At 40.7% G+C, this 70,486-nt stretch overlaps 5 protein-coding genes across 7 annotated transcripts; 1 reads left to right on the top strand and 4 right to left on the bottom strand.

Moving 5' to 3' along the window:
- Positions 1-13,941: 13,941 nt before the first annotated feature.
- LOC126406159 (uncharacterized) lies at positions 13,942-47,537 on the bottom strand. Its single transcript, XM_050070337.1, has 40 exons — positions 47,507-47,537; positions 45,819-45,923; positions 45,532-45,663; positions 44,151-44,297; positions 43,953-44,078; positions 43,049-43,192; positions 42,792-42,938; positions 42,672-42,707; positions 42,425-42,462; positions 40,402-40,431; positions 40,137-40,299; positions 39,940-40,053; positions 38,443-38,618; positions 37,930-38,142; positions 37,630-37,833; positions 36,926-37,167; positions 34,282-34,441; positions 32,567-32,579; positions 30,344-30,364; positions 26,616-26,744; positions 23,882-24,013; positions 23,518-23,664; positions 23,298-23,423; positions 21,108-21,251; positions 20,144-20,290; positions 19,882-20,028; positions 19,754-19,791; positions 17,987-18,067; positions 17,805-17,834; positions 17,560-17,722; positions 17,355-17,468; positions 17,093-17,268; positions 16,794-17,003; positions 16,346-16,549; positions 15,340-15,581; positions 15,185-15,251; positions 14,858-14,949; positions 14,610-14,769; positions 14,351-14,407; positions 13,942-14,022 (listed from the first exon to the last, which is right to left on the bottom strand). The coding sequence occupies exons 1-40, from the start codon at positions 47,535-47,537 to the stop codon at positions 13,942-13,944; spliced, it is 4,929 nt and encodes a 1,642-aa protein (XP_049926294.1).
- Positions 32,549-40,237, bottom strand: LOC126405632 (adhesion G protein-coupled receptor E3-like). Its single transcript, XM_050069437.1, has 10 exons — positions 39,940-40,237; positions 38,443-38,618; positions 37,930-38,142; positions 37,630-37,833; positions 36,926-37,167; positions 36,771-36,837; positions 35,812-35,903; positions 34,282-34,441; positions 34,085-34,150; positions 32,549-33,782 (listed from the first exon to the last, which is right to left on the bottom strand). The coding sequence occupies exons 1-10, from the start codon at positions 40,070-40,072 to the stop codon at positions 33,738-33,740; spliced, it is 1,398 nt and encodes a 465-aa protein (XP_049925394.1). The 5' UTR covers positions 40,073-40,237; the 3' UTR covers positions 32,549-33,737.
- Positions 47,538-49,513: 1,976 nt separating the features above from the next.
- Positions 49,514-53,850, top strand: gtf2f1 (general transcription factor IIF, polypeptide 1). 2 transcript variants are annotated; one of them, XM_050069946.1, is made up of 14 exons: positions 49,514-49,576; positions 50,064-50,136; positions 50,300-50,346; positions 50,498-50,570; positions 50,696-50,889; positions 51,065-51,235; positions 51,341-51,546; positions 51,695-51,845; positions 51,943-51,998; positions 52,240-52,371; positions 52,520-52,590; positions 52,749-52,887; positions 53,035-53,173; positions 53,294-53,850. In XM_050069946.1, exons 2-14 carry the CDS (start codon positions 50,125-50,127, stop codon positions 53,496-53,498), a joined length of 1,596 nt encoding a protein of 531 aa, XP_049925903.1. In that variant the 5' UTR covers positions 49,514-49,576; positions 50,064-50,124; the 3' UTR covers positions 53,499-53,850. The 2 variants fall into 2 exon arrangements, with proteins under 2 accessions (XP_049925903.1, XP_049925904.1); XM_050069947.1 differs by having other exon boundaries at positions 49,543-49,680.
- Positions 53,851-54,067: 217 nt separating this feature from the next.
- LOC126405428 (GDP-L-fucose synthase-like) lies at positions 54,068-58,572 on the bottom strand. 2 transcript variants are annotated; one of them, XM_050069159.1, is made up of 11 exons: positions 58,444-58,488; positions 58,076-58,250; positions 57,880-57,994; positions 57,655-57,783; positions 57,304-57,377; positions 56,817-56,950; positions 56,653-56,717; positions 56,456-56,522; positions 56,196-56,275; positions 55,311-55,410; positions 54,068-54,988 (listed from the first exon to the last, which is right to left on the bottom strand). In XM_050069159.1, the coding sequence occupies exons 2-11, from the start codon at positions 58,228-58,230 to the stop codon at positions 54,933-54,935; spliced, it is 975 nt and encodes a 324-aa protein (XP_049925116.1). In that variant the 5' UTR covers positions 58,231-58,250; positions 58,444-58,488; the 3' UTR covers positions 54,068-54,932. The 2 variants fall into 2 exon arrangements, with proteins under 2 accessions (XP_049925116.1, XP_049925115.1); XM_050069158.1 differs by having other exon boundaries at positions 54,069-54,988; positions 58,076-58,253; positions 58,444-58,572.
- A 297-nt stretch (positions 58,573-58,869) lies between these two features.
- On the bottom strand, positions 58,870-62,608 carry alkbh7 (alkB homolog 7). The gene is made up of 4 exons (XM_050068734.1): positions 62,220-62,608; positions 60,775-60,948; positions 60,480-60,604; positions 58,870-60,388 (listed from the first exon to the last, which is right to left on the bottom strand). Exons 1-4 carry the CDS (start codon positions 62,490-62,492, stop codon positions 60,268-60,270), a joined length of 693 nt encoding a protein of 230 aa, XP_049924691.1. The 5' UTR covers positions 62,493-62,608; the 3' UTR covers positions 58,870-60,267.
- Between the last annotated feature and the right edge of the window lie 7,878 nt (positions 62,609-70,486).

Here is a 70,486-nt window from a genome sequence, read left to right as displayed (position 1 = left end):
CTCATAAAGCCACTACAGTGCACTTTCGCTGTGCTCAAAAAACCTTAAGTGGGGCCCCAAGACTGTAGCCATTTTTAAAAAATTCTATTTAATCTTTATTTAACCAGAAAAACCTCTTGAGATTAATCATCCCTTTTTCCAAGAGTGTCCCGGCCAAGACAGGCAGCAACATAGAACAAAATACAGAATAAAAATGTAAAGCTCTAAAAGAAGCAATATGAAACACAAAATAAGATTAACACAGAGAAAAGCCAAAAAGTATGTATTATATATTAGAAAAGAACCGTAAAAACGCAAAAAACAGCAACTACACGTGAATAAAAAGACCAGCTATGACACACTGTGACACTGGCATATAGATGATTCTGTGCAGAAATCCTGCAACGGTGCTTTGACACAGCCGAGAGGAACCAATGAGTGTAACTTTAAGTACTTCTGCAGAAGACTCTACACATAAGGATCTGCATACATAAATGCCATCCCCCCTAATGTTATAATTACTGCCTTGACGGGGCCCGCTTTAACTGACTGTTCTGAGAGTCATCTAACTACCTGTTACTGCCATACATACAACATCATGTTTAGCCATCAGCACAACTGTCAAGGCCTCTATGGACTTCTGTGCCTGGGGCTCCCTAGAGTCTAGAAACACCACCGGAGGGAGCCGAGGAAGTGAGGAAGGAAGCAAGATTTAGCTCCATGATATGAACAGTTTTAACACGACAGATTCAGTCACATCAACACACAGGTGTCACATGTTGAAGGCACGTTGCAAAGATTTAGGGGCATGACGGAGCTCCTCCTTCTCCCTTTTTTACGTGTAATCTTTGTTGTTTGTTTTGTCCACATACACGTTGAGGCTTGAAGAATGAAAGATGGAGCGAGAGGTGGGGGAGGTGGGATGTGAATAAGTCTCCAGCAGTTTGTGAATCAAGCTGTTGCACATCCAGAGCGAGGGACGAGAAGACCCTGACGATGTTGTGCATGCGTGTGTGGGCGGGCAGGAAGGTTGATTCTGCCTCTTTCACATGGAGGAATATGTTGAAGGTGTGATCATACTCAATTAGCACCCACCCCCCCCACACCCCCCCACCCCCCACCCCCCTCCTCATTTCTCACTTTCGCTTTTTTTTTTGTCTCCTCGTCTTTCTCGCTCACAAAAGCAGGCGCGCGCAGACACATGCAAACACACGTGTATACTTCAGCTCATTAACTCGCTCTCTCCCCTATCTGTGCCTCTTTTCTCTGTCAGTGGAGGACTATTAGCTCCAGAGACTGATGCGGCACTGAGACTCTCATTAATATTTTCTCATTATCAGTGTCTGTAGTGTTAAGCAAGAGCACAATGGCTTGTCTTGGCATGATGCTTAAAAAATCTGTTATCTATTGCTGCTGGGAAGATGTGTAGTCATGTGTTTTAAGCTCGTCTATGCTTTCACATAACGTAGGCCACATTGTGCATGTCATAAGCAAAAATAAAGCTGTGCCAGGGTTAGACAACAACCAATAATAGATCAAGATTGTTTGCACCAAAAATATTTTCTTACTGCACAACCATGTTATTATACATGTCACTCAGAGGGTACCAATGCAGCCACAACATTTTTTCTTTCAGCATCCACACAGCTGAGTGGAAGACGTGCCTTGAAAAGAACTAACTGGGAAAATCCTGCTCTAGTAATCCCGTCTAGACTGTGTTTGGTCAGTCCTGATCCGTAGACTGCACTTATTGGCTGAATGCAATCGAGGGAAATTAGCAGGCCTAGATTAGAAGAGGAAAAACAAGAGCAGAAGGCAAAAATGAGAGCAAGGGAGAGAGACACGAGCAGGAGAGTGTGTTCACTGACTCACCCTCCATTAGCCCTGGGTGAGAAGTTTTTGTTCCATCTTTACCTTTGCACATCTGATAATGGCCTCGAGCTAACTGGTTGAACTGTGTGCAAGAGTTGAGCTGGAGGAAAACAGAGACTAAAGCACTATATTCAGAAACTTTTCCATCTTTTGTCTTTTGACACATGCCATGGCAATGCTGTGATAGATGGGAGAAGGGCACAGACTGTCTATGTATGTCTATAAATGGATGTAGCCACCATGACGTCACACATTTGTTTGTAGACTCATGTTTTGTGGACCAATTTGGATGAGAGGGTGGAGCGGTGGAGGAGGGAGGGTGGAATCTGACTCATAGGCTGTGGTGATGCCTCGCAGACAGCATGCCACTCAATTATTGCCAGGCTGTAAACATGTAAAGTTGGGCATTTAAACATGGGTGTCTATGGCGACCAGTTTCAAGTAGCCATTAGAGCAGTGGTTGTCAGCTGGTGGGTCTGGACCCAAAAGTGAGTTGAGGGTCATTTTGACTGGGTCGCGGATTCACAAATCGTTTTTCCACAAAATTTTACGACCTTTTTCTCAAAATCTTACAACTTTTTTTCTAAAAATTGTATGATCTTTTCTTAAAGTTTTACGACTTTTGTCTCAAAATTTAATGATTTTTCTCAATATTTTGACTTTTTTCTCAAAATTTTATGATTTCTTTCAAAATTTTACGACTTTTCTAAAAATTCTTGACTTATTTTCTACAAAAAATTTACAATTTTTTTGCAAAATATTCCAACTTTGTTCATGTAATTTTACAACTTTTTTTCTATAAATATTTTTTAGAAATTCTCTAGCCAAAATTTTACGACCTTTTTCTCAAAATCTTACAACTTTTTTTCTAAAAATTGTATGATCTTTTGTTGAAGTTTTATGACTTTTGTCTCAAAATTTTATGATTTTTCTCAATATTTTGACTTTTTTCTCAAAATTTTATGATTTCTTTCAAAATTTTACGACTTTTTCTAAAAATTCTTGACTTATTTTCTACAAAAAATTTACAACTTTTTTGCAAAATATTCCAACTTTGTTCATGTAATTTTACAACTTTTTTTCTAGAAATATTTTTTAGAAGTTCTCTAGCCAAAAGACTATTGTATTTCATGTGTCTGTGTAATAGATTTGAGTGGAGAGTCAAAAATTTGAGTCATGACTTAATGACTGAGGAAAAATGTGGGTCCTGACGATAGACCAGTTGAGAACCACTGCATTAGAGGAACTATAGATTTTGGCACTTCCACGTAGGCTGTATTTTTCACCCCTGGAGATGGTCGCTTTGGTAAGAGACAATCCAGCAGACTTACACTTATGGATGCCAACTGCCATAAAACTTAACAGAAGAAGATAATGACAGGGCAAGGCCAGATGTATGTGTATGCAGCGGAAGATATCTTATTATTTTAAGCAACATGGTGAGCATGGAGCTGTCTTTGTATGATGCCAATGTTCTTTCAGTGGATTTTATATCCATTGCAAAAGCATCAGTGTGTTCGAGACCAACATACAACTAAACCAGCTGTGATTTAGCAAGCCATTGCTGTGTTTCCAGCACATTTTTAGGCACCGAACATGGATGGTTTGTAGCAACCTGTTGCTGTTTTTCCAGCAGGGATAGTGCTAGGTTGTTGTTTACTGTGATATTGCTGCATTTCCAATGGGGATCATGCCCCGAAAACTGGGTATTTTAAGCCAAAACATGATCTTTTTCTCGATATAAGCAAGTTTTTTTGTGCCTGAACATACCTGTGTTATGTGTAGCATTGATGAAATGGAAAGTTTCAATGTACCCTCTATACAACAGTAGCAAATGTAACATATCCTGGTTTATTTGGCATTATTTGGCGATTGGGTTGAAAATTGTCGGTACAGATTTTCCCTGAGTATCAAATCAGGCTTCCATTCACACATGACCCCATGCAGGAAATGTTCTTGAACGTTTCAGGGACAAACTACATGTGTGAAAGGGGCTTTGGAGGACTGAACTGGAGAGGATAGACACCAAGAGAAACAGATCATGAATGTGGACCATGAGCATATCTCAACATAAATCAACATATCAACAAATTTCATGTATGTTTCATCTGTTCTTGAGCTTTTTTATCATGGATTCGTATCACGTTTTTCTTGACCAGATGTGGTTCTAGATGGAAGAACAATTGGGTCAAAAAGATCAATAGGAATCTATCTGTAGCAAACAACATAGCTCTCTATGATGAGATTTGATGATTTGTTGAGATACTCTGTCTTGTGTTGGACACACAGAAAGGCAGACTGATTGGCCATTGTCAGGCCCTGTCATTAGTGGACCAATATGAAGGTAAAGAGATGGCTCATATTTCAAAAGCATCATTTTGTCCGACCACAGAAAGTCACATTTCAGGCTGATTGTCTTCAGGGACCCAAAAGATGCTGGCCTGTCTGCTTGCATTTCTTAATAGCCTCATCCAGCTGTCTAGTCATAAATAATTCTCTCCTGACTTCACTCTCACATACAAAGCCACTTTGATGCAGCGAACTCTTTTCTTGACAGCCAAACAATTAATAGCTGCTCTTGTATTCTCAACTTACTGCCAGGGACTTTCATTTGGGATACTTCTTGTGAGGCTAACTATTAGTGTGAAGACAAGTAGTTGTCATCATGCCACTACTTAAGGTTCTGGGGGCTATGACATTGGCTGCCCCATTAATGAATCTCATTTAAGATGCCTTCCCATTCCAAAAAATCCTTCCAGCCGGCTGCATTCCCCTCTACACTTTTCTACTTGATTTATTTTTCATACTTTTCCAGGGAAACTTCGGTGCTCTCTGTCAGCTCCATCTGCTCCTGTGTTTCTTCCATTTAAATTTCAACTTAAATCACAGTCATCCCTTATTCTAGTCAATATGTCAACATGTTTTTTTAAACTTATTGTGACTCGCTGTTGAAGGAAAAAAAGGGAAACAAAGGTTTGTAAGTTATACTTTCAGAGGAAAGCTAATGTGGGTTGTTGTTCAAAGTCTGCGGCTCTTGTGTTGTGTAGGCTGCTGTCTGGTTCAGTGTCTGCTCTGCCTATGACGTTACTGCTTTATGTAATGTATTACATCGCATTAATGCAAAATTAAGGGGTGCCATCATGACACCAAAACACAGAGATATCTCCCTTTTGGTATCTGATTTTTTTCCTCAAAGAAGAACAAATGAACCAATTATTTACTACAGAGCAGATACTGTTTGTATTAACAATGCCTTGATCCATACAAGGTTTGCTTCTATCTGGGCCAAGGTTTTCATGACTTTGTGCCACTTACCAAACAATTATCCCCATGTTTAAGTGCTAAAATTGCTGGATTGCTTTTTTGTAGAGGCCAGTTACAGGTCTAACACTCTGCTTTTAAAGTGTTAGCATTAGCCCTAGTATCACTTTTCAGCATCTTTACTGTTTGGCCAGCCCGCTCTCATTCCTAGGGCATCGAATCCTGAGACCTTGTCAAGCCCCTCTGCGTGTATATCAACACTGAAGGCACCCTTTAGCATCTTCATGAGGCACACCAGGCTTTCAGCTAACTCCAGTGTAAACCTATCCATGAAAATACTTGATGCTGAGATGTAGTATGAGGAGGGGGAAAGTCTGCATATGTGCAGGACGGGGGATGGATGGGTCAAACGAAACAAGACTTTCACCCAGGAGACGCTGCTGTTTGTGTTGCATATGAATCCAAAAGTCAGTGCTGTTTTAACGTAATATTATTCAATTGACGTACAGTCATCACGCACCACTTATGTGATGTATTTTATTTACGTAATGTTACATTTTCTAAATCTAACCAAGTACTTTTATTGCCTAAAACGAACCATTTCACAACACTAACCATGTGTAATGTGTTTTAGCTGTGCATCACATAAGCCCCTTTTACACTGTCAGATTTTTGGCGAATGTTTGGCCATTTTGCCAGCAAGCTGCGAGCATTTAGACACACAGAGCCGGATTGGTGAGTTGATCTGAGGTGCCCAATTTTCCGCCGCGTAGGGGTAAACATATTGGCGGAACCCTTTTGGTTTAAAAAGAATGAGGCACCCTTTCACCTCGGGAGGGGCTGTTGATGACGGTGCACGTGCGACCCACTGGCGGTGGACTAACAGGAAACAGCTGATAGCAGGAATGAGTAGCTAGTAGCAAGAGGGAAAAGCAAACCTGGAAGACACTGTAAAGATGAGCAACTGGGGAGACAAGGAATTGCGCGCCCTCCATGCCCTTGCAAATGAAGAGGCCATTAACCGTCAAATGACGGGGACGGTGAAGGACGGGCCAACTTACGAGAGAATCGCCGAAGGACTGACCAGCCGTGGCTTCCCTCCCATGTCACTGTTTAGTCACACACTGAGCTACACGTTTTGTTACTTGCTCACGCCCCCCATTGCCCCGAAAAAGGTGCATTCTGTATAAACAAATGTAGGCAGGCGGCAATTTGCCGCACTCCCCGATTTTGGTTTTATACTGCAAATGCTGAACAATTCCTATTTAAAAAGAGCTACTGAAACGCTAAAAGGTACCCTGTGCGTCAATAAGAGACACCGAGGGGCGTGACAAAGTTATTTTGACAACCTGGAATGAGAACAGGTTGGTTTGTCTAAAAATGAAGACTTTGCTAAACAGATGAACTACCCCTCTCCTACAGCGCATCAAAACATTGTGAGTCACTTTTCTCCCTTCAATATTATAATCCCAAGCACCCCAATGTGTGTGTGTGTGTGTGTGTGTGTGTGTGTGTGTGTGTGTGTGTGTGTGTGTGTGTTGCCTGTAATTACTGAAAAACAAATGGCTCATGCGCTCACCTACTCTTGTTTTTAAGAAGACGTCATTGGCATTAAGGACTGTTCTGGTCTGCATCTAATAGTAAACCAGTGGTTTTTGTACTAATGTATCTCATTGTACATACATGGCAGTGTTTCACATGTTACAATGGGTTGTCTTCACAGACAGTAAATATTATTATAGTCTGAATTAGGTTCCTGTGGTTATAATGATAATTAAAGGCATGAAATGACTGCTCTAAAAATATGAGTATGTAGACAAGACTATGAAGGTAAGATGAAGGAGGCACGGTGTTCAATAAGATTCTGCAGACTTCATTAAGAAATAATGAAAATATTGTTTAATATTTCCTACTGATTCAAATTATTTTTATTTCCTGTATGACTGTATTGTGACTGAAGAAAAAAAAATCATAAGATCACAGCAGCTACTTACCTTTGACATAAAACATCAAAATTCGCACTGTGAAAAGTTTGAAGTTGTCACAGCTGCTGTCTCAGCTCCGCCCCTGGTCCTGCCACAGGTCTGGCACCCGTTACGTTTGGCTGACACCCGTTCCATCATTTGACAAACTCAGACGCACACCCAACACACTCAGTTCAGATTGCAGGATTGTTTACTAGACTCAGCTGACTGGCCTCACGACTCAAGCGCTGCAAGTGTGTTTCCATGGTAACCAAGTATAGTATTGAGGAGAGGAGCAAAGAGTGAGAGACACTGGAGCTAACCCTGAGCACTGTATCCTCTCGTTTTTAACTCCTCTCTCTCCCTATCCGTTATTTCTTTCGGAGGCTGCTGTGGCTCCAATATCACGTCACAGCCGTGGTATCGCATGATTCCATGTTACATTTATTACAGACTTTAAAAATGTGTCTGGATAATATTTGTGCTTATGGAATTTTGTTTTTAATCCATTAACATTATTACCTATTACAGCTCCAGCTCAGCAAAGATGCACACATTATTGATTTATACGTCAAATTTTCTGGTCTGCAGGTTGTAAGAAATGCCTTGACACCATTTGGCACCCAGTGAAGGAACATAGACATTGCTTATGCAAAGAGCGCAAGTCAGATCCAGTAGGACGCTGCAGTAATAGGAACCCACTACACAAGGTTTTAGATTAAGAGCCTGAACCATGGGAACCATGACATCGGCTCCTGAGTAGGGATGTGAATTTCAATTAACTTAGCCTTTGATAAGTCGACATCCATTAACCAGTGATCAACTTGTCAATTTTTGAGAAAAAAAAAGATGTGAAACACAATTGTTCCTCTAAGTCTGGTGCTCCATTGACTCACTGAGCTTCAGAGCAATATCCGTTTAGAGGTGGTGAAATTTGAGTTATTTTGATGATGCCAATGTCTGACTTTGTATTTGATTTAGTTTCTTGGCTTTGCTGACAGACAGCCAGTTAGCTGTGTTAACATACATAGTGCACGCCCAACCTGCACTGATTAGCTAGCCTTGGCCAGTCTGCACTATGCACCACAGGAGAACTGGATACAGCGATGAATGTGGGACCCAGTTCATTCCGATGAGATCTGCTGTGTGACACATGAAGCCAAACTGGTTCAACTGCCACGTATAAAATTACCCGGATGGTCTGGGGATGACCGACACTACTTACGCACTGTATGGCCCATAGAGCAGAGACTTACAGCAGCCGAGCACGACCGAGTGCAGCCGAGCGTCTTACTCCTGCTAACCGAATGGCCAACTTCTGCTAACTTCAATGGAGATAATATGATTTAATCTTGTGACTCTTCTACACTTTCCAAATGTTATCGGGACGAATGGATAAAACCCTGCTAGTGAAACAAGTCATTTTGCGGGGCTTGTGACACTCAAAAAAATGTATCCACTGATGTACGGATGTCTCTTTGGCCATGTAAGTCAATGGGAAAAAGTATTTTTGGGCCACAGGGCATCACGTGACGGACCCTGGAAACTGCAGTACTACCGTTCGGCCTCTACAAAAACTGGCTTTAAAGGTAGTGCACTTCCTGGGGGCTTGGCACAATTGGGGCACCGTTCATTCAGCTATTACCAATGGATAACCACATGGTCGAAGAATGAGCGGCACTGCTAACTAACTAGCTCCCACAAGACCAGAGTAGTCCACATAGCAGCAAACTAAAAAGTAGTATAATTAACCAGTAGACTGATGGGTAACCAGTCAAAAATATTTTCAGCAGTTAATGGTTAATGTCAAGCGAGTTCATTTTCGTATGCTGCAGCCTGGTGTCCCCTCCGGCCAATTAACAGTTAACCTTTGACATCCAAAACTGCAGACCCCTCTCATGTCTTGCTTAGTGAATGCATTCATCTGAAGGAGTAAAGTTAATTTGCAAAAAGCAGAACTTAATGACTTGATATTTGTGTTGTCATACAACCTCCGAAGCGATATATTAGGTTGCTCGCCAGCTGAATCAGATCTGTGAAGTTGTTTTCCAAAGGACGGCATTTCTAGTCACATATGATGAAGCTGATTTGTGCATTTCTCAGTTTGCGCTAAATGCTTGTGGAAAAACTGTCAGAATGTATGTTAAATAGATTCAGTGTTTCAGACACTCTGAATAAATGGTGAGTGTGTGTTGAGAGTGTGAATGTGTCATCAGTGGCCTCATGCCTGGACAGAGTTGAGGGCATCATCACTTAACTCAACTGGGAAGCAATCAGCACTCGAGCAGACAGAACGCAGAGTTCCAGCTGATCCTTACAGACGCTACGCGTAATTGAACAGGAATCTGAATGCACAAATTTATCTTACAAATTCACATACACGTATGCAAACATACATTTATGCATACATTCACAAATTATTGAGGAACAACAGACAGAATTATACTGTTTAAATACAGCTCAGGATCTCCTACACATTGATGTGCACACCCAGTCCCATATACAAAAGTTACGTATTGTTTTTTCTACACACTAAATATTATAAGCTTTTATTGCATCAGAAATGTGTGTGTATAAAGCAGATAAATAACCTTGTTTGTGTACTGCTTAGCTCCTGAAAAGGGTGCTGCTGTGTAATTAGCATAGGGCATGGCATATACTAATGTTTTTGCTCTGCTTTATTGTTTAACCTGTCAATAAAACTGTGCAAAGTAAGCGTATTATGCTTAAACCTTCTGTTATGGCAACAGAGACAATATCTTTTGTTCAGAGGTGCAGCTGTATGTGGGTGTTGCTTACATTAATGCCAATGCAAGTTAATGCAAAAAAACAGCAGGAGATAATTACAAGTATGTGAGGTACACAATCACTCCAGGATCAGTTTGAAGAACATTAGAACACAAAGCTGCCAGAAAATGTTATAAAAAAAAAAAAAAATCCACTCAGTCGAAGGTACAATCAGTTATATGGCCTTTTGGCAACATCTAGTGGCACTTATAGGGAACTACACCAACATCAGCAAGTATGTCTCATGCTCTATCCTACAGTATGTTGGATTTGACTCACAAATTTCAAGCTTGGGCCTGTTAGATAACTGATGCAGAGACAAGACCAGAGGCCGGTGAAACACGGTTACTAATAATGTTGATATGCAACCTTAAAGAAGCTATATGTAAGAAATCTAGAGCAAATAGTCATAAAATCCTCCTAATATGTCACAGAGACTAAGGAATAATGTTCATATAACATACTGATCTCACCGACAACAATAGTACGGCCAGAATATTTGCATCTAAACATTTTTTTTGCAGTCCGCAAATCATGTTTATGTTTTGAATTTGTGTTTTGGCCTGTTGCGCCACCCACCGACGTCTACCAGTCACGCAATCAGTAGAGTCTCAGCATCAGTTACAGTTACAACTGAGCTACAGCAGCACGGCAAGCAGCATTAGCAGTGTCCCAGCATGAGCAGCCGGCTCCTCCTCAGCTGTATCCCGGCAGCAGCGTTAGCAGCAGAGAAGCCAGACTTGCTCGAACGGTCCGCTGGAAAACCGAAGATCAAGGACACGGCGACGTAGCCCTGCCACGGCAGCCGCCCGTGGGCAAACAAATCAGTCTCCAGCGTGCCGCTGTCCAGCAACCTCGAATCTGTAGGGGAGGGGGTCGGACACGACTTGCAGCAGTATTTTGAATTTGAGTGCAGTAACCATTTTGGCCACATTCTTACATACAGCGCCTTTAATGTTCCATATAACTACCCAACATTACAGACTTTTACACTGGGTAACATCATTGCCTCTACCAGGGGCAGAGTGGGGTGGGGTTGCATCCCTGCTGAATCTATGCAATTGCCTAAAGCAGTGGTTCCCAACTGGTCCAGCCGCGGGGTCCAGATTTCTCTGTAGTCATCGGTTAAAGGTCCACACAGTTCACATGTTCAGCATCATACTTGCATTTGGCCATGTCATCGTGTTAGTTTGCTGTCTGTTATTTACCTTATCCACTGTGAGGGTCAGAGGACAGAGGGATGTCATATGCTGTAAAGCCCTGTGAGGCAAATTGTGATTTGTGATATTGGGCTTTATAAATAAATTGAATAGCTGTCCATTAGTCACTCGCTCTACAGCAGAATGCTACTTTTGGACCGCGAGCCACCATTTGGGAACCACTGGCCTAAAGAAATCCAATATAATTGAGTAAATCTTCCTCTCTTATCATGGCATGGATTTACATGTGGCAGATTTATCAGCTAAACATTCATGTTGTGAACTCTACTCCATCATAGTACGAACAAAAAGGTTTCAAGCTTAGTAATGCGGTTCACACCAAATCCCTACCCTACCTATGTTACGTAACTTAAAAAATAGTAACATCAGACAAATTTAGCCTTTTAAGATGGCAGGAGTGAAAATTAGTCATCTTCAACATTTGTTGTGTTATGGTTTCAGAATGAAGAAGACAGCTGGAGAACAAGTAGATACAAAACAGGACACGGGATGATTTTTTCTGTCCTTGGCAATTTTCATGTTTTTCACAAAATGATATATAGATTGTCTGGTATTCCATTTTCTCAAATGGGTTGCATATAACTGCCATAAATGAGAAAAAATATCCCCAGGGGAGCATGATCCTGGAGCCCTGAGGTTTGGGCTAAGCTCCGAATGTTTACAATCTCTTTCTCTGCCTCTGGTCTCTACCGACTGTGATGAAGGTGGAAGTAGCTCAGTCCATAGGGACTTGGCTTGGAAACTGCAGTTTAAATCCAAGCCGGTTAAAGTCCAGCAGTGCAGACTGGTAGCTGGAGTTTACCTCCTTGGTACTGACAAGGTGCCCTTGATCAAAGCATCTCTCTAACTATTGCATGCGTCTGTATAATGAACAAGGTGACAAACTGCAGTTTAGTTGGAGCAGTTGCCTTCAGTGATATCATCAAATACCAACTGCCAGATTTTACCTACAACTGATTTCTTACTTGTGTAACAGAGAATGCTAGATCTGCATCAATATTGTTCGTTTCCATGTAGTTTTTTGTGGAGGATTCCTGGTTTTTACACTAAGCTGAGTGTGTGACAAAAGAGTGAGTGACACTGTTCAAAGAACTCCCACTGATAAATTATGGTTATTTTTGGCAAAGGGGATTTCAGCAGCCTCCATAATCTGCAGTCCCCAGTCACTCCACTGTGGTTCTGTCAGGCACTTGGTCAGTCCTCATTATCCGCTAAAATGGATAAGGTGGAGAAGTGTCATACAGGCTGTGTTGCCACTTGCTTTCTCCCATGATCACTATGATTTGCTCTGACAGCAGTCTGCCCTGGGATCGATGACAGAAACAATCATTACAGATAAAAAGGATGCATTCTTTTAAGACATAAAGGTATGGATCAAAAGGAAATACCGGGATTGCCACCTCACCATGACGTGATCTGTTTCAAAAAGTACATCAGCTGTCATTATATGCGATTAAATGCTGCACCCTTGAGGCAGACATATGCACTATACTATAGCAGATAATGCAAGCTAAAGCAAGAGCTGTTGTGTACAGTATTTCTCACACATAGACAAAGAAAACGTGTGCCTCAGCATGTAACCTTACAAGTCTCAGATTAAATGATGATACAAATTGATTCTCACTTGTTTGCCACCCTGTATCACCCACTGACAGATAAAAATTCCACCACTGTCATTCCATTAAGGGTTTTAAATTTGCTGGTATGAAACCTGTGGTGTAAACAGTGTCATGAGCAGTAATAGCTGTCATTGATTTATTTTCATAATTTATGAGAGCAGGCTAAGAGCAACACATACAGAAATTCAGATGTCAATGAGAGAAGCTCCGCAGGAGAAATTGCCAAAGGGCCAATCCTGCCACAGTGCAATTAAATAATGTGCATTATTTATGAAAAACAAAATGTTTGAAAGTTTATTTTGTAAGACATATTACATGCATGCCAGAGAGAGACTTGATGTACATTAAACCAAGTTAAACTAGACTGATGCTTGCACTCCTGTTTTCCTATGCTTCCTTTCTATTACATGTCAAAGTTTATTATGTGTCTCTGACCATTGTATGTGCATCAGTGTGCAAGATAAACAATTTAAATGCATACAATGTAAATGAGAGAGAGAATATCCCTGGCTTTGCCTGTCCCTTGAATTTGTCTTGTAAAGTTTGGCACACCTTGAAGTGTCCCAGCTCTCATTCAAATACAATACAAATAGAAAGAGAAAGAAACAACTGAGACATGAATGTTTTCACTTTGGATAAAGTTTGTTTTTTCAGACAGTGCCTGACTGAGGGTGTGGGCATTAGTGTGTTTGTGGAAGCTCCCACACCCAAGCAAATGTATTAGGTGGAAAGATGGTGATTATTTGAACAAGTCTTCCCAGTGTTTTATAACACCGTGAGGACTTACAATATTATGGGCCTTTCATAAAATATTCAGGAGGAAAGTAATTACTTTCACACTGTTTGTCTGTAGTGTATGAGTTAATGTGTACTATATTCATCTGTTACGGTAATTTACTGTAAAATACAACAACATAGTGTGGAAATCACATAAGCATATTTAGCTACATGAGCCATATCACAAATGTATTCAGCAAAATAATATTAACTGACAGAGTTAATACAAGAGTTATTTTATTGTACAGCTATTCAAATCAGAATGAGCCTGACTATAATAATAAACTCACTTTACATTAAGTCCTTGGATGCTGAAAACGGCCAGCTAAAACCATGAGAGACAATGATGCAGAAAAACACTGAACACAACACACATTGAAATATGTCACACTTTGGCATTCATGAAATTAAAATTTATAAAAACATAAATCATCTGTTCTGTTTGTTTTTTCCCTTTTTACTTCATCTGGATTTAGCCTTGTTTTCCTCATCTGTCTGTCCCTCGGGTTTGTCCAAATCCTCAGAGATTGAAGGTGCATCTTTCTGTTGAAATAAATTATAATAATCAGTATTAGTGTTGTTGAAATTGATATATAGTCAGTACAAAGAAAATGCTTAATATCTGCACTGTTTGCACCTGCTGCCTTGGAGATAGCTCATTATTTTTGCATAAAAAACACTGAATATGGTGGAATCAGTTGGGGCTATTCCTCATTTAAATAGATGTATTAAAGATGTATAGTATGGGAGGTAAAGTGGCACATGTGAGTTTGTTTGAAATTTTTCAGAAATCCATATTTTTATTAAATCTACATTTTGAAATAATAAAGTGGACTGCTTGAGATAATGTGTTGTAATTCCTGGGACTTACCACAGATCTGTCCTTTCCACAAGAGCACGTCAGCCATCTTATGTACTCCTCTCGCACCTGGAGCATACAAAACAACAACTATTACACAAAAACAATGCTACATCATCTACATAGCATTAAATATTCAAACGTTACAGGTTAGTTTATCTGTTTAACAAAAGCAATTTAAAATTCTATCCATATTCTCTCAATCGTATTAGCCTTGAATCAATAGTTAACTGATGTGAGAAGGCAGGAGAAAGACTCAGTTGAAGACTACCTCCTTGTTGAGCAGACAGTGGACGATGAAGAGGAAGGTGCCCTGTTGGGAGTTGAGGAGAATGAAGAGGACCTGAAAGAAAAGGTTTGTCTGGTACAGGCCCAGAATCCAGGTACAGCCCAGTATGACAAACTGGGCCACAATCTTGAACAAGATCAACCTGTAAACAATGAGAATTCAACTTTTAGGGTTTTCAGAAAATTGCATATTTTGGATTTTAATGCAAAGACAGTGTTGATCACTCATACCTGGTGTCTTTGGATTGAGAAACATCACTTTTCATGTTGGCCAGGGTGGGTCTCAGACTCCATAGAGTAGCACAGAACAATATCCAATTCAGCTAAAAGAGAAAAAGACACAAAGGCTGAGCTGTGGGAAAAAAAATCTCCGCACAAACCTCTAATTGTACCAGTAAAGAAATATACCTTTGTGAAAAATGAATAAATGCTACAAATGCTCTGTTTGCTAAAAAAAAAATATTCCAGACACGATACAGTTAAGACAACAAACTGGGCTGAGGTGAGTGAATTTGTTAAAATAAAAGGGATGCAAATGTTAACATGCAATATACTCACAGCAAGGATAGCAATCACAGGGCCTGTTAAAGCCCAGTTGAAATGGCTCTGTCTTGAGAGCCAGCACCTGTAGCAGAATCAAACACTTTCAACCTGGATGCACATCAGACATACAGGAGAATATGAATGAGTGTATTACTGTTTATCTTACTCACACCTCTGCCTCAGTAGCACCATATCCATCAGAATATACCAGTGCAGAAACACCCACAATCACAAATGGAACGCCGTAGCCAATCAGGTAGAGAACTAGCCTGGGGAGGCCATCTCTCTGGATGACCTGCACCTTAGTGAGCCTCCGGACCAACAGGTGGAGCTGTAGTGCCTCCAGCAGCATCCACACAAAACCTGCTATAACTAAGAAGTGAAGAAGCCCCGCCATGACGGTGCAGGCTAGCTGTGGAGACAGATGAGAAGTATCTTCAATACAATAAAATGCCTAAAATGCCTCCTCCTTTCATTCACGCCCCAAGCTTTAGATACAACCACAGCAGAGAATTTATCACTTAATTGAAGTCACAGAATTACCTGTGTGAGGGCCCTGTAAGTACTTTTGTAAGCAAACAAAACATCGTAGTATTAGCAGCCCAGTCCCTATAAGATAATCTTGGCATTGTATGTTTCTGCAAACCACAGATACATCATCTTTTTACATTTCATACGCATCTTATCAACATTTCTAGAGTGATGTAGTGCTAGGCACACGTTATCTGGAGGGGATGTTGAATGATGTGACTCCTAGGTGAGACTGCTGCCAAGCTGTAGATGGCTGCAGAGCACTGTTCGAGACCCAACATAAAACACGGGATGTTTTCTAGCAACCCGTCCCTGCGTTTCAAGTGGTATTTTTGCCACCAAATGTGCATTTTGTGGGTGGCTAAATGGCGGGTGTCTCTTAGCAACCAGTCACTGCATTTCCATGGGCAGTTGTGCTACCAAACATGGGTGTTTAAAGCCAAACATGATAATTTTTTTTACCACCAAAACCAAGTGTTTTTGTGCCTAAATATAACCACGTGATAACCACAGCATTGTTGAGATGTAAGAAATGGAAAGTTTCAACATATCCACAACAGAATATACAAATGTAACATATCTGTGGTTAAGAAACATGCAATGCCAACATTGCTTCTGGCAATTGGGCTATTAGACTTGCTGTACCTCTTGTTCAACATATTTGTCGTTCCACAGCAGCAGCAGATGGGAGAAGAAGAGGTTGAGGCAAAGGTGAAGACGGGCTGTGTTGTTGATCTTGGGGTTCCAGCTACACAGGAGGAAGGTGAAGATGGCCAAACCAAAGAAGAATAGTCCAACAATCACACACATTCGGTTTAGCCACTCCAGGAAGGGATCCTCTGGTGGAGGCTGAGAAGGCAGAAGACACAGAGACCAAGAGAATTACGTACATCCATTTGGAACAACCTGATGTTGGATCTGCAACTTTGTCTTCACCTGGATACAAACTACAAGATTTTAAGGCTGACATATTGTCGGCCCCTCCATACCATAGCTCCATTTGTCAAATCATGTGGTGTGAGTTTTCAAGTCCTCTATAGTGTCCCTGCCCTCAGCAACACAGTCTTATCATGTATATAGACATCTCATATACCTCCCCAATCTGCATGATGAGGGCAAAGGTAGAAAGGTGGGAGCAGCTGCACACTGTGTAGTTTTCATCAGAGTATGCAACCCAGCAGCCCTCCACTGACCAACCCATCGTCTCTTCCTCTTTTTCGCCATCGTCCTCTTGTCCCTCTTCTTCGTTCTTGCTTTTGTCCTCCCAGAACACACAAGTCACAATTCCAGATTCAGGTACTTTCTGAGAAACCAAAAGAAACCGAGGTTACATTCAAAGTTAGTTTCTTTTTGTCTCGATGGATAGGAGTTGAATTTTGATTGCTGCTGCACCTTCTTATGTTGGATGGTAAAGTTGACGGGCTCAGTGAGGTTGGTGGTGTTTATGGACGGTAAGATTGCGGTAAAAACATCCGAGTACATCTCTGTCTTGTTCTCCGTTTTAAAGTATTGATGACTAAGAAGAGTCTCCATCCCACTCAGTGTCATGAAGGCAGCTGCAGCAGAACCTAGGAGTGTCCATGTGAAATAAGAATTAAACAGATATTAATAGATGCTACAGTCATCATGGATTTTTTCGTCTACTTTGTCTCACCATTGTTGGCGCTGGCAAGAGCCTGCAAGTTGATCTCCATGGTCTGTCCTTTGGCAGAAAGAGGGGCATTGTTGTCATCATGACTCCCTGGGCCAATGACTTCGAGGCTCAAATCTGACACATGGATAAAAATTACAGCAGGTATATTTTACATGTGCTGAGAAATCAAATGTAGCTTATCTAAACAAAGAGGAACTCCTCTTACCCACTGTTGGAGTTTGCATCGCTTTGCTGGTTTTGTTCTGAGTTCGTGGCACTATTGTAGAAACTAGAAGGTCTGTGATTCCCAGGATCACACTGCCGGTCTCCCCGTCTCCTTCACTACTCACCCTGCTCAACCTGACACGTGGTCCAACGCCTGACACTTCCTGTGAGAAATAAGTCGTTGTAATGAGGCAAACAAAAACACAAACATAATATAAAGCTCTGATTTTGTTGGATATGAAGTACCATGGATGCAGAAAGGCTGTTTGCCACTGTCTGCAAAGACACCAAGAAAGACAGAGGGGAAAGGCATTAGAACGTAACCGCAGTGTCCCCAGCACTTTACATTACATCACCTCTTTAGACTCACGGTGAGGATCTGTGTGATCGGTCTCCACAAGTAAAACACTAGAATCTTTTCTACCTACCGCATCTGGTAAGGTGACACCTGTGTTGTTCTTGAGCTGTTGATCCATATTGCCAAGGAAAGCTCTTTCTTTTGTCTGACCCTGCAACACAACGTGTGTGTTGAGTATTTATTTACTTTGCCTGAGTACTATACTTAAGTGAAATTCTGACACTTGTATTTTACTAGACTATTTCCATCATATGCTACTTCATACTTCTACTCCACTACATTTCAAAAGGAAGTGTTGTACTTTTACTCCAATACCTTTGTTTAACACTTATAGTTACTTGCTATTTTTAAATACAAACATATGTAAAACATATGTTCATATGCCAGTAGTAAAGCATCGAAAATTGGCTCCAAATTGCTGAACTACATAACTGAAATACTATTAAATGTATTTGTTAGTGATCAAAAAACAAATAGAAATATTTTATAACTTAAGGAGCTCATGTTATGGCATGATACTTTTACCTTTGATCATTTAAAAAAAGGTCCAGTGTGTAGGATTTAGGGGCATCTATAAGCAGAACCACTGTATAATTTTTAATGCCGTGAGGTAGTTTCAATGGGTCCCCGTGCATGCTTTTATGATTGGCCCTTGTGCAGACTAGTTGCTATTTATGCGCCTAAACTAGTTTCTGTATAATCTTACTGGCTATTTTACCAAAGAAGAAAAAAGAAAACCATGATGAAGGTGTTTTTACGTTTTCAGAGACATGTATAGCCTCACAAACCGCACTATTTTCATTTAATGAGAGTTTATCTTTAAACACAAACGTATATCTAAGGTGGCAATTTGAATTATTCACAAGGCCCCGTTTTCTGCCCTACATATTGTGCCCACACTCTCTATGGGCCCCCTCACTTTATGGAGCCCCAGTGCAACCGCCCCTCCTGCCCTGTCTATATTTACACCCCTGATAATATTTGTAACTAGTTTTAATTCGTTTTTGATCAACTGAAACTAAGAATCTCTTTTTTCTTTACCTCAGAGTGAGCGGAATATCTTTACATACAGAGCAGATCCTCTCCCACTGAGTCTGCCATGTTGTTTCTACAGTAGCCCTGAATGGACAAACCCAACACTGGCTCTAGACGAGCCCAATTGCATTTTTGCGTCGCTCACCGTAGTTCTCTTACACGCTTGGCACACAGGAGTAGTTTCAGTTCTGCGACCTCAATGCTAGATGCCATTAAATCCTTCACTCCAGACCTTTCATATTGATACCTTAAATTATAGTACTTCATTTTGAATCCATGACTTAGTGGAGTATTTTTAGACTAAAGTATTTCTACTTTTTTAAGTAACAAATTGAGTACTTATTGATTTTACCACATTGTAAACTGGTGATTTGACATCTATATACTAAGAGAAAGGTATGAACTTTGTATAACCTCAAAATTAAAATGCTTTCATTTCTCAATAGGGAGACATTAGTTTGTGTCTTTAATCATGGAACAGGTTTGGTAACTGCTAAATTCAACATAATAACAAGTCGGGGTCAGCACTGGTATCTAGATTTCCTCCTATCAAGACATGTTTGTTTGAACATTGAGTGCATTTACAAACCATTTATGAGGCCTCTAGAAATCTCCCTATTATCTTTTAAGAGGTATGTTTCCCATTAGCCCTAGCTGGATCATGTGATGCTAATTGAAGCACTTATCCCAACTATGATCATATTTAGGATATGGTGTTTACATACTTACAGTCATTATGCATAACATAAATTCTTCATTCGTCAGTTCAACTGAGAAATGGAAAAATGCAATCAGGGCTTACCTTTGGAGGCTCAATTGCATCTAGGATATCTGAAAGACCTGACAGTGATTTAGAAAATATTGTAAATAAAAATTTTAACTTAGTTTTAATTATAAATCTCAATTATCCTGAAAGTTGGCTTTACTCACTTTGACAAAATGAAACCCCCATCTCCCACAGGATTCCAGTTGAAGGGTAGAATCCATCAGGACAAGAACAATAGAAGGTCCCCGGTACATTAGTACACACTGTTAGTTCACCACATATATCAGGTGTCTCGCTGCACTCATCTATATCTGTAGAGAGAGAGCATGCACAACACTATCTGTTCTTGAGGATCATTTAATCCATATAAATCCAAACAGTAGAAGCACAGTGTATCCTCCATAGATACCAAACAAGAGCACACACCTGTGCATGGGTTAGAAATGCTGGCTATTACATCTGGGTTGTCCAGCCGAAAGCCGGGGAAGCAGGTGCAGATGTAAGATCCAATTGAATTTGTGCAATTGGAATTTGGTCCACAGACAGTAGCATCTTCGACACACTCATCAACATCTGTAAAAACACTGAGATTAAAATAAATACAACACACAAAAGAAGCCATATACACTTTTCAGAGACGTCACAAAAGTGTATTTGATGCCACTTGGTGCCTGTACTTCCTCTCACAGTGCACCTTATATCGCCCACTGAGACTGCTGAACTCATACCTAGCTGTGCCTGTTAGGTGCAACACCTTGAAGGATGGGGACCTTTTTAAATTAATACAAGTTGCAGATGCAGTATTACACTAAATCTCTGGTAATGTAAGCTGTAGTGGCAGTACTTTAAGAATGTGTTGTAGTAAGGTCAACTAGTGAAAGTTAAATATAGCAAATGTGAAATTAGTGTCTATTAGTCTGTATGTAACCATAACAATTTTAGGTTGCACAACTCCAAAGTTTTGGCAGTACAATATATTTTTTACCTGTTTGGATTTAGCCTTGCTGTGCTGTAAAAGACTGAACAGAAAAGAAAAATGTAGAAAAATTGATGCTCAATTGGTACAAACCAGCACTGTGCAGGTTAGGTTTAGAAGAGCACCCTGTTATTCTGTTTCCCCTAACAACCTCGGATTTATTTTACACAGCTGTTACCTTGTATAGTCAAGACCTTAGCTTCTGGCACAACTCAAGGATAATGAATAGCAGTTCTTTTTATTGGATACTCTGACAGAAAATGTTGGCTATTGGCTTAAATGTTTACTTCATTGATGTTTCTTTTCATCCTCTCTCTGATATTGAAGAAATGAACTCAAAATGGCTGACAGCGATCCATGCACAGATGTTTTAACCCTCAGGTTTGCCACTGTGCCACTGGTGTCTGCACTTACCAATACAGATGTTGGACTCACTGACATCTGCATCTGGTTGAGTTGGTGTGAACCCCAGTTGACATTCACAGGTATGAGCTCCAGGCGTGTTGGTGCAAATAGAGTCAGGGCCACAGACAGTTGAGTTGAAACACTCATCGATATCTGAGGAAGGGACGGTTAATGTACGTTACAATGTTCTCATTAAAAGGAAAATTGTCCATTTAGTGTATCAGCTCAGTTTTTGGCAGGACTAAAAGGACAAAGTGCAGATTATATTTGCCAGTTTTATACTGTGAACACCCTAAATCCAATCTCTTTTTCTAGCTAGCCGGTGTGTTACAGTAACTCTGTGGGTTTTTCTGAACAACATGATCGATTTTAAGTGTTTTTCAAAAAATTCAAAATGGCGGAAAATCTGTATAACCGGAAGTTATGGGTTCTTGAGGCACATTTGTTCCTCATGAGGAGAGGCATCTCTGTGCAAAGTTTCATGTCTCTACGGCATACGGGGCATGCTATATGCCCATTCAAAGTTTGCAATTTCAATCGGTTGCTATAGCGCCCCCCTTTGGCCAATTGATGTAATATTGCTTCCTCCCATGACCCTCTACCACTGTGCCAAATTTCACATGGATTATATAGTAAGACAATATTCAATTGCCTTTTTTAGATTTGCAAATATAAAACCCATGGCACCCTATGCCATGGGTTTTGGACATGGGCACTGTCAAAGTCTCCCTCCAAACACGTTTTTAAGTATGTAAAAATACTCCGCTATGATTAATATTTTGTTCAACATGGTTTTCCCACATGAAAAGTAAATAGAAGAAGAGGAAGCACATCTATTCCTTCTCCCTTATTGAGAAATTCTAGATCTAGCCTTCTCCAAATGTCACTTTCTCCTGCGTCGGCTCAGCACTACTAGTGCTAGGTTGACTAGTGAGGAAGCAGTGCACATCAAGATGGCTGGTTAGCATTGGAAGAAACATCAGAGAGATCAAGGCATACATGATGAGCCTCAGTGAGAACTAGACTCAGATAAGGAGTCTGTTGTGCACTGTAATCGTCAACTAGCAGACGAATTAGAATGGTTAGTGTAGTTAGCATCTTTGATTTATTTATGTTGTTTGATAGCTTGTTAGCTTGTATGCTATCTGGCAGTGGCTGACATGGTATGTGGTTGTGAAACATCTGGTAATATCTGCTACAATTAGGTTTTTGGTTAATAGAAGAAGAAAGCTCCAGGGTCCAGTTAACGTCCAAGAACTGCACACTCTACCATGTTTGCTGTCAAAACTTTCACTACACTATGGCTTACTTTGCTCTCTGTATTGACAAGTCCGGTCTGCACCAGAGGTGTCAGATTTCTAGTGGAATAGGGAGGAAAGTGAAAAACACCCCTGTACCCAGAGGAAAGGAAAATTCAAAATAAAATCTCTTCTTTGACCAGATGATTTCTCCTTGATGTAATGGAGCCCAATATATGACATTCTGACCATTTTCTCATACTTCTTAAATTCAGCTCTTTTTCCTCTCTCCCTGCATTATTCTTTATTTGTCTGAAATAATCAGCTCTGAGATCCAAAAGAAGAATTGACTGGCTTGTAAGTGAGCCCGCACAATGTCAGAAATTTGCCTCAGTGATCAAATTCAAGCCTCATCTCTGCGAAGCCTACGAGCACAGCAAAAGAACTCCTGATTTATTCCTTTGCTGGGGGGAGTAGATCAGAATCTAGATCTCCAAATAAGAATTTGATTTATTTCTTATGAGACAAAGAAAAATGAAGAAAAGACTATTGTGAGCAGCAAAATTCTGTTCTGGGTAGTGACAAACTTTGCACAGATACAAGTCTGTAGAGTCAATGTCATTCATTTCAGGGCATATTGACATAAAAAAAACATCATTTTTGAGTGGATGAGGGCTTTAAGATTTGCACGTGTAGTCAACTATACCTCCCCCAAATGTTTGCTAGCATTGTAATATAAAGCAGTGGTTTCCAACTGGTGGGTCGTGGTCCAAAAGTGAATCGCGGGTCCATTCTGAATGGAACCCAAGTGACTCGCAAACATGTCAAGTTTGTTAAAAACAGAGCTTTTATTTTGAAGGACCATTTCCTATGGAGCCTAACATATTTTTTGATCACCGAATGGCTCATTGAGGGTTATGCCTTGCTCACTGTATATTACACACTATGGAACAGCACAAACCTTGACCAACTGGGGTTGCTTCAGGCACAAGGTGGTAGCCATCATGGCATTCACATACAAAACTTCCTGGGTTGTTGTGACAGGTCCCATCATCCCCACAGACATCGTCAAGACATTCATCAATATCTGTAGTGGAGAAATTGACAACAGACCAGTTTCACAACCACCGTGAACGTACCTGCAAAGCGAGAAAGACAGAAACAAATGTATTTTATGATACCTATGCATGGGTTGGAGCCTCCAGGTGGTAATGCTGGATCTGTTGCGTTGAATCCATCCAGACAGGTACAAAAGTGTGCTCCAATGGTGTTGTTACATTTGCTGTTAGTGCCGCAAAGTTTTGAATTCCTCTGGCACTCATCAATGTCTGACAAGATATATTACAGACAGAAGAAGGTACACTTAAAACAAACTGCTTACTTTAAGAGCACGAGGCCTCTTAATGTACTTCCTGTGTGACGTACTGTCTTGCATTAAAGGTTTGTAACAATGGCCGTTATCGCTGGATACAACGCACAAGACGATCAATTTCTCCACCATGTCACCAATGTAACCACCATTTAAATGAAACAAAATGTACTTACCAACACAACCATATGAATCTGGAGTGGGTAGGTGTGTTGGAGGGATTTCATACCCAGAAACACAGGTGCAACCTCCCTCACTTGAGCACTCAGCGAGTGGTCCACAGGAGTCTGGTTCACACTTATAATGATCTAAACAGACATGATCACATATCATAAGTAATTTGAAAAATGTGAGCTGTACAATCCTCCACCTGCTATTTAGCAAATGTGAAGCAACTAAAACAACGTTGGTCCCTTTTATATGTAGGTCCAGATATGAGGTATGAAATTTGTCAGTTCTTTCAGCACATTCAAAGAAAAGCAATGAAAATGATGCCATCGTTGATTTTCAAAGAAAATGTGAATAACGGATCAGGCGACATAAACAGAAAAATATTATTTATATAGACAATCAGAAAGACTTTCCCCTCATACACAACCATTGCAAACAGATGTAAAATAGTATTTTAGCTTAAAAGTTTTAAGTAACTTTTCCTCTTGTTTTTGGACTATGACATAATGATTTACCCTGTGATGGTCTGGCAACCTGTCCAGGGTGTACCCCACCTCTCGCCTAATGTCAGCTGAGATAGGCAGTTACAGATAATGAATAACTGAATTAGTAAATACCGATTGTATGTTGTCTGAATTCATGTTTTTGTGTACATTTTTCCCACTACCACAGCAACAATTTTGTAAAATGACTTTCAATTTGATACAGTTTCGGAAGTTAACACATTCCAGGCTATGAAAATAATGCCCCACAATTCATAATGAAGTTATTTGTGTATTACCCACGTAATTTGGAAGACTGCAGTCACATGACCAATGCACTGATGGGAGTAAAGAATGAATTAGTTTAAAGAACAAGAGTTTGTGTAAGGAGGCAGGTTGGGGTGGTGGATAGGTCAAACACACACAGGACTTTCCACCAGGGCCCTGTTACAGGAAGCAGGCTCAACAAACTCTGAGCCTAATCGCAATCTCCGGGTTGACTGAGCCTGAGCTGAGAAACTCTGAGTTTTCTGTTCCAGAACAGCTGATCAGCATTAGTTCAATCAACTCTGAGTATGTTCAGCCTGAGAGAGGCGCGTTCACGGCGAGCACTGAAAGACATCATCAGTGGAGTGCAGATAACGTGATATTCAGTCTTTGAATATAGGCTATGAAAAGTATTCATGAATCACTGCATCATGTATCCACATAGATTAATTTCTGATTAACACTGACAAACCTGCAGTTCTTTGGAATTCCTCTTCTTTAAGATTATTTTCGGGGCTTTTGTTGCCTTAAATGGCAAAACAGCGTAATGTTGAGGGAGAGAGGGAATGACGCGCAGTGAGAGGCTTCAGGCTGGGTTTGAACCCGCAGCCACTGCATCAGCGTCTGATCACGGGGTGTCCGCTCCATCCACTAAAGCCTGATATATGGTCCTGCGGCGTACCTACAACGTACCTACTTCGTTGCCGTGACGCCGTCGTGAACCCTTCGAACTTCTCCGTCACTCCATTTCGTCACGGTGCAATTCACCGCCAGAGCGGTAGAGGGCTGCGGTCCTTTCCTGAATGGTTATCATCGTCTCTAGTTGATTCTTTGTTTAGCTTCAGGCTTTTCCAGTCACAGTGAACAATGGCGACCAAGAGAGAGAGAATATTGCTGGAGTTGGAGTTGTTGGATGTCAAAGAAAGTATGTTAATACTGCAACATCTACATCGCAACAGAAGATGTTTAAAGATGGCGGGGATGGCGCATTCTGGAAATACGGAACCGGAAATGCGTTGCTACTAAGCAAACCAATCACAGCCCTCTCGGTCTGCGCTGGGTCTGCATCGCCTCGACGTGTAGTTACATTTTTTGGGAAGTGCACGTCAGGCTACGCCGGGGGCTACGGCGAGCCTCCTGCGTAGCCACGTACCTTACGACGTAGTTACGTCTTTGATTTAACGCAGGACCATAAATCAGGTTTAAGCCAACGATACTCCTTTGCAAATACTTTGATAATCGATTCTGATTTATGTCCAGGGAAAACCACAACAATGGGCAAAAGTCTTTTCAGAGCCAGAGTCACTTTTCTTACGGGCCGACAATCCGCTGTCTCTCTGATGTGTTCAGTGTCTCTGATGTTATAAAGAAAACTGCCGCTGCCGAAGAATCAAAGGGCAATGCATAAAATTTGCTCCGATGATAATGCAAATCCACAATGTGTAATATTTGATATAGGCTATCTGGGTGGAACAGATTTGCCATAGTAACTGACTCAGGGTTTCGCTGAGCTGGCTTTGTGAAACGGAGAATTCAGAGTTTCCCTCATCTCAGGCTCAACATACTCAGTTTTCACTAATCCTGCTTTCTGAAACAGGGCCCAGGAGACCAGTAATCGTGACTAGAATTTTGAGTTGTTTTTTCCCTAAACCCAACCTTCGTATTATTACTTGGCTAAACGTGACCTACATAACTTTACGCTAAATATGTTGCGTCATTTATGAGACACTACTTTGTTAGATAACATACAAACCGTTGTTTGTGCACTTTTTGTTCAGTATCATACGAACCATTTTATCAGGATACGTTGCACAGTCACATCATGATATCTTCCACAAAGTTATGCACTTATCATTTGGGCTGTCACTTTAAACCCTTATTTTCCATTTAGTTATACTCTATGTATTTTGTACAACCATTATTTAGGCATAATGTACATGTAATGTTTCTTGCTTTTGTATGTTGAATAAATGAAAAAGCAGCAACTCACAGGTCACGTAACCCGTAGTAGAATATGGATGTCCTGATGGTTCATACACGTAGAATCCTCCAGGACACAGAGCCACACTCACTGAAATACTTGTGCTAGTACAGCCATACACATAACCATATGCAGTCCCTACTGAGGGAGTCACAGACTCAGTAGTTGGGTATGAAAATGGAAAATAAATCATATACACAGTGCCACCAATATTGCTTGACATGCACTTTGTAACAATTCTGTCTCCGCCAATGCCTGTGAAGCGCCACCATTTGTTGACGAGATTTGAATCATCGTTGGGAAAACCAGGGAAAGAAGTAGATGTAAAGTCTCGGTTGCGCCATGGTTCAGTTATGTTGGTGTATCCATCACAAGAACCTGCAAGGTACAAGGAAACATTGGCAGCAAAAATAACGGTGATTTCATCCTTTGTGAGAAGCTTTTTTTTGGTGTCTTTAAATGTGTAAGTGAACATCATCCATACCAGGAGGAAAATCACATGTCACAGGGATGACAAGTAAACCTAACAAAGAGAAATAATCGAGAGTCAGTGCCTTTAACATTAAGGATTTTGTATAATTTATATACATCTTTAAACAAGAGAGATCAAGAGATGATCATCTCAAATAATTAACAACAAATTACCTTCATTTTTTAAAAATATTGAGATGTAGCTTAAAAAGGAAATGTAACATAGCCAGTAATAAATAGCACATTTAAAGATTCCTTTACTAGTGATGTCTGTATAAAATTAAATTAAAAAAGGCATGAATCATAATAACCATTATTTATTTGTAATTATTTGCCCTTTCTTTATATCTCAAAACAGGGTGCCTACAGATATTAGACACTTAAATTTAATGCTTTTAAGACTTTTTCTAGATAATTTTTTCACAAAATTTAAGACTGCACAAACTGGACAAATCATATTTTTCTTATTCAAGCACAGGTATGTAGATCTACAGTCTGCCAACAGGTAAATGCAAGTACAAAGTAAAAGAACAGTGTAAGGTTCAGTGGTAGGTTTACAGAATTGTAAAATCAGAAATGTGGACATTCATACATACATACATTGTCATACAGACATTAAAATATAGGTGAATGAAATTAGATAAAATGTTTGTGGCAATTACAACCTCACAAATTCAAATTTAAGACTATTAAATGACTTTTAAGGCCTAATATTTATAAAATTGAAAGACTTTAAGGACCTGAAGACACCCTGCAAAACTTCAATCTAAAATAAATCATGTTCTGTCAAAACAACATAAATTCAAATTAAAAAATAGCAGCATTTAAATTGATAATGAATTAATTCATAGAGACTAGTCAAGCATGCTATTACAATTAATATGTTTGGAGATTCTCATGTCTATTAAAAAACAACAGAAAATCACTTACCCAGGAGAAGGGCTGAAGCACAGTGGTTCATCGTGACATATCAAAGATGTTCTGCTGCAAGTTTGCACAACACCCATTAAGTGTTTTTTAAGATGCGAAGCAAATGAAAAACAGTTACGCAAATTCACTCACTCCTGATGTCGAAGGTGTCTTTGATTACAGGGCAAAAGTTAGGAGGAGACAAGAGAAAGATGCTGTCATGAAGCATCTCTATTCCAGATGTGTACCAGGGCCGCTGTGTCACATCTGTATTGTGTATACTGATGGTTTTTGCCGAACTTAACAATGTTTTTCTTTTTCATTTGAAAGATATGTTTGCCCCTTGATGTTAAGAATTAAAACTGATCTGAGAGAGGCGTTGTTGGAACTTCATGGTACCTTAAAACACACATGTCCCAGTTCACGTACTTTGTAAGGGCAGCTGCATGACATACTTAAGGCAAAAAAATGAATAAGTATACAATTCGGAACACTGCCTTCGCTTAAAGGTCCAGTGTGTAGGATTTAGGGGGATGTACTTGCAGAAATGGAACATCATATTCATAACTATGTTTTCATTAGTGTATAATCACCTGAAACAAAAAACTGTGGTGTTTTCATTACCTTAGAATGAGCCGTTTATATCTACACATGGAACAAAGAGTTCGCCGTGTTTACAAACCAAACACTGGCTCTTAATAGGGCAATTAATGCTTTTGCGGCTTTGCGTCAGCCAGATCTGTTTTTCTTTTGTTTTTTTTCATTTTTTATTTGAAAGATATCACTCAGGATGTTAAGATTTAAAGCAGCCTTTGAGATCCGTTAGCTCCCATTATGTGGATGTCAGGGATGAAATTATAGTCTTAGTTATATTAAAATAAATCAGATGGTTCCTACAGATTAAGGCAAGTTGGATTCAAGACTTTTCATAATGCAACTCGGGATTAAATTTAAGAGCAATTTACTGTTTGGAGATCTGTTGTTGCTGATCCTGGTGCTGGTATCGGAGGCGTGGCAGAGACAACGGAAGAACAGATTTGGGAAATATCTGGTATTTGCTGGTTAGTTCTCTTGGCCATTTTGTGTTTCTCACACTGCAAGTAGGATTCCACTGCCTTGATTCCTGTTGTGCCAAGTTTGAAAAACTTGTTGCATAAAATACACCAAGCTTCGAATGCATTCCCCTGGACTGGTTTAAGTCGTGCTGCGAAATCATGGGTAATTAACCATTTTTCATTGAAGCTGAGTTATGATGACAGCTAGGGGGCTCTCTGCTCTTAGTGCCCTTGCAAAAAACAAAATATAAGTGGATCTGCTTGACATTAATGCGAGTGTATTTTTTTTAAAAATAGATGTTACCAGTTATTGAGATTTTTCAATGCAGCATTAGAAAAAAAAAACAATTCATAAAGTCATACTACACGTTTCAGCACTTTTTAGATGTTTGAAAGATTGATTTAAGACATCTTAATACCAATTAGGACCCATATTAGAATTCAGTGCCTTTTTAAGAGCGTTTAAATATCACCAGAAACCCGGATCACTAATGAACGTCACATGCATCATCGCCCAACAAAGCTGCTTTTACACTTGGACTCGAACACAAATCAGAACTTTAACTTGGTGTTCTTAAAGAATTGATTGTTCTGACCCTCAGTTAATAGCATTAATATCCATAATGATAGCCAGTACTGTAAATTGAGAATTGAACACCAAACGTTTACTTTACACCCCATTCTCTTACACTAGCTTGTTTTAGCCACATTGTAATCAGTGCAACACCTGCCTGTGATGCAACTTTCAAAGTACAGAGAGCTTTTGCATCAGACATCATGCTTATTTTGTAAACTTTCTTCAAAGCTTTACATGTTGACACAGAAATTGAAAAAAAATAGGATTACTCACGAGTTACATATCCTGTGATACTGTGTGGATGACTTGGTTTGTACACATAGAATCCTCCAGGACAGAGGGCCACACTCACTTTTACAGGTAAGGCATAACAGCTGGCATAAAAACCATACCCAGTCCCGCTTGTTGGGGTCACAGACTCGGTAGTTGGGTGAGCAAATGCAATATAAACAGTATGATGTGTGCCACCACGTTTGCTTGAGACTCTGTCTCCACCAATCCCTGTGAAGCGCCACCATTTGTTAAGAAGCTTTGAATCTTCATTGGGAAAGCCAGGGAAAGAAGTGGATGTAAAGTCTCGGTTGCGCCACGAATCAGTTGTGTTGGTGTATCCATCACAAGAACCTGCATGAAGACAATAATGGTGACATCATGGTTATTTCAATATAGATAGAAGCTCTTTGTTTTGTTTCAAACATCATTCATACCAGGAGGAAAATCCGTACCTTCAGGGATGATGAGGAAACCTGAAACAAAGAGAGATAATGGATTGTTAAGGAAAATAAGAATCAATGTCCTAAAAGCAATTGCATTTATAATATGGCTGGTTATATTTTTGACAAATCATTATGCAGGTTACAGTTTTCAGCCTTGCAAAATATCAACTAAATAGCGACTTAATTTTTTTATTTTCTTTTAGCAATATTAAAGTCACAAAAAGTTTTAAAAAGGTACCATTACGAACAGTGCCTCTCTCAAATCAATATTAAAGCATGACCATAATCTAATATATCAGAACATATATATAATCAGAACATATCTTTAGAGCTAAAACTTTGATCAAAAGCACTTCAGAATGACGTTCGTTCTACTGGAAATACTAATTTTGTGATTTTAAAATAGCAGTTTTTGAAATAGACTACTAAAATAAAGTTGATCAATTTCATGGGACTGTTCTAATAAACTACTTCCTGTTGGTTTACATACATTTTTTATGACAAAAATTGCATGATATCACTCACCCAGAAGAAGCAATGGCACGTCAAAATTTGCACAGCACCCAAAAAATGTTTTCCTTTCTAGTGCACATGCAAAGAAATAGAATGCAAATCCACTTCGAGGAAAGAGAAAGATGACATCACCAAGAACCAACAATGGAGATGTGTACCAGCACTGAAATTGTGGCAGGTTTATAAAGCAATATTTAAATGCTGTGTCATGTCCTTTTGTTTATTATGTCATATAGATACAGGTAGATGTGTCCGTTCGACCTGAGGTTTGTCAAAGTTGCACTGTGTTGTTGTTTCTCACTAAAGAGTTTGAGCGTCTAGCCTCAATTTATGGCCAGTAATGTGATGCATTTAATAATAAAGACTGGTTTGCAGTGCTTTGCTTTTTAATTTGACAGATATGGTATTTCCTCTCCTCAATTTTTGTAACAATCTAGTACAAAACTGGGACTCAGTTGCAGGGAAAAACACAAAACACCAAGAACAGTTTATCAAATCCAAATCTACCTAGGAGGTCAGGGGTCAAACACATGAAGGCAGTCAGCAAAGGCAGAAAAGTCCATTCAGGGAGATCACACAAAAAGCAGAGTCCAAAAATCCATGCAGCATCAAAAACCAAGGAATCAAACACACTGGGGAGCATGAACACACTAGAGCAACAAGGACAATGTGAGAAACACTGGGCTTTAAATACACAGGGGCTGATTACTAACCACACACAGGTGAGTGGGACAAGACACAGGTGAAACACATGAGGTGATTAATAAAGGCGGGAAAACTCAGGAAGTAAAAGGAGCACTAAACACAATGAAAACAGATTTCAAAATAAAACAGGAAGTGAACACAAACTTGAACATAAACTAGACAGAATGACACAATTTTAAAGTTTGCAACAGGCTTTTACATGTGTTAGCTGTGAAAACCATCACAGTAGCTTCTCTCCATAGTTAATCTGATGGACTGGTGATAAATGTCTTTCATGGCAGTTGACATTCTTCAAGTTGCATTACTGCCTCCTTCTGATTTTATCCGACCACTGCTGTCCAAGTCTTTACAGTTTTCTGCAGTCCTGTAACTTTCAGAAACATAAATATCATCTTTCTCCTCTCCACCGTGTCTCCACTCTCAAACACGTCCTTAATCCTGGCCTCCTGCCATCATCACCCTACTTTCTTCCTAATATTTCCTGCAAGAAATAAGAATATGATCCACCTTTACACTGACTACAGTAACCCGTTGGATGTTTCCCTGATACAAAAAGTGTGCTTATAAATACTTGCTCCTTCCTGCTGTCTCCCCTCCCATTACTCTCTCCTACCCTGTAAACAATGTTAACAGAAGTTCTTTTAAGTTTGATTTCAGTATGATGATTTGTTACTGTACAAATAACTTCAGGAACACTCCTCCTTCTTTATTCAGCAATCTTAAGACATTCAGTCTTCTCACAAAGATAACTGTAGTTTACATCTGAAATTGTTTCCACACATCTATTCTAGAAGCGGAAGAATGTGACACCTACTCATCCTATACGGGACACTATGGGGTGTCAAAACACTGGGTACATTTCAGTAAACAACTGGGAAAACTCCAAGGCAACAGAGGTTTATTATGCACTGAAAACAATTAAACTTACAATAGACAGAGCACTTAAGATATACAGATGAAAATACTGTGAATATGTCATGCAAGAATAACGGCAAAGTAGGGGCCGATTCAGACCCGGAGCACACACCTGAGTATGCACCACGTCACGTGTGTTTATGAGGACACAAAGTGTGCAGGGCAGAGTTAAAAACAACAGCAACTTTCCTCCACTTCTGTCAGCAGGGAAACACATGAAACAGGATGGACATTCAGTTTTAGCTATTGGGGGGGAATGCTACTTTAGCTGAAATCTGTGCACAGCAGCGCTCAGTGGTTGACACAGTATTTTACTTCCTGTTGTATTGGAAAGTCTAACAAGCATGTGTATAATCACGCACATACATCTCTGGATGTCAGCAAGACTTTCATATGAACAAAAAAAATGTATTGAATGAGAAAAACAATTGAAATAATAAAGAAAAAATGTTGAAAATTAAACATATCAGAAAACGACACAATGAACAGTAGTCAGCCCAGTCGCCAGAAGAAAATGTTTGAATTGTATGTTTCTGCAAACCATGAATACATTATATGTGTTACATATCATATCAATGTTTCTAAAGTGACACAGTTCTGATCAAATGTATATTAGCTGACGTCGTCCCTGGTAGGTGGAGCAAATAGTGGATGCCGGATGCCAACCTGCTGACTACTGTTCAAGACCAACAAACTTCTGCAGCGGCAATAGACCTTTTTCACAGCAGACGTTTTGACTTGTCATAGTAGGAAAAGCACAGGGGAAACTGATAACATTAACGGTGGCTCAGTTCCATTAAGTGTCCTAGTAAGCCGTTGAACATGTATGTACAGCATGTCAAAATGTCTGCAGTGAAAAAAGTCTATTGTGGCACCAAAACTGTGCATTTTAAAACCAAAACATGATCTTTTCCAAACCGTAACCAAGCATTTTTTGTGCCAAAACATAACCACAGTATTACTGGAACATAAAGAAACGTAAAGTTTCGATATATCCGCTACAACATAATGTGCAAATGTTACATATCTGTGGTTTGCAGAGGTGTACTATGCCAACAATTATTCTGGCTAATGGATTTAACACAGTAGCAGTAAACACACCCTCACGTACATATACATTTGATGACTTGTCATTCCCAGCCGCAATAAAAATGACAACAAAAAATAACATGTAATGACTAATGGTTCAAAGTGGACACAGTCTGCATCTCTCCTCTCTGTCTTCCGTCTCTCTTTTGTCATCAGCATTCCATCACCTTTAGCCTGTCTTCTACTCAGCCTTGTCCAAGTCCTCAGAGACTGATGGTGCATCTTTCTGTTTGAATACAGCAGATATGCAAAATTACACACATCATAATTCCAGCAAGGCATTTGAAAGAAAATGTTTGATCAGTGAAACACATAGCAGGCATGCCTAGGATCACCCAGGATGTTGGTTTGGGTTGTTTTGGCTGTTTAGCAGACTGTTTGTGTCTTTGTAGTCTTAATAGCCATATAAAGGCTACAAAGACACCTCGATAAGAAAAGAGATACACAGAAATAAATACAAGCATTTCACAGTTATTAAAGTGGTTCCTCGTACTATGCATTGTTGCTTTGGTGTTTAAACTAACTCACCACAGTTCCTCCTTCATTATGCTTATTGAAAGAACAGGTCAGCCATTTCACGTATTCCTCTCTAACCTAGAGAGTACAATGAAAGACTCACTTTAGATTTTATGTATTAATGTAACTAAACAGAAGGACAGCTGTGTGTGTAATTGCTGACATTGTTAGTAGTAGTGCAGAGAAAGTCATCTGTGTAAAGTGTGTACCTCCTTGTTGAGCAGACAGTGGACGATGAAGAGGAAGGTGCCCTGCTGGGAATTAAGAATTATAAAGAGGACCTGGAAGAAAAGGTTTGACTGGTACAGGCCCAGGATCCAGGTGCAGCCCAATATGACAAACTGGGCCACTATCTTGAACAAAATCAACCTGTAAACAATGAGAATTTAGTGAGTTTTAATTTCAAGAATGTATGACTCTTTAAAGGTCCAGTGTGTAAGACTTAAGGGGATTTAGTGGCATCTAGTGGTGAGGATTGCAGATTGCAAGCAGTTGTAACTTCTCCTGCTTAGAATTCCTTCAGTTTTCATCATTCAGGAGGTTTTTACTGGGAGCAGAATTATCCGCAGAGGTCTCTTCATCTGCGAAATGATAGGATCCAGTGACTTAGACCATTAAAAACACTGAATAAACCAGTTTCACTTTACAAATCAGTGTTTTTCCAATGCCGTTTGGCATGTTGGAGACGGGCCGCTAACCTAGTACCAGGAGTTGAATTATCCACAGAGGACTTTTCCTCTAGAGCTTAGATCGGGCCCAAAAAATCCAGCCCGACCCCACCCGAGCCCGTACATGTTCTGTCCAAGCCTGGCCCGGCCCATCCCTTTAACTGTAATTATGAGCCTGCGCCCTGTTTAAATCCGACATTTTTTTAAGGATACGAACGTGGACATTGAAGGCTGACTCTCGTCTTTCTTTCCATGGCAAGCCTTCGTCATGTGCCTCTTAAGTGTCGAGGTCCCCTTCTTTGTGCTGTCATAAAGGCTACCAGCATCGTGCTGCACTTGGTACACTCGACGAAGCCGAAACACATGTTGTCACCACCGACAAATTACATGTGCACAGCCAGTGGGGCCGGGTTCGGGCTCGGCCAGAGAATCTAAGCTCTATTTTCCTCTCCAAAACAAATGGATCCAGTGATTTAAACCGGTGAAAGCACTGATTAATGTTTTATATTTAAAAAATCTGACACAAAAATGCGAAAATGCCAATGGCCCAATCTATAGCCAGTATTTGGTTTCTCTGTTGCGAGCTATTGTAGGTATGGCGGTGCAACATGGCGATCTCTGTAAATGAGGACACACTTCATATGTAGATATAAGTGTCTCATTCTAAGATAAGACAACATAATGATTCTTACTTTCAGGTGTTTAAACACTAAAGAAAACATACTTATTATCTTACATTTCTGTCAATATATACCCCTAAATCCTGCACACTGGACCTTTAAAGAGAGATGGACACTATGTACATTTTTAAACACTTTGTGATATACATTTTGTCAGCTTAGAAAGGGTGAGCATAATTAGTGTAGTCTGTATAAATTTAAGAAAGAATATCAAATTGGCTATCTGCATAAGTCTATCAAATGCGATCAGATCGACACCACGTAGAGTCTGTGATATATTGTTACACTGTATGTACACTATGTATGAAAAGTCACATTAAACTTTCAGAATTTTCAGAAAATTACTGATTTTATTTCATTTTCATGCAAAGATAACCTTTATCACTCGTACCTGGTGTCTCTGGATTGAGAAATATCACTTTTCATGTTGGCCAGGGTGGGTCTCAGACTCCATAGAGTAGCACAGAACAATATCCAATTCAGCTGAAGGAAAGGAAGACGCAGAGGCTGAGCTGCAGAAGAACATATAACCTCCATAGAAACCTTAAATACTGCTAGTAATGTGCCATTTTGAAGAATATGTAGCAATGCTGTCTACTATGAATTCTGTTTGTATGATACTAAATAACATAATTGCTGTAGTCACTACGAGTGGATAGTGTCTTGCAAGATTGCCTATTTTGGCGGAAAACAACTGAAATATGCTTTCAGTGCTGATGTGTTCAGTGTCATTTTTGCAAACTGCCAGATACATTCATGAGCCAAATTTCCTCATGATGTTAATAGAAAATATAATATGTAGATGATAATAGAACACGCATTATGTCTCCCTGAAAACATATCTGCTGTTTATAATTAGTTGTGTATAAACCTGATTTCTAGGAGACAGGGCTGTGAATAGAGGCCCAATACAGATATTGTCAAAAGTAGGAAAGCCTTGACCTCTTTAGTGTGTGCTAATGGTATTGGGTTGCCTGTAACAGATGTAAAACAAAGACAGTAATGTGTCTTCAAGAGAATTTCTTTGATTTGAGTTGAGGCCAATGGTGAAGAAACACAGGAGGAGAACCAATAATGGGACATGGCCTGTAAATGTCTGTAAACATTCAAGCAGAAGATAAGCTTGTCTTTGCTGTAAATCCAGCAGGACGTTGAGTAAGCTTCTTGACTCACCTTTAACATGGCCAGGAATAATATTTTGTCAAAAATTAGTTAAAGTGCATGTTAGCTTGATTTTCAATTAGCTAAAAACAGTGCCCGACAAATTAAATTGGAGAATAAACCTGACTGAGCTGATTCATTTTTTGTTAAAATAGATGTGATGTATCTGCTAATGTGCAATATACTCACAGCAAGGATAGCAATCACAGGGCCTGTTAAAGCCCAGTTGAAATGGTGCTGTCTTGAGAGCCAGCACCTGTAGCAGAATCAAACACTTTCAACCTGGATGCACATCAGACATACAGGAGAATATGACTGAGTGTATTACTGTTTATCTTACTCACACCTCTGCCTCAGTAGCACCATATCCATCAGAATATACCAGTGCAGAAACACCCACAATCACAAATGGAACACCATAGCCAATCAGGTAGAGAACTAGCCTGGGGAGGCCATCTCTCTGGATGACCTGCACCTTAGTGAGCCTCCGGACCAACAGGTGGAGCTGAAACGCCTCCAGCAGCATCCACACAAAGCCTGCTATAACTAAGAAGTGGAGAAGCCCCGCCATGACGGTGCAGGCTAGCTGTGGAGACAGAAGAAGTACAATATTGTAACCCTACTTCTATTGGAACAGGCATAGCCCTCTCCTGGAGACTATGGGTTAAACTCTCCTTCAAGGACATGCCTACCTGAATAAGTGCAGACCAAACAGTATATAACGACACACTCGCCATTTTCTGCTATTCTAAACCCTCTTCAGCAAGAGGCATAGGAGTGGCAGGGCCCCTGAGGTGAGGGCTCTACCTGTACTAATAGAACTAGGGTTATAATAACGTAACCCATGCTCGTGATTGGAAGAAAGTATCACCCATAGAGTCCAGTACAGGGTGGAGCCTGTGTGCGATAGAACTCGAACATTAAATGCTTCTGATAACTCAGCAAAGAGTGGTTCAGTTGGGTCACATTTAATCCATGTGTGACAGATCCAGTTCAGTATTTAAGTCTAAAGCAAAAACAAAAACAACTCCATCTTTGATTACTGTACCTCTTGTTCAACATATTCGTCGTTCCACAGCAGCAGCAGATGGGAGAAGAAGAGGTTGAGGCAGAGGTGAAGACGGGCTGTGTTGTTGATCTTGGGGTTCCAGCTACACAGGAGGAAGGTGAAGATGGCCAAACCAAAGAAGAATAGTCCCACAATCACACACATTCGGTTTAGCCACTCCAGGAAGGGATCCTCTGGTGGAGGCTGAGAAGATACAACACACAGGCAAACACATACTGTCATCAATCTGACCTTGTGTGTGGGAACTTGTTTTAGCAAATGCACATTCGCATATGATACCTCTCCAATCTGCATGATGAGGGCGAATGTGGATAGATGGGAGCAGCTGCACACTGTGTAGTTTTCATTGGTGTATGCAACCCAACAGCCCTCCACCGACCAGCGCATTGTCCTCTTCTTTTCTGTTCCTGTTTCACTTTCTTCTCCAATTCCTGCCTCCTCTGTTTTGTCCTCCCAATACACACAGGTCACCAAACCAGACTCAGGTACCGTCTGATGAAAGCAGAGCAACAAAGATTTTTTTAGATATGTTGAAAAACAGCAAGCTGTATGTTTTTTTTTAAAGATATGTTTTTTTGGGCATTTTTGCCTTTAATGGACAGGATAGCCAAGCGTGAAATGGGGAGAGAGAGGGGGATGACACGCAGCAAAGGGCCACAGGCCAGACCCGAACCCGGGCCGCCGCGGCAACAGCCCCGCACACGGGGCGCCCGCTCCACCACCAAGCCACCGACGCCCCAGCAAGCTGTATGTTATCTTAAAAGGTAGATGTAGAGATAACTTGGACAGCACCTTCTTGTGATGGATGGTAAAGTTGACGGGCTCGGTGAGGTTGGTATGGTTCATCGAGGGCAAGACTGCAGTGATAACATCTGAGTACATCTCTGTCTGGTTTTCTGTTTCAAAGTATTGATGACTAAGAAGACTCTCCATCCCAGTTAGTGTCAAGAAGACAGCTGCTGCAGAACCTGGGAATGTCCACAGAGTGCAGGTGATCAGTGCTTTTAAACACACTGCCTGTTTTTGTATATTTAAAGTATGTGAAAGGAACACTTCACCCCAAATCAAAAAGACCTGTTTTTCCTCTTACCTGTAGTGTTATTTATCAATCAAGTGTTGGTAGATACCAGCTGCAGACAAGTTTGCCTTCACTCAAATAAAGTAGAACCAGATAGCACTTGGTTTGTGGTGCTCAAATTGCCAAAAAAATACATTTGAAAAACTCAACAGCAATACCTCTTTCCAGAAATCATGACCAAGATAATCCTCAGATGTTGTTGTGAGCGGTTTCATGAAGGAACTACTTTCTGTACACCGAGCTACAACCACCAAGTGTATCACTGTGCAGAAGCTAGATAACGTTACAGCTCAGCCAAGCAGTACGATGTTAAAGATTACATCTTGCACCGCCACAAGAACGAGTCCCTCAGCCATGAGTGTGCATCTTCTGCATAGTGATGGTATAGTTCCTACATATAAGTACGAATGCTAAAGTGGCTGAAATGAGTTTCCTCCATGGGGTGGCTGGGCTCAGCCTTAGAGATAGAGTAAGGAGCCCGGACATCCGGAGGGAGCTCGGACTAGAGCTGCTGCTCCTTCACATCGAAAAGGGTCAGTTGAGATAGTTCGGGCATCTGATCAGGATGCCTCCTGGGTGCCTTCCGTTAAAAGTGTTCCCGGCACGTCCCACTGGTAGGAGGCCCCGGGGCAGACTCAGAACATACTGGAGGAATTACATATCTCATCTGGTCTTGTGATGCCTTGGGGTCCCCAGGGAGGAGCTGGAAAGGGTTGCTGGGGAGAGTGACGTCTAGGATGCTTTGTTTGGCCTGCTGCCCCCACCACCCAGGCCCGGACTTTCGGATGAAAATGGATGGATGGATGGATGGATGGATGGATGGATGTAACTGCTGACAACAAGGTCTGTGGATTATCTTGAGTAACCAGGTCATGATTTCTGGAAAGAGACATTGCTGTTGAGTTTTTCAAATGTATTTTCTGGTGCTTTGAGCACCACAAGCCGAGTGCAATCTAGTTCCATTACATTCGAGAGAAGGCAGACATCTCTACGGCAGATATCGCCAACACTCGGCGACTCACACCAAAACAAACCCCACTGATAAATGGCAGTACAGATAAGATGGATAATATGCATGTTTTAATTTTGGGTGAACTATTTCTTTAACCCTGTGCATTTGTTGCATGTGCAGATGCAAAATTACAAGGTATGATTCCTTTCGAACATAGTTTGGAAATGCCATCTTATTTTCACTTTGAGCTTTTTCTCACCATTGTTATTTTTGGCCAAACTGTTCAGGTTGATCTCCATGGTGTTTCCATTGGCTGACAGAGAAGAGCTCTCTGCACTGTCACTTCCAGGTCCGATAGTTTCGAGACTTAGATCTAACACACAGGTTGGCATTACAACAGCCTAATTTCATATCCACCACGTAAACATACAGTGAACTAAGATGAACATGTCTTACCCACTGTTGGACTCTTGACAGTTCTCTTGGTGTTGTTCCGACCTGGCTCTACTATTGCAGATGCTAAACGGTCTGAGATGCCCAGGATCACACTGCCTACCTCCCCGTCTCCTTCACTACTCACCTTGCTTGACCTGACACGCGGTCCAACGCCTGACACTTCCTACGAGAATTAAGATATCTCAGTAATTGACCTGCCTGATGATTAAAGCACTGAAGACTGCACAGTTAAAGTGACATCAGGTATTTATGGAACAGCAGGTACCATAGATGCTGAGAAGCTGTTGGTCACTGTCTGTAGAGAAAGCACAAGAAAGAGAGCAAGGTAGAGAATTATGTAACTGCAGGTGAGTCACTCACACACAATGTGCATCAGACTTAAACTGAATTTTAATCAATTTCCAGTTTATGTAGAATTACCTCTGCACACGTTGAAATATTACTGTAACTTAGTACTTAGTATAGAATTCCTCATTTTAAAGGGACAGTTCAAAATAAAAAATAAATATTTTTCCTATTGCGTGCAGTTCTTTCTTTCAATCTAAATTGTTCTGGTGTGAGTCGCAGAGTGTTGGAAGTATCAGTTATCGTTGTCTGCCTTCTCTTGAGACATACATCTCTCTAAAAATGGATGGATGGGTGTAACTGCTGATGACAAGGTCTGTGGATTATCTTGAGTAACCGCATCATGATTTCTGGAAAGAGACATTGCTGTTGAGTTTTTCAAATGTAATTTTTTGGCGCTTTGAGCACCACAAGGCGAGTGCCATCTGGTTCTATTAGATTTGAGAGAAGGCAGACATCTGGACAGCTCCAACATTCGATTACTGCCAAAAAAACATTCAAGATTGATAAATAGCACCACAGGTAAACGTAAAAATATGTATTTTTGATTTTGAGGTGATCTGTCTTTTTAGAAATCCAATTAAAATTGAAAGACTGTTCAGCGATAGTCCCCTTTTCAGCTATTTTGACCACATTCTACATAGACTGTATTCATTTAAGAGTCAAATAAATAGTGATATTCTAAATGTCGGATTTTAGGACTGCTAAAATAACCTTCTGTGTGGATCATTATTGCAGCGAATGATCTGGAATTAAATCAATTTAAGCTTTGTAGGAGAGTGCGCATCACTCTTTGTGTTCTACTCACTGGTACTGGTAAGATCATGCCTTCATTGTCTTTCAGTTGTTGGTCCATGTTGCCAAGGAAAGCTCTTTCTTTTGTCTGTCCCTGCAGCAAATACACAAACATAGCTTCAACTTTAATGTTGTATGCTTAGATGCAGTTTGCAGTGTATAGTATTTAAACTTTGGCCTGTTTTGGCAAAAGATAGTAATGTTTGTGCAGCATGGAATATCGCAACATTTTCACATTCTGTATGTGGCACAGGCTAGCTGTATACCAGTGGCGGCTGCTGGTCTTTCAAACAGGGGAAGCTCACTTAAAGTTTACATCATAAAATGTGTCATATTGTAGAGAGGCAGTAACTTATCAAAGGAACATTTAATTGAAGCCGTTTTTCAACCACACTCATGCCATAGAACCACAGCAAAACACACCTCAACGATTTTCAGATGGATTTACAAACGGTGAAATTGACCTACATAGCTTATGGAAATAAGGAACTCCGGACGGCACTCTGTCAGAAGACTCCACTCGCAAATATCTGCTTAGGACTGAGCTCGAAATGCGAAGCGCTGTCAATCACTAAGGGGTTCAGCCTTTTAGACAATTACTCCAATCATCATGCATACACCGAGCGTCCTTTCCCGCCTACCGCTCCATTAGGTCCCAGGGAAGCTGAGCCTCCCTGGAAGTGACAAATTTGTCGCATTTATCCAGCGCTGTCTCATAGGAATGCTTGGAGGCTCTGCGTCCACCGTGCTGACACGAGAATGTATGACAGGGAGGTCGTGTTTGAAAACTGGTGATAAAATCATGATGTTAAACACATCCTAGCGCACGTTTAATGGAATGTAAATTCTTATTTTAATGTGAAGTCAATAGTGCATATTTGACCATTTCTTCTATGAAATTTTAGGGGAAGTTCAGCCTCCCTTGTTATCTCAGAGCAATCGCCCCTGCTGTATACCCTTCTAAAATCACTGTTACATACTAAATGGGGAAAACACAAAGGTACCACTATTAACAAGTAACAGGTGTCAGGCTAACGAACTTCTTTAGTGGGTAACTTGGATCAGTTCACAAGATGAAGCAGCAAAACCTAAGCAAAACCACACGTTTGTTCTTTCCTTAACGGTGCCTATTTGCTGGTGATATTTACCTCTGGGGGTTGAATCTCGTCTAAAATGTCCTGAAGACCTGATGAGTCAATGTAGAAGAAAAGAGCACAGTCACTGAACACATCAGGATATGGCACTGTGCTGTAGACACTGTAACAAATTGCATCCCAAGCTCACTTTGACAAAACGAGACCCCTAATATCCACAGGATTCCAGTTGAAGGGAAGAATCCATCAGGACAAGAACAATAGAAGGTCCCCAGTTCATTAGTGCACACTGTTTGTTTACCACATATACCAGGTGTCTCACTGCACTCGTCTATATCTGTAGAGACAGAGGCACAGTTAAGACACACACATTATAGTAAAACACATGATAGTCGCACTAATAGTGAACATGTGCACACACCTGTGCATGGGTTAGCAACGCTGGCTATCACGTTTGGGTTGTTCAGCCGATAACCAGGGAAGCAGGTGCAGATGTAAGAGCCGATTGAGTTTGTGCAGTTAGCATCAGGACCACAGATGGCGGCATTTTCGACACACTCATCAACATCTGCCAAACACATGACACACAAATGAAAGAGTTGCAGCTGAGTAGCAGTTTTCCATCTGATCCTAGATGCTGAAATCATCTGGAACCGGAAAAATAATCAATTTAAATACCAATACAGATGTTTTCTTCGCTGGGCTCCTGGTCTGGTAGAGTTGGCGCGTACCCCAGTTGACATGCACAGGTGTGTGCTCCAGGTGTGTTGGTGCAGTCAGAGTCAGGCCCACAGACGGTGGAGTTGAAACACTCGTCGATATCTGAGAAAGGTACAGTTAATGCAGGTGGCATGATGGTTTTAAAAATACAAGAATAAATGTGAAAAGGAAATTTTAGTCCAACTGTAGTTCTCCCTGTTTCCCCTGTGTCTCCTCCTCCCCTGTGTGTGTGTTGTGGGCGCGGCACCGTCATCAGGCACCTGTTGGACCTCAACAGCTGCGTGCAATGGCCTCATCCACCCCCAGCTTAAGACGCCAGCTCTCCAGGCATGCAGTGCCAGATTGTTCTGCCAGCTATGTGGTGCACTTGCGGCCGCTCAGTATACTGTGTGTTATTGAGAGATTTCAGTGTTTTTCCCTTGTGCGTCTTAATCTAACATCTCTTCTCCTGTGCCGACATCTCCACAACCAGCCACTTACAAACACCGCTGCTGCTCATTTCTCCACGCGCCCACCCAGCTCATCTGCCTGCCTGATTTATTGCCCTCTCCAGTAAATCCAATAAATCTTCTTACTTTGTGCAACTACCTGCGGTGCCAGTGTCTGCGTTTGGGTCCAAAAACAACTGCCTTAATAGTTTATATTTGTATTCCAGTTACCTGGTGATAGTTTTTTTTGCGTAGCATCCAAGCAATGCCTGAAACAACTTGCTATTTACTTGTTTTATAGATGATATTAGAGTTTTGACAAACTTTTTGGCAGCATAATATTTAGAATTACATCTGGTAATAGCGGTCATAAAGAACTTGAGATACAGCTAGTCTTGATCATGCAGTGATTTGTAACATGACTGTAAACAGACCTTGGCAAACAGGAGTTGCTTCAGGCACAACGTGGTAGCCGTCATGGCATTCACACTTATAACTTCCTGGATTGTTGTGACAAGTCCCATCATCTCCACAGACATTTTCAAGACACTCGTCAATATCTACAAAGGAAAAGGAAAGGTCATTGCAGCTCAGGATTGACAGTGAGACAGCATATTCTTTAAAAATGGTACCTATGCATGGGTTGGAGCCTCCAGGTGGTAATGCTGGATCTGTTGCATTGAATCCATCCAGACAGGTACAGAAGTGTGATCCAATGGTGTTGTTACATTTGGAGTCAGGACCACAAATTTCTGCATTTTTCTGGCACTCATCGATGTCTGACAAGAGATGTTAAAGACAGGAGTTAAAGGTCTAGTGTGTATGATTTAATGGCACCCAGTGTTGAAATTGCAGAACTGAGGTCATGTTTACACAAAAACGATCAGGTGAAAACGGAATCATTTCTCATTTTCGTTTTGAAAAAAGTTCCGCGTTCAGACGACAATGTTTTTCACATGTGCACACGGATCCGCAAAAATGACCAAAAACGTTGTAGTTTACATGCCAGGCCAGTAGTTGGCGGAGTGACTTTTTAATGAAAACAACACGCGCCTGCTTCCTTTTACAGAGCGGTGATGTATAAACAAACAAAATGGCAACTGCATGAACGTTTGTCTTGAAGGACGATGAGGTGGAGTTGCTACAGGAAATCTACACTTTGCTGGAGAAGCGTTGATAAATTCAATTGGGTGAGCAGGACAAACAGAGCTCGGGAGTCCGCCATTGTTGTTGTGATGGTAGACTTTCTCGCACATGCCTAGTGACTGGAACCGTAATGTGCATGTGTGAAAAGCGGTAAGTTTACATGACAACAGAGACGGTGCTGTTTCCAAGGCACCCAAAACGCCGCTGTTGTGTAAACAATCAGCCAAAACACGACTAAAGTTACCGTTTTCAGTTTAAATCATTGTCGTATAAACAGGACCTAAAACTTCTCCTGTGTGCCAAGCATGCAAGAACACTACAGTGGCTGACACGAAAATGCAAATGGCACCTATCTAGAGCTAGTGTTTGATTTGTCTGTTCTGAGCTACTGTAGAACAACATGGCGGACACTGTGGGAGAGGACTCGCTCCATATGTAGCATAAGATGTATAAGGAGAACTGGATGCAACGTTGGATGTGTGGCCCCATGCGTTCCCCTGAAAGTTGCTCAGTGGCACATGACGCTTTAAAAAAATCTTGATTTCTGTGGTATGAAATCACCTAGATCTTCTGCATCATGGGACCCATAGAGCAAGCGCACTAGAGACTTATGGTGACCGAGCAGATAAATTCGGGTTTAGCCCTCTGCTAACTTGAATGGGAATAAGATGGTTTAAATCTTGCGGCTCTCCTAGACTTTCCAGATTTTATCGGCCCCTATATCCTACACACTGGACCTTCAAAGGCAGGAATATGTAGACTGAAAGTGTGCAAAATAAAATAAAATAAAATAAAGAAAATTATACAGTCATTATAAATGCTGTTGTTATTTCCCATGGTTCAGATGGAATACATGTCCTTACTTACCAACACAACCATATGAATCTGGAGTGGGTAGGTGATCTGGGGGGATTTCATACCCAGAGACACATGTGCAGCCTCCAGTACTCGAGCATTCAGCAAGTGGTCCACAGGAGTCTGGTTCACACGTATGATGATCTAAACACACACACACACACACGTACACAAACACAAATAGTATTCGTGGTAAAAAGATAAAAGTATTGGTCTCCTTAGCTGTAGTTTGAAGGACATGTCTACATGTCTACATTAAAATATAATGCAAAGGATGACAGTGATGGGTCATTACTTACAGGTTGCATAAACCAAATAGGGGTATGGGTGACTTGCTGGTTTGTGAATGTAGAATCCTCCAGGACAGAGGGCCACGCTGAGTGAAATAGAATAAGTATTACACCCTGCAACATCACCATATGCAGTCCCTGTTGTTGGAGTTTCAGATTCAGTTGTTGGATATGAAAATGAAACACGAATGGAGTAGTGAGAACCAGCAAGGGGGCCTGAATGGCATTGTGAAGTAACTCTGTCTCCTCCAATCCCTGTGAAGCGCCACCACTTCCCAACAAAATGTCCATCATTCTTCGGGAAGCCGGGAAAGGAAGACGATTTGAATGCGAAGTTGCGCCATGCATCAGTTATGTTCGTGTATCCATCACAGGAACCTGCGAGGACCAGCAAAACGTAACAAAAATGACTTGTTTTTTCAACTAGAACCAGAATCTGTATCTAATGTTTACAGGTAAACATCATTCATACCAGGAGGAAAAACACAACGGCCAAGGGTGAAGAGGGAACCTACAAAGCAAAGAGACAAAGCAGAGCTTTTTTTAATGCTAAAGTCCTTACATGATCTAAAAAATGATTAAATGGAAAATTGCATGAAATCTATACGCAAGACTGTCACAGAAATTAACTCATGCTAACTGGTGCTGATAATATTGACAAGATGTGTTATTAAATGGTATGTAAAAGCGTTTTTTTACAACAAACTGTAAATTCTGCATTTTGTGGTTCATATTCAGCAAAACAAAATATAATCCTGTATTTGATTGAGGAAAAAACTACATGTATCCTAACTGTCTGTCACTCTGAAGGCAGATCTGAATCTAGATACAGATAATTACAAAAATTATTGTACAGTCTTAGCAGGTTATGCTAAGACTACACTCTACGTATTCTCTAGTTTAATATAATGTAATAATTCACACATCATCAACTACATAAAAGATGAATTAACTCACCCAGGAGGAGTGAAAAGGCACAGCACTTCATCATGACACGTCAGACTCCACAAACCATCACTCACCACTGTGTAAGGTACGTGGACGCACATTTTGGACATTTGCACAGCACCCAAAAACTGTTTTCACAAGGTTTGGCACCAATGCAAAAATCAATGCAAATTCATGTACGCGTGAAGGAGAGACTTAAGTGTAACACGGCTCACATTAAGACGTGAGGAGGGAACAGAGCTGTGAGAGGCATACTGCAATGTATTAAAAATTCACCATCTGCTTAGTAGCAAGAGGATCATCACCCCAAACAATATTCCAAATGTGCTAAAATGCATGTGCAGATTATGAGACACTGGGTCCAGGGGCACAGGCACGCAGAAGGCTCCAGCACCCTCCTACACAGGAGCAAGACACAGACTTCATAGTTGTTTAGCCTCTTTTTGGGGTTGTTTTTGCATTTTTTGTGTGTCCATTTTTGGCCATTTTGCATCTCCTTGTTGTCATTTAGTGTCTCCTTGGGGATGTTTTGCCCTTTTCTGTAGGCGTCATGAGTGTCCTTTTGGCTCTTTGCAGCTTTTTTGCATCTCTTTGTAGTCGTTTGGCGTCTTTTTCTAGTGTTTTGTGCCTTGTTTCCGTTGCTTTATGTTTGTGGATGTTATGAGTCTTTCTGGTTAGTGTCTCTTTGAGTGACATTTTGCAGGTGAGAGCCAGAGGGGCCTCCTGACACTTTGGGCTCCTGGACTTACGTCCGGTAGGCCGATTTAGTGAGCCATCCATGCTAAAAAGGTATTAAGAACACATTTTAGATTGAGTAAAGGCACATACTTAGCAGTTAGTTAAAGTTTCAACAGAAAGACGGGCTACTGAGCATGTGAAGAGATTGAGAAAACAAGCGCACATGTCATCATATCCTTTCAGTTATAGTCCAGAATTTCAGATCAGCCACTGTGTACATTAACTATTCCTTTAAACCAACACATTACCTGCAGGCTATAAGCATGATAAAAATGTTTTAGCTTCAGAATTCCATACTTTCTACTGTCTTTTGTGTGGTATTTTCTTTTCCTTTTTGTTTTGAATTCCAATTATTTACTTTATGTGGGAATAATGTTCATGTTATTTTAGCTTATTAACAGAACACATCGATGTATTAATGTCTATAAATAGAAAGCAAAATGCTCATTCCATTTTTAAATAGATTTTTTTTATGATACTAATGAATTCCCCACAAAAATCATGACAACTGTTTTTTGTTACCTTGAATTGATTTTTGTCAAGCCAAATCATAACCACAAAAAGTTAAATGAGACACATGGTCGTATTCTTTTTTGATATTCTGATACAAGTCAATGTAGGTTGAGGCATAAAAATCAAATGGAAAAGTCTCTATACTGCTCCTTTGCTGCTGACAGAGTCACCATTTCTCAGTGGTTGTAAATACAGTTTGTGTGTGCTGAACATTTATAAATGTGTCGTATAGTTCACAACAGGTGAAACACCTTAGGAGAGAAAGTGTGCATGCCTCACGTGTCATGTCAATTTGTCTTGTAAAACTGTAACATGGCAGTGCACCTACAGTCGGCTGTATGTAAATAACTAACAAATCCCTGTAAAAACAAATGGAGAAAGAAAGGTTTTAAGGCAGCAGCTAGGTATTGTGTTAACATCTTGCTGGGCTGCTCGTTTACTTCAGACATACTTAAAAACATCATTTCTTGAGAACACCTTATTTAGAGATGATCACTGCTGGCTATCACTATGTAACTATGTAAATTATATTCAGAATAGACTAATGAATTAAATGACAAGTAAAATGATATCACATGTCGCAGGACATTACAAAAAAACATATTAAAAAGTAAATGTGTGGAAATATTTATTGTTATAATATTTCAAACTGCTCATATTGATGCAAAGCTATTATCAGGTATTTCTTGACTTCTAGTAAATCACATGTGGGATCAGATTGGATAAGATAAGATAAGATAAGATAAGATAAGATAAGATAAGATAAGATAAGATATACGTTATTGATCCCCAGAGGGGAAATTCAAGTATCACAGCAGCACCTGACAGAAAGACATTAAATAGAATGAGATAAAAGAGAATTTTTTTCTTTTTTTTAAAAATCGGTAAATAAAAGATAAAATGAAAATAAAATTGCTACATCAAGATGAATAAAGTGAATAAAAATGGCAAAGTGTCGAATAAAATAAAGTGGATGACTGAGTTGTGTGTTTTAATAAAATTGTATTATTATTATCATTATCATTATTAGTAGTATTATTATTTATTTACTTATTTATTTATTTATTTATTTATTTATTTATTTCATTTTGTTATCTTGGCGCTAGGTGGGGTTGACGCTGACCTGTGACTCATGAGTGTCCACTACCCTCTAGTGGTCACTTTCAGGAACTGCAGCGCTATAATTAAATCAATGTGTTAACATAGACTGAACTGATATTGATTTAAATACAAATAACTTAGTATCAGTGTGATTATTACAAACAACAACAGCAGTAACATCAGTATTGGTGATAACTGTTAATAAGGAGTTGTTTTAATGGCAACCAAACCTTACTTTAATTGGTTTATTGTTGACCTGAAGCAGTATGGCCCTTCACCAGGCGATATGAAGAGCAAAAAAGGCAACAAAGACTTTCGGCGTCATAAAGGAAGCATATTTACATTTAATAAGTACATAAATGGGCATGCTCATTGCCCCCCTGAGCAGCGGGCTCCTAGGAACTAATATTCTCACTCTACGTTTCCTGTCGAACGTTTATACAGACGGAACAAGCACGGTGCAACCGGTAAATCAGATGCAGCTCTTTTCTGTTTAAAGTCTTAAAACTCTCGGTTTCTGTTTGGGTGCACAACTTCTACTTACCTGCGCTTCATTTCACATAAACGCCACGTGAGTTTGAAGCTGCAGTATCCTGGCAACTGTTAGCATTAGCCATAAACTGCGCGGCTTGCTAAGCGTGTTGCTGCTGTTTATGTTAGCATCAGATGCTAACGTGAGCTGTAGACAATACCACTCGATGTAAGATGTTATCAAGCTTTATGCTGCGTTTACTGACTGTTGTACTGTTGGCAGGGGTTAATTTTAATTCGTCAGTGTAGGCTAACGCGACAAACACACAGCTTTAGCTACATCAACACTCTACGGGAAGCTGACTTGGACAAACCCCCACTTGCTAACAACATAGTGATTAATTAGCGTTAAGGCCACTTTGCTTTTTATTTACATTTAACCTGGTCAAGCTTTTGATTAATACAGATCTTCTCTCTTGATAGTGTACCCGACTAACCTGAAGCAACTGTTGATGTGTTGATAGATCCACAGAGACGACCAATCATGACGTCACTGGTAAGTACTGGCTGTATTCTCAGCAACACATAGACAGCATTTTAGTGTCATCCATAAAGATGACATGGGCTGTTGGTATTGCATGTCATTCAAATTATATTGCAGATGGAATAAAACAAAGTGCTGAGACAAAGTACTTCCTCTGAATCTTTTTATCTTGCAGGGGAGCAGCAGTTCCTCAGCCACAGAATACATTGTGCGAGTCCCAAAGTGAGTAACATGGACTGACATGCATGATGAATTGTTTGTATTGTAGGTGTTTATTTGCATTAAATTAGTCTCTATTTCTGTGACTGTCAGTAGGAATAAGCAGGTAAAGTTAATAAGGTTTGGTTTGCATCTCTGTTTGTCTGTCCTGTAGAAACACCAGCAAGAAGTACAACATCATGGCTTTCAATGCAGGGGACCGAGTCAGCTGTTCAACCTGGACACAGGTGGGCTCCATGTCAGTGTGTATACGCATGACAGATATTTTGAGTCAGTACTGAGAGAGAAATGACCAGCAAAGAAAACAAAAATCTGATGTCTGAAATGAATAACTTCCCCTCTCCCCTCCCAGGCTCGTATGGAAAGAGACATGAGTGCTCGGCGGATATATGGGGAGGAGGAGGCGGTGGAAGGCGCAGCTGGCAGTGAGTTTGGCAAAAAGCAGCGTGAAGAAGCGCGGCGGAAGAAGTTTGGTATCGTGACACGTGAGTTCAAAGTGGAGGACCAGCCCTGGATTCTCAAGGTCAATGGCAAGGCCGGCAAGAGGTGGGGAGAAAGATGCGACTGATTCACTCTCTCTCATTTTCAGCAACATATCTGTTTAACAACCTGCAGAAATATTGAGAGATTTTTTTGTCAAATTATCTCCATGAGAGTGTATGCAGGCCTGATAGGAGGACAGTTACTGTTACAGCTATTCCCTCCCTCTGTCTGTATACAGGTTCAAAGGTCTGAAGAAAGGCGGTGTTACAGAAAATGCGTCCTACTACATCTTTACACAGTGTCCCGATGGAGCTTTTGAGGCTTTCCCCGTGAACGGCTGGTACAACTTTACACCGCAGGCCAAGCACCGAACTCTCACTGCTGAGGAGGCCGAGGAGGAGTGGGGCCGGTGAGAGAGAGAGAGGACGAGTGGTTGTCTGTAGTGAAGGAAAAATAGTCGTTCACTCAGCTGGTGCAGGTGTGTCAAACACTTAATATTCCCCTCATGTTACAGGAGGAACAAGGTGGTGAATCATTTCAGCATCATGCTTCAGAGACGTCTGCGGGAGCAGGAGCGTGGCGAGGAGGATGAAGATGAGAACGAGAAGTCGGGGAAGAAGAAAAAGAAAGGGGGTGGGAGAGGAGGGGACCTGCGCATTCACGACCTGGAGGACGACCTGGAGATGAGCAGCGATGACAGTGACAGCAGTATGGGGGACGGTAAGGAGAAAGAAACAGGAAACTGCCACTTAAACTTAAAATTATTTTTAGCGTGCAGTGTTCTTTTATTCTGCCATACCTATCCACATTATCCTTCTTTCTGTCGCTATGTGATGTTCTTTTTCCTAACTCCCTCTTCATTGTACAGATGGTGAGAGCAAGACGAAGATGAAGAAAGAGACGGGGAAAGGGAAAGGAAAGAAGAAGAAGAGAAAGAGCAATGACAAAGAGGCCTTGGAGGACAGCGATGACGGTGACTACGAGGGTCTAGAGGTGGATTACATGTCAGATGAAAGCAGGTCAGATCTAAGACTCCCTCATTATGGACACTCTGTATATTCTTGTTGGTTGTGTTTCTTCTTTTTACTGGTATGTAATTCTGTTTTCCAAAAACAGCTCAGATGAAGAACCAGAAAAGGGAAAGCCCAGCAAAGGAGAGGACCTCCCTAAAGGTCAGACTGTCTGCGGTTGAACATCACTGATAAAGAAAAAGACACTGATGATTTTATGCATGTTAAATACACACAGAAATACAACACAGAGCATCACTGGGCCTAAAAGTTTGGCTGCTAGGGATGTCTTGCATGTCTGTGTAATGAGAATTCTCACCTGATGAAATTCAGCTTTCAAATTGTCAGCAAATGTCAGTGCATTTCAGCGTTGTTGACTTAATTAGTTGTTTGTCCTTTATAGGGATCGATGAAGCATCTGAAAGCGAGGAAGAGAGTGAGGAGGAAAAACAGAATGAAGAGGAAACAAAAGAGGAGGAAGAAGAAGAGGAGGGAAAGAAAACCCCGGTCCAAATGGAAAAGAAGAAGAAAAAAGGTATAGACATAGAAACAGATGAGGGTTTGACAGCATTCATACTTTAATAAGGTCGTAAGAAACAAGCAGTGTTGAAGGATACTTCTTCCTGCTTGATGCATAAAGACAAATGAAATTATGTTGGGTCGTTTGGTTCTGTGTGTCACAGACAGCAGCGGCGAGTCGGAAAGCTCAGACGACAGTGACATCGAGGGAGAGACGGCCTCTGCTCTATTCATGGTGATTAGTGTGTGTGTGTGTGTACATGGATGTTTCTGTACACCAGCAGAGCTCTTACTAATCTGGTGGTGAATGTTTTCATAATTCTATATTTGTATTTTTCGTCGTGTTATTCTTTTTGTTTTCATCAAATGTCTCTTTTTCTTTCCCTCTCTCAGAAAAAGCGCACGCCTCCTAAACGTGGAGGACGTGGCTCCGCAGGCAGCTCCAGGACAGGCAGTCGCCCCGGGACACCATCCATAGACTCTGCCTCCACCTCCAATACACTCCGTGCTGCTGCCAGCAAGCTAGAGCAAGGTGTTTGGTCATACACCATTTAATTGATTGATTAAATGAGACACATGACATATTAAGGGAATTTTGTGAAGCTTGCGAAAGTAGCCATCAACAGGGAAATTTGAGGTGCTATTTTTGTTATTGCATCTAAATCTATCTTCCCTGCAGGTAAGAGACAGACTCAGGGTCCGAGCACCGACTCGCCAGCGGCCAAACGTCTGAAGTTGGAGCCCAGCAGTCAGAGTCCTGCTCCGTCTGGGAAGAGTACACCTCAACCGGCATCGGGCAAATCCACTCCGAGCTCAAGGTACTTTGTTCCCAGTCTTCCTTGATGCCTCTAAGAAATGTTACGTTATTTAATTATTCTGTGAGTGAGTCTTTCTGAACAGGGTAAAAACATTCTGCTGTATATTCTTCTACTTCACAGTGATGTGCAGCTAACAGAGGAGGCGGTCCGGCGCTACCTGATCCGTAAACCGATGACCACCAAGGACCTGCTGAAGAAGTTCCAGACCAAGCGCACAGGTTTGAGCAGCGAGCAGACTGTCAACGTGCTGGCGCAGATCCTGAAGCGCCTCAATCCGGAGCGCAAGAACGTAAACGACAAAATGCACTTTTACCTCACTGAATAACTGATGGAAGAGAGGTGAGGAGGGGCAGGGGCGGAGAACATGAAGAAGAGAGGGAAAGGCTGAAATGAACCACTACAGTCAGAACCATGATCCCCTGGAAGAGAAGTTTAGGATCAGAAGCTGAAACAAAGGTGGCATTTATCAAAAAGTATTTTGTTAAGCATTGTGGATTTGTTTTTCATACCTCTCACATTATAGAAACTTTGTTAATGTTGAGTGAAAACATCTCAGTCTCTATGATTGCAGGATGTAAGTTTCTCTATGTGTGAACAGTTTAACTTAGAATTCAGTGAAAAAAAGTCTTTAACTTGTTTTTCTTATGTAGAACTTTTTCCAATAAAATGTAAAATCCGCTGCTGTGTAAGGCTTTACTTTTTGTACCCCACCCCTCATATACTGTTTTTTTTTGTTGTTGTTGTTTTTTTTTGGTTTTTTGTTTGTTTGTTTTTAATTAACCCAACCACCAACCCAAGTGGGGACTTTTTCTTCTCCTGTTTTTTCTTAATTATTCACCCTTTCTTTCTCACTTATTTGCATGTAGAAGTGGAGCTCAGTATACAGTATGCAGGTGGTGATTACATACAACACAACCAATACACAAACATACAACATCACTCCAGCACAAAAACAGAACCAAACAAACAATGCAAAAACAAAACTAAACAATGTATCTCACACAACACGGGAACAAACTGTCATATGATAGAAATTTTATATTGGCATGACGATATTCCAAACTAGCTCAACTGCAGTTGACAAAAAAAAGCAGTCTTGAAGAGAAAATAGAGACCAGTCAGTGTTTGTCACTTGCTCTCATAAAACAGGCTGTTTTTTCTGTTTTTATAATGATTATACAAACACTACTGCATGGAAATTTAGCACAGAGAAAGCCTTTAAGAAAGATGCTTTTAATCTTAATCAGTAATCTGCAAAGATGAAGTAAATTGCAACAAAAAATTCATCTCCTATATGTGCAAAGAAACTTCCTAGTTCCTTATTTTATTTGCACTAGAGAATGGATCTAAAGCCTGCAGTATACAGAACATCCATTTGTGTGTAGAATTGTGGAAACTTGAAGGGGTGGAGTTCAGTTAACAGCTGTTTGTGCTTTGTTTTTTGAGATATTTACATATGAGGGAGTGAGGCATTACCATTGTTTCTGTTATTATTTGATTATTAGGTCATGGTTCCCTAACCCTTTCTAGATCATTTTAAATGATGATGTATTTTAAGTTTCATTTAATGTTGATGACACGTGTAGCTCATATGACCCTCTAAAAATACCTTAATGTGAAATTCCTTAGAAATTAAAAGACAAGACGGCTCCAGTTCGCTAGAGAATATTGATTGTATAAACCAGTATTTCACAGTGATAACATGCTTGACGCCAGACCTAAATAATAGTGTTAAATTGTAGCCCAGTGTTCGGTCACTTCATGTCCGGGCATTGTCGTAGTTGGCCACGAACCAGTCACAGGTCAGCTTTATAGCTAGAAGGACAGAAAAACCAAAAACAAGTCACCTTCACCAGGCTGGGGAGCATGCAAATATTCATTCAAAGCTCTCATTTGTATGTCGAGAAGCACAGATGTATCATGTGTCAGGGCAGAAGCTGCCTCTGTGCTCTCATGTACGCAGCACTACCTACTACAATTGAGTATTTTATAGGAAACTTTAAATTTTCTACCCTGCAGTTGAGATTACGGCACGTTAAAATTGACAAGTACTAAAGCAACAGCAGCTCTGTTTTTATTTATCATGAAACAAGTTGGTAGGATGAGGGTTAAGACGCACAGCATGGTGAACTCTTACCTTCTTTAAGGGGTGTAAAGGTGAAGTCAGGGAGGTAGCGCCTTAGCTTGGCATTGCTGGCTGTCTTTTTCATCTGGCCGTCTGACAGGGTGGTGTCAAACTGATGTTCAGGGTCAAGGGAAGAGCAGATTGTAACTGTGTGTTTTGACCATAGAGATGTCTGCCTTCTCACAAATATAATAGAACTAGATGGCACTTGGCTGTAGTGCTAAAAGCGCCAAAAAATACATTTAAAAAAACGCAACGGCAATGTCGGTCTCCACAAATCGTGACCCGGTTACTTTAGATAATCCACAGACCTTGTTGTGACACCCACCAACCATATCACAGAGCAGAAGGAAGCGTGCATCTACTGCTAGCTCACAGCTAGCCACATTGAGCTAACTCGCATTACAGCTCAGTCGAGGAGGATGCTATTATCTGTCATGAGCACGAGCCTCTCATCCATGAGTAGATGCATGATTCCTTCTGCACAGTGATATGATTTGTAGTTGGGTAAAAAGAAAATAGTTCCTACATGAAACTGATTATTCTGAGTAATAGGATCATGATTTCTGGAAAGAGACACTGCTGTTGAGCTTTTCAGATATATTTTTTGGCACTTTGAGCACCACCGGCTGAGTGCCATCTAGTTCCATTATATTAAAGAGAAGGCAGACGTCTCTATGGCTGATATCTCTCCAACACTCTGCAACTCACACCAAAACAATCTAGACTGATAAGTAGCACTACAGGTAAGAGGAAAAAAAACATGTATTTTTGATTTTGGGGTGAACTGTCCCTTTAACAGTTAACTGCAGCATGTGCTGTGTATCCCAGGCTCACAAAAACATCTTGGTCTATGGGAACAGGATGTAGGATCATTGGGGAACATTGAAAGGATACGTGTATTTTGCCTTTGAAGTCCAGAGAGTCTGCAATCATGTCCTCGGCCTCTTTGATTGAGATTTCATCCTCTTCACCCACTGACAAGACATCCACAGTAACAGGTGAATGAATGACCTGCACGTACAGTGACTGTGTCTCACACCTCTGTGTGTTGAGGCAATAACTTCCCCCATTTTCTTTGATATTTTACACAGTCAAAAAGACATGCAGAAGCACATTATAAAGCTCACTAAGGGTGAGTGCATCACTGAACTCACCAGAGAGGATAATGGGGTCAGTTTCTTCATATTCTCTCAGGACCCAAATGATGAGACGACCTAAATCCTGAGAGTAAACAGACAATTGGATGTTATTCTAAATACAATCAGGCCAAAAAAGATACAGTAGACAATTAATTTTTTACATAAGCATGTACTACACCTGTACAGGGCATCATATATATTGATACACATACCAGAGAGTAGATAAACTGTCTCCTAGGAGCTCCGGAGCCACACACATTCACCGGAGTCCCTTCCTCTGTGAGAGAGACACAAGAAAATAGACTCTATTACTGAGTTACTGTCTGTGTCTGTATATGTGTGTATTAAAAAGGATGGGTGTATCTGGGATAATCACTTTTGGCCTTGTATGTCTTGTTAATGAGTGCCGACAGCACGTGACCATTTTCTATGCTGAAGTTGTCATAGGGTCCAAACACATTGGTCGGGATGACCGCTGTGTAACGGCGACCATGCTGCTGAAAGTATGCCCTGTCAACACACACACACACACACGCAGAGTAATCAGACATACAGTGACAAAGATGGACACTTTCTGCAGGTATTTATGTACATATTAGTAGCTAGTTTGTCTTCATGGCATTTTTAACAAGAAATTCGACCCCTCCTAGAGCCCATTTGGCTTGGTGGCATTGAGAGCAAGTTATGGGCTGTATTCAGGCCTAAAGTCACAGGCACAAGTTAAATAAAAGCCACAAAAGGTAAAATAGAAACTACCTGCCTATACAGGTGCTGCCCCCTCAGCCCTTTGTTGAGCATGAATGCATGTCAGATTCACCCATGTGTCTACACCACACCCCTGTTTGCACTGCACACCTGCTCACCTGTTCTGAACATCAATCATCCTTTTAGCATGCGAGTATCCGAAGTTGGAGTCATGAGGCGGTCCGTTGTGTATCTACAAGAGTGGGGCATGACAGGAAAGATAAAGCAGGCTAATCTCATGGCTCTGTAGCAACATTGTACCCTCAGTCAGAGTTTGAGGTTTGGGATTGCCCTAATATTTGTGGTATTATTTGTGTATTTATAAGACAATTTCACTTTTTAAAAACTATTCTAATAACCCCACAAATATCCCTGAGCTTAAGCTTGAAACAACGTTATATAGGCAGTGTGTTGCTAAGGAATTCAAAGGACATACACTGAATAAATAAAGGTTTAAAAAACAATCTTACCATGGTCTCATTGATGGGGTATGTGGTATTGTCAGGGAAAATACAACTGGACAGGCAAGACACGACCTTGGTGACGCCCATCTCGTGGGCTGTTTGTAGCACGTTATCATTGATTTTGATGTTGTCCCTCTGTGAAGGTGTCGGACAGTTACTGACCGGCTGTTGCAGCTTAAAGACAATGCAGATATCCCCCTTAAACATGTGGTGACTCATTTATTATCTCACCAAAAAGTGCAGGTTCTCCCTCATGTGTAGATACAGTCCTCCGACTTTCGCAGCCAGGTGGATGACATGAGTGGGACGGTACTTCTCAAACACAGCCCTGGTCTGCCCAGCATCTCTTAAAGTGTTTAAAAATCACATTTATACACATTTGTTTGTAGGCATATTTGAACAGAAAAGTACGATTGAAGCAGCTTACACAAGGTCAGCATCCTTGGAAGAGAGGAAGATCCACTCTTCTCCCTCCAGTTTCCCACCTTCCTCCTGCACCACATGCTCAATGGCTTTGCCCACTAACCCAGATCCACCGGTCACCAGGACACGCATCGGCCCCACTTTAATCTCAGACCCCATCTTCTATATCTGTGCTGGCTCTTCTAGTGAGAATCAAGCACAGAATTGGTTTCATGATTCAAATGCATTACTACAGATGCATAAATCTGATCAGCATAAATACAGGTGCTAAAATAAAAGCAGGTGAAAAGGTTATTACACAAACTTAGAAATAATATCAACACAAATTCAGACTCTCAGCAGAGGAAATACAGGTAATATAAAAGTCCTTACCGGTGTGTTGGAGCGCTGAAGTGAGTGTGGACATCACCAGAGAGTGTTTGCCTGCCTGTAGGCGGTCTTGTTTAACAAGTGCATCAATCATTTGTATACTATGTTTTGTTTTCAGCTTGTTCTCTCTTCACTTCGGCTTGATGGATGGGGTATAGGTGTGTGAGGTCATGTGAGACTCCTCCTACAACATGCTTCTGCCTTTTGATTCATGGAGATGAGCTGCTACCATCTACTGGTCACAATGTAGTTTGGACTTAACTTTGTAAATGTAAAAACATATATGTGTGGATTTCAGTTGACTCATGTTCATTAAGTACTTTTAAAAAGTTGGAATAAAATAAGTTAAAATAATAATAAGTGATAGAGATATGTATCTGAGCACACTGGGAGCAGAGAGAAAAAATTAAAAAGAACAGGACGAAGGAATTCAAGTTCACTTTTTTTATTTGGACATTATTCTCAAGAGTCTCTGTACTATACAGAAGTAAAACAACACACCAAAGTGATGGTCATATATAAAAACACAATTCAATTTAAAGCTGGCATCATTTGTGTCAGTGGGTGGTTCCTAAAATTATGATCAAACTACAGTCAAGACGGCATAGTTGTTGTGGACAGTTGTGTAGGGACCTGCTGCTTATTTCAATCAGCCATTACAAAACTTTAAAGATGCTCCAGTGAACAAACTTTGATAGTAATGTGCTCATTCTGAAAACATAAACACTGTGATACATGTCAAAGTCAGTATTCAGGTTTATTTCAGAGCACTTTTAGTACTCTTGTCTGTGACAGGTGTGACCTGACAACCACATCAATATTTCCCAGCGTCGCAACTGCAATAAATATCCCGGACACTTCATCATAGTTGTATATAATAACAATATACAAACCAAAAAAACATTAAAGATATCCTCTCAGTCATCACTTATGATCCACTATAACAGGGGTAGGAAACATGCAGGTCTGAAGCCACATGCTTCATATGAAAATTAATAACGGTCACTTTTTTTTTACCATTTTAATGTTCATTCATCAATGCTGTCGCCCTAAATTGATTCTAACATTTCTGCAACTTAAACATACATCAATCATCTTCAGCTCAGCCATTTCCTCTACATGCATAAAATTGAGACATTTATGGACATGTACCCCCACAGCTCTCAGGTGAGGGTGGGACTTTATAACGAGGTGTCGACCTGGTGCCAGATCATAAGCAGCAGGCAGACACAACGCCAAAAAACACAAATATAGTGATACGAAATGCAAAACGAGAATGAATCTGGGGTTGGCGAGCGTGTTTGCAAACAATCCTGCATAGAATACCTTTAAGGACGTCTGCTTCAAAGCTGTTGTGTGGGACTTTTTACACATAATAAAACATCCCTTAGATTCAATCCCTTGCCAAACAAGCTGTTTCTGCTTTTCCCAATCATAATGTAACCAACCTGCTCCGTGCATCAGCAAGCAGACTAACATGTCGCTTGCTTTAAAAACGCTCGCCCTTACTCATATTTTGCAAAACCTCACACACCTCCGACTTTTAGTCAGAGTAAATACAAGTTGTTCCTTAGGCTCGATCATGGCTCCGTAGGCTTCTGAAGTGGATGCTCCAGATAAAAAAGAAACTAAGTTAAAACCAAAAAAAGAGATGCAGTGAGCTCACCTGCAGGCATACTTCAAATGCACATGTCGACAATCTTTGTGTAATCACTCTCACTGCCAGACAAAAGTTCCACAGTCCTGTTTTAATATCTTAACAGAGATCATTGAAACAATCCTCTAGATTCAAGTTCTGTTCATATTAAAGCTGAGTGGAAGTGGTAGCTAGCCTGGAAGGTTCCGACAGATGACAGAGATGCGACGCAGCCGAGGCACTCTCTGTCCGTTGAAGACTGACTCCTCGTCTTTCAGGATCTCATGGGTGAAACTGTATCTGGCGTCGTCCCTGTACAGGATGAAACATATCACTGCACTGTGTGAAGTATGATACAACTACAGCACACTCCATGATGAGATTTGTGCAGCATATACTGAACCTCAGTATGTAGAGGGAGAGTCGGGGCAGCAGCAGGTCCAGCCACTCGTTGGTGGCATCCTCCTTCACTAGGCGCATAATACTGTCTGACAGGAGACTCAACCCAGCAATGGTGCTGCCGCAGAACTTAAAGAGACAGAGAGGACGACAGTCAGAGCACAGCTGTTGATAACAGCACAGCCCACACCAAGGGTTGTTTCAGTGGTTACAGAGCTGAGGATGTTGTCCCATGTTAGAAACTAACATTTGTGATTGTCTTTGTCTTAATGCAGAGAATTAAAACAAGAGCAGCCTACCTTGACACTGTCAACGTGAGGCTTGATGTAGCCATTCTTGTCCAGGTCTAGAACGTGCACAGGCCCGAGGAGTGAACTACCCGCGGGAAACGCTACAGATCGGACCCGATTCAGGACCTCCTCACATGCTGCCCCCCACCTCACACGCTCCGTCTCTCGGTACCCGTGAATGGCCTGAAGGAGGAAAAGTCGACACAGCATGAATTAAGTCTTGTGTTAGTAAACTGATGCCTGTGGTTGTACTTTATGTCACCTGGAGCCAGTAAAGACATTGTGTAGATGTGCTTCAATTTGGATTTAATAGTCTATGGCATGCATGTGTTAAATTGCTGCTTAATTTCTAATTTTGTGACATGTCATTTGTGACTAACTGTTATTGCTATTAACAAGCTTGCATTAAAACTAAGCAAAAACTACGTTACATCTTGAAACAGGAAAGTACATTTATTTTCTCGCATCAACAGGTGTAAGATTAGGCCATAAAATGCCTTCCTATATGATTGATATATACTACTGATAGGTGTAAGAGAAGGTTATAATGTAGCCATAAGGCTGCAAAGTGGTCCTTTAAAGGGAAACACCACCCAAAATCAAGAATTGAAAATATGTTCGGGCTTTAGCACTCTGGGCTGAAGCCTTAATCATCCAGGCCTAACAATGCCACTTAGTTTCAGCACTCTAGTTTTTGGAATTTGAAGAGTTATTCAAGTTTACTAATATTTCTGGACTGTCATAGACCATAGGAATGCTACAACAACTGGATGTGCCGCAATTTACTTCAACTAAACAACGAACCAAACAAAAGTCAGTGCTCAGCTTCAGTTGGCAATGTTAAAACCCACAGACCAAGCCAGAACTCTTGGTGTAGTCACCTGTACCCCTGTAATGGGGTCTTAAAGGGTCTCCATATTATCAGTCAGCTGCAGCTATTTCAGAATGCTGCTCCTCAAGTCCTTACTAAGACCAAGACGGTAGATCACATCACTCCAGTTCTGAGGTCCTTGCACTGACTTCCTGTCTGTCAGAGAATTTACTTCAAAATTCTACTGCTGGTTTACAAAGCACTAAATTGCTGACCCTCTGCTTTGGTATGACTCACCCAGATCTGTCAGGTCTTCTGAGACAGGTCTGCTTTGTGTGCTCAGAGTCAAGTCTATATGCACCACATATCTGAAACAAATTCCAAGAAACTTGCAGGTCTGCATCATCTTTCACTTCTTTTAAATCAAGGTTGAAGACTTTTTCTGTTTGCTGCTGCCTGTTATTAATCAAATATTTATTCAGTATTTACACTGCACTTTTATTATTCAAGTACTTTAACTGATTTTAACTACACTGTAACTTACATTCTTGTATGTCATGCCTGTCCTAGTGTATTTTACCTTTTTATTTTCCAGTCCCTAGTTCCTTAATAAACTGCTATGAACTATTAACCACATACTCACATCGTCCCAGTGGTCGTATTCATATCGCTTCTTCTTCAGGCCTAGCTCCAGCTCTCGCATAAAAGCTCCCTCCTCCTCCTCGGTGATGAAGCCCGTCCTCACCTCCACCTGTGAGCCGAGTCTCTGCACGAGCTCGGGGCTTGACCCGACGATGAGAGGCTCATCCCGGAGAGGTGACAGGCCGCTGCTGGCGCCGGAGCTCAGACAGCGGCGGTTAATGACGTAAATATCCGGTTTATGGATTCGTTTTAAAACTGCGAGCAACAGTTTCATCCTCCTGACTGTGATAGTGTCCGTCAACCTCGCTACACTGGCCTGTTTACCGTTAGTTGCGTTTTGGTCTTGTTGACAGAAGTCAAGCGGGTATGTGAGACGCCATGTTGAAAGCGCAATGCATTGTGGGGGACGTAGTCAATCATGTAGAGGAGTTCTTCGCCCAAGTTGTGACTGAAAAGTTAAAGCTTTCGAAAGTGTTTCCTCATCTAAACATAGCCTAAGTTGAAATTATAATTAAATAAATAAATAAACAAACGTGTTTAGGATATTGTCACCTAAATTATAGTATGTCCTGTGGCCAGGGATGGACAGTATTTCTATTACTTGTATTTAAAATACGTATTTCAATTACATTTGAGTATTTTGTAATTTGTATTTGATAAGGTCGATAAAAAGCAAATGTAATTTGTAACAAAATACTTTTGAGTGGAGTAATTTTGTATTTAAAATACTCAAAATACTTTCTCCACGAATCAAAAAACAAAAAATAATAGGCTACACATTCTTATAATATTGGATGTAACAATATTTTTTTTTACTTATTTTTAAAAAAATATATTTTTATCTGTTTTTTTAAACTTGGGTATTTTCTGTATTTGAAAATACAAAATACATGTATTTTATTTTGATACATTTTCTGGCGCCAGTATTTTGTATTTTATTTTGATACATTTATTTGAGGGGTATTTTGTATTTTGTATCAAAATACATTTTGATGTATTTTTGCCCATCTCTGCCTGTGGCATACAAACCAACACTGTGCAGGTGACATAACGTACTCTTACACATTTCTCTGAAATTAATCTTTTATTAGGTATCTTATTTTCCTATATTCTATTAGTTCTAACATGACTTGCATGATTTGTTTTTTATGAATCCCCTTTTATACACATCTGTTAACTTTGATAAGAAATAGAAATATAATTGTCTAAAATTCATACATACATGCCTTTTTCGTTGTCTCTTATTGGTAATATCATATGATAATGATCATGTAAAGGCTTGAGAAGCAGGAAATAATAGACAGTGCTGACAAATTTCATTTACAGCCAATAACTATTAATGATATTTTTGCCCAACAGCTTTCATTAGTAGGCTATATGTGTTTCTGTATTATCTATGTGTGCACGCTTTCAGGCCTGCATACAGAGCTCAACCTTTAAAGTATAGCTGACTGTGTGCAACCCTTCTTCTGGCTGTCTTGTTCTCTTGCTCGCAGATGTGCACACCCAGTGGCAACAGGGAGGAAAGAGTGACTGCAGATGTTGCGGTTCTTCCCTCTGGCCACTGGGGGGCAGTGAATACTTATGATTGTAAACACACCCAGGTCAGTTGTCCACCTGTGCAAACAGCTGGTGAGACCTTTCAAAGTAAAACATTCAGACAGGAAGTGGTGTTTTAAATTTGTCTACTGCCATGTGTGTGATTGCAGGTGGACAAAACACTTACAAAGCTCTTTTTGCAGGTCTGGTTATTGGAATGCATTATGGCGCAGGGGATGTTTGATTACATCACTTGGATTTTGCTCAAATAAACAACTTTTATAACTCTTATTTCTTATGTTAACTTAATTTTCACTATTTATCACAATTGAGTGGCATCCTCCATCATAGTCAGACACAAATCAAACAGTAGAATTAAATAAATAAGGGAATTTGTATATTTCGGGGACAAATCTAGGAACAGAATATGCAGAAATGGTTAAAGAAATAAAAAAATAAATAAAATAAAATCAGAAAAAAAGAAACAATAAATACAGAATAAAATGAATGAATGCAGGAAAAAAAATATAGCTTAAAGGGAAACACTACTCAAATTAATTATTTTAATATGTCATTCCCATGGCTTGGAACTTGAGCTACTCTCCTAAGGCCAGAAACCCGACGTCTCAAACTTGTGATGCCATCAAGAATAAAGACTGGAGCTGCTCCATGGATATAGGGACAGCTTTGTGCCCATGGCCATTAGAATGTTAAACCAAACATAGTAATCTTTTATGGACTAAACTTTAATTTATTGACTGTACAGGCTTTTTATTTTTATTCGATTTATTCTTTTTGTATCTGCCATGATGTTTTTTACTTTTTTTTTTGTGATACTAATATGTTTTTTGTATATTAAGTGTTGTCTGTGTGAAAGCAGCCGACTCACCTAACCTTACTACAAACCAAATCTACCCTCGGGTACTAATAAAGTTACCTTACCGTAACTTACCTTACCTTTAATACATGAGAGACTGATTTTGTGGACCCACAGAATGTTTGTTGCCTTTTTTATACCCAAATGAGCTTTATCCTGTTTTATCTGTCGAACCTCTGTAGTGGGGTGTAGGGGTGCACTGTTCACCTCTCCATCATCAGCTGTGGTGTCACTGTCTGTCTCCACTGTGACATTTTGGTTTTTGTTGAGCTTACCAGTCTACCGGTGCGTTCACACACAAAGGCGCTACTTGAATGACAAAGAGGACCCAAAACTTGGGTTTTCGATCAATATCATATTATTTTTGAGGGCTTTAATGTATGAAAGTAATAGTAAGGTTATCAGATCCAGGATTCTTTTTATTAGTAGGACTTTTCTTATTTTTTAAATATATATTTAACCCACACAATAAAATCCAGGGCAGATCTTTAAGCATTTGGGGCTGAAGCCTCAGACCTCCAAGCCCAACAACGCTACTGAGCTTCAGCACTCTTTTTGGAATTTGGAGAGAGGAGACCATAGGACTAACATGTATGAATTTTGAAAATGGGCTTACTTCCCACACTACTCAGAACATTCCCCTGGGTACTCATCTACTACATCTTTCCCAATTCATTCTCTCTGGAGCAGCTCCAGACTTTATACCCTATGACATCACAAATTTGAGTTTTAGCACTAGCTTTTTGATTTGGGAGGGAGTTGTTCATGTCTGCTAATATTTCTGGACTGTCTTAGACCAGATGAATAACATGTATGAATTTTGAAAATGGGCGTAGCTCCCCTTTAATATTCTTTCTTGTCTGTGTCCGTTGCGTGCCCACATTGTGGACTGTGGGAGATGGGGAACATATTTGGAAAAATCTGAATGGTTGGAAAAGAAACGGAGTATGAAAAAAAGAGAGAGAGAAGCTCTGCTCTGAGAGCAGATAGTGACTTCATCCTCACAAGAGATTCCCCCAGAAAAAAAAAACCACTGGCCTATTTACCACTAAGGGCAGGTTGCCTCTCCCGCTCTCTGCTGCACCCTCTTTTGCTTTGTTTCCAGGCAAACCCTTTCTCAGTGAAATATCAGTATACAAAGAAAGTAAGACATCAAATCTGTGGAGCCTAAAACTGATGTTTAAATTCTGTAGATTAGCTCTCAGAAGGGTCTCTGTCTAGGAGCCAGGAAGAGCTCAAGAAACTATTTTGCTTGTGCAGGACCAGCTGCGTTACCCTACTTCTGAGTAGGTTAATAATTCTAGATGTTTAAAAATGCATTATGCTTATTTCAGCAGGCTGGAAACTTGGATGCAGCACTTTGGTCAATCTCTCTCACACACACACACACACATGTAGACAAATTATGCTTTTGTAACATGAGAGCATGGACCCACACATGCAACATGCACATGCAAACACATCCACTGCATACATACAAGGATTATTAGTGCTCCTTCTGTGAGCCTGCTGTTGGTCTCGGTCAGTGAGCATCCACAATGAAACCAACTCACATTCACCCCCCCTTCAACACACACACACGCACACACACATACAACTGACGTGATGCCCATTTCATTGTTGGATGCCATGTTGCTGCCCCCAGCATTGTATTCATCCAGCCATGATGAGTGTTTTGGATTCATATTCTCATTCCCAGTTGGTGCACTCATTTAAAGCTTCTACGATTCACTGCATTATCATCGGTCAGCTTGTCCTGCAGGCATCATTGTGTCGTTTGTTGAATCATGCAATTAAACTGGAAATCACCAGAAAAATACTTGGCAGCGGTCAGCTGGGAAGGTACGTGTGTGGAACCCATCTGCAGTTACTGCACAATGATGAGCACAGAGAAGTCAAAGTGTCACAGGATAATCTAAAGATTGTTATGCACCACAATATCATAAAAAATGAATGGAGTAGGAGAGAGTGGTTGTTATTGTAGGGCTTTGGTAGAAGAGGTACAAACACCTTAATACTGGTTGGGTGATATTTTAGTTTTAAAGGTCCAGTGGGTATGGTTTAGGGGAACATATTGACAGAAATGATCATATAATAAGTATGTTTCTTTAGTTTATAATCACATGAAAATAAGAATCAGAATGTTTTTGTTACCTTAGAATGAGCTTATGGAGCAGGTCCTCGTCCACGGAGTCCGCCATGTTGCACCGCCATGTTTCTACAGTCATCCAGGACAGACAAATCAAACACTGGCTTGAGAAAGGGTCATTCACTTTTTCGCGACGTGTAGTTAGCAGTCCTTCTGCGAAAAGCCCAAAAGAAGCAGAATAAAAACTCCTCAACATCTGGATCATAAGTTGTCAGAGAAATAAGGTGAGTATACATTAGCAGGTGCTGGGCTAGCGGCCCATCTACAGCATGCCGCACAGCATCAGGAAAAATGAACGTGGAGCTGCTTTATTCAGTGTTTGTGACACTTTAAATCACCGGGTCCATTTGTTTCAGGGCGGAAGAGACCTCTATAAAAGCCTCCTGAACAATGAACACTGAAGGAATCCTAACCAGGAGTTCACGCTTGGCACACGGGAGAAGTTTCAGCTGGTTGCAGGATGGATGCCACTAAATGGTACACACTGCTCCTTTAATATAAAAAAGAAGAATTTATTTGTGAGGGTGAGGGAAAGAGTGTGAGATTAAACAAACTTAAAGGGAAACTCAACCAATTTAACAAATTACATTTACAGGTCTTGGGGAGTACAAATGCATATGTGAAAAAAAAAAGTTGAAGCCCTTCAGGAGCTGCATGAAATCTGGTAAACTGCCTTAAGTGATGTCACATTTTTAAACTGTCCATTAGGAGTTTAACAATGTTAAAATGCTGAGTCAGTAGAGAACTCTTTTAACATAGGCTCACACAGTGATGGCGACACACAAAGAGGGAGAAAGCAGTGAGAGGAGGGAGGAGAAATCCTCAGCTCACATGTTGTCTAGCTGTGAGTCTGAATACTTTTTGGCGTGACTTTCTCATGGGGCTGAAGCTGCAGCCATCACTGCGGAATCTCCTTGTCTTCATACTCAAAACACCATGGCAGGTCTTTACACTTTCAGGCATGTGAGTTAGCTTTGGAGCCTTGCATATGACACTCTGTTCATTCACTTTATGATCCAATTATATTTTGTAGCTTGTATTTATTTTTGTGTGATTGCCATAAAGCATCTGCTACGCTGCCTCTTGACTACCTGAATTAAACTAAGTACAGCATCTGACCCAAACTTCTATAACTAGACACTTCGGACAATCCTCGCCTACCTTACAGTACGTTTCACTGTAGTTATGTAAAGGTGTACATTATGGCAATGGGAAAATAGCCTATTGATATATACCGTAATATATCTTTACCTGATGTATGGCTGTTAACCACAATTTGTTGATGTGGGCCAGTTTTGCAGAGGTTTACATGCAAGTCTGCACTGGGTCTGTGGAGGACCGGGTTCAGCAGGGGCGGAGTGCTCTACATGCATCCAGCCATTGAATTATTCAGCCTTATGAATCATTGAGTCACGACACTCCTTTTTAGGCCCTCGCCTCAGAGCTCCAGCCTCACAGCTACCCACCATTTGAACATCTGACAGAGGAAGAAAAAACAACAGAGAACAGTCGTCACAAGTTTAATTACTTTCTCCATCCAGTTGTGCTGAATCATTACCTTTGTTTCAGCAGATGTGCTTATTATTGCTCACAGATTTCAGCATCCAAAACAATGCCCGAAGTTAATCATATATGCTAAATATGCTAGTGTACATACTGTTAATTATACTGACAAGCATCGGCATTGTCATATATATATATTTTAAACTGTACTGTATTACAATGAGGATTTGTGCACCCCTATCTTACAGAAAATGTGTGGTTCCAGTCCTTGTGAAAAGCAGGCTACAATTTACACTCACTCACAGAGACTCTGCTGCGGAGAAGAGATAGCCTATCATGTTGCATTATTTTTCTCAGCCAAATCAGCTATATATACACAGACATTATCATGTATCTCTATCTCTTCTATAGAGACAGTGTATGTGTTCTTGTGAGGTAACAATGTTTTATGCATGGGTGGCCTGGGAGCTGTTGCTCTTCGGTGCTTCTCGTGCTGGCTGTGTGGAATAACAGGTTTGGACAGAAGGCTGCTGCTCCTCAAAGGCTCCAGCTCTGAAGGGCAATAGATAATTTCACAGATCATCACACCCAAGTGTAAACACACACATTTGTGAAGGCGCACATCCACAAGATACATCAGCCTTTAAAGTTGGAGGACTTTTTGTTTTTTTTGTTTTTTTAAAAAAAAGCAAAAATGAAATATGTTTCATTTGTGCTCACTACATTGTGAATTATTTGTTCTTTTAGCTTTTACTGATTTTTTTGGACACCTGAGTTGGGATAGTGTATAACAATCTGTAGAGCATAATAACACATCCACTGTAATATTAATATGTGCACCATCATTCAAGTGGAAAACAGCCATTAACTAGCAAAAGTAATAATAATAAAATAAAATGAAAATTGCAGAAAATAATTATGATGCTGTCTCGGATTCAAAGCATATTATTATGAGCATTCAGTGTTTCCCACAGAATTAAAATCTATCTGTAATGGTAGAGGGGTTGTAGGGTGGGGAGCAATGACAGCTGATCACCGCATATCAGCTGTTAGTGCTGTTCAAGGCAGCACTGAAGAACCATCCCTGTGAGTGGCTCTCCCCCGGCTTTCTCTGCCTGGATAGCATGAGCTAACACAGCACAGCATTATCTCATCACTATTGTTATATTTATTGCTTGGACAGTTATCATCTGACACCAAGCCATTAATCTCACACTGAAACGGCTCGACTCTTGTCGTTAAACTTGTCAATAACCACTGGGTAATGTTAGCTTTGTGATGCTAGCAGTTAGCCCTGTCACTGTGTCTCCAGGTCTCACTGTGAAGTCATCAAAATCCAGTGCTTGGGCAGTGACTTGTGGTGTCAGATACAGACAAAAAGAGCCGTCCTTTAATGCTGGCATGATACACAGCAGGTTGCTGTTATAGTTTAACAGCGACCGGCGATGTCAGGGGGAAACGCAGCGGGACAAGAACGAAAATATGGACGGCGAAAGTCCTAGGGCGGGTGGGAGTGGTGATGGATGGGTCCAACAAATACTGATCTTCAGCCAGGAGAGCAGTGTATGTGTCCCGTGAGACTATGAAGCCACAGTCTGTTATTTAATCCTAAACCCAATCACGTGCTTTTGTTGCCTAAATGTAACCGCGTGCGTTTGTTGTTGAGGGAAAAAAGCATACATTTGCGGTGTTGAACCCATGTAATGCATTTATTAGGGCTGTCAGGGGAAGCTTGCCCAGGGCACCAAATGTGCCTGCTCCGGCACTGCTACAAGACACTTACAGAGGCCTTGTACATCTCTTTGCAAACAACCTCATATTTATTTATTTTTGGTTTATATCTAGTAATGCAATAAAATCTCGCATCAGTTATGCAAGTGTGTGACTCGGAGTGCCAGACACAACAGGCGTGTGCCAGATGCTTTCCAGAGGCAAAGAGACCACGGGGGTCCAGGTGGGGCTTGGTGGTATATCCCCCTTTGGCTAGAGTGACATCTCTCATTCAGTTAAATGTGCGCAGGTGACAAGCTGTAGCATGGGAGTCACCCCTCAAACTCCCCAGAGCCCCCTCCCCACCACACACCCCTCTACACGCTGCTCAGTCATGAGCTGTGATGGTGTGGTCATTATTTTTTACATGGTGTTTTATTCTTCATGCTTTGATAGGTCTTGTAGGATAAAGAGGCTGAGGCGCTCTCCA

This window comes from Epinephelus moara, chromosome 18 (assembly GCF_006386435.1).
Source record: "Epinephelus moara isolate mb chromosome 18, YSFRI_EMoa_1.0, whole genome shotgun sequence".
NCBI lineage: Eukaryota > Metazoa > Chordata > Actinopteri > Perciformes > Serranidae > Epinephelus > Epinephelus moara.
The sequence above is the reverse complement of the archived record's forward strand: the minus strand, read 5'-3'. Positions and strand labels throughout refer to the sequence as shown.

What these genes read in the sequence shown, in the direction of transcription:
- LOC126405632 (XM_050069437.1), bottom strand. Translation starts at nt 40,072, where the DNA reads ATGCCAACCTGTGTGTTAGATCTAAGTCTCGAAACTATCGGACCTGGA. An exon ending in TTACCATCCATCACAAGAAG is followed by an intron (nt 38,143 to 38,442) that starts GTGCTGTCCAAG and finishes TGCTTTCATCAG; the next exon opens with ACGGTACCTGAGTCTGGTTT. An exon ending in CTGTGATTGCTATCCTTGCT is followed by an intron (nt 35,904 to 36,770) that starts GTGAGTATATTG and finishes CCTTTCCTTCAG; the next exon opens with CTGAATTGGATATTGTTCTG.
- LOC126406159 (XM_050070337.1), bottom strand. Translation starts at nt 47,537, where the DNA reads ATGGATGGCTCACTAAATCGGCCTACCGGAC. An exon ending in ACGAGATTCAACCCCCAGAG is followed by an intron (nt 40,432 to 42,424) that starts GTAAATATCACC and finishes CTTTCTCTACAG; the next exon opens with ACAGTGACCAACAGCTTCTC. An exon ending in AGATTCATATGGTTGTGTTG is followed by an intron (nt 23,665 to 23,881) that starts GTAAGTACATTT and finishes ATATCTTGTCAG; the next exon opens with ACATTGATGAGTGCCAGAGG.
- gtf2f1 (XM_050069946.1), top strand. An exon ending in TACATTGTGCGAGTCCCAAA is followed by an intron (nt 50,347 to 50,497) that starts GTGAGTAACATG and finishes TCTGTCCTGTAG; the next exon opens with AAACACCAGCAAGAAGTACA. An exon ending in AAATCCACTCCGAGCTCAAG is followed by an intron (nt 53,174 to 53,293) that starts GTACTTTGTTCC and finishes TCTACTTCACAG; the next exon opens with TGATGTGCAGCTAACAGAGG.
- LOC126405428 (XM_050069158.1), bottom strand. Translation starts at nt 58,230, where the DNA reads ATGGGGTCTGAGATTAAAGTGGGGCCGATGCGTGTCCTGGTGACCGGT. An exon ending in GGGAGAACCTGCACTTTTTG is followed by an intron (nt 57,784 to 57,879) that starts GTGAGATAATAA and finishes ACACCTTCACAG; the next exon opens with AGGGACAACATCAAAATCAA. An exon ending in ACTTCAAAGGCAAAATACAC is followed by an intron (nt 55,411 to 56,195) that starts GTATCCTTTCAA and finishes CCTGAACATCAG; the next exon opens with TTTGACACCACCCTGTCAGA.
- alkbh7 (XM_050068734.1), bottom strand. Translation starts at nt 62,492, where the DNA reads ATGAAACTGTTGCTCGCAGTTTTAAAACGAATCCATAAACCGGATATT. An exon ending in CTCACGTTGACAGTGTCAAG is followed by an intron (nt 60,605 to 60,774) that starts GTAGGCTGCTCT and finishes TGTCTCTTTAAG; the next exon opens with TTCTGCGGCAGCACCATTGC. An exon ending in CTCTCCCTCTACATACTGAG is followed by an intron (nt 60,389 to 60,479) that starts GTTCAGTATATG and finishes CATCCTGTACAG; the next exon opens with GGACGACGCCAGATACAGTT.